The sequence below is a fragment of the Salvia splendens genome, chromosome 2 (genome assembly GCF_004379255.2).
Source record: "Salvia splendens isolate huo1 chromosome 2, SspV2, whole genome shotgun sequence".
Classification (NCBI taxonomy): domain Eukaryota; kingdom Viridiplantae; phylum Streptophyta; class Magnoliopsida; order Lamiales; family Lamiaceae; genus Salvia; species Salvia splendens.
Window position 1 is genome coordinate 20,588,061 of NC_056033.1, and position 71,781 is coordinate 20,659,841.

A 71,781-nucleotide genomic window follows, 5' to 3' on the forward strand; every position below is an offset into this window, starting at 1 on the left:
GCTTAAATGGGGTGTCAATATAAATATGTCATTTTCACTCTAGACTTTGTAAAAGTAGTTAATTAATACATTGGTGTTTATTTTCAGTAATGTTGCATTGGTGCTACCTCTGGAACCGGAAGTCTAAACTATAATCCATACAAGAATTAAAACAAATAATTAACCTGCAAGGACAAGATTGAGGCGTACTTTCTCGCCTAAGTAAGATACAATAATAGTTTTGACAAATTTTTACGAGACATAAATCATGATACAAGTATAGAGGAAACAAAAATTCTAAAATAGTAAAACGAATGGAAAAATGACAAAAGAAAAAGGGGGAAATAAAAGACTGGAGGATCTTCTGTAAATATGGAAACATGGGCTAACTATATACCTTTGTATTCATCGTCTATAAAATGTGCAAGTCTTTGCCAAGGTCATAGCCTTGTAGCTAGTGGTGTAAAACCAACTAAACTATAATAAGTAACTGTTAGTTGCATTGACCTATTTCAAAAGCTAATTGGTTCTTTATTCCTCCACCATACTTTTTTACCATTAAATCTTTTCCATCATGTACCCACACCCACCCCCACCGTAACATATTTGTCATTTAAAAACATGCATATTTGTGCTTGTACTTCCTCCGTTGTTCAATTACATTCATTGGTTGAATTCATAACATAAAATGCAAGCCTTCCCAATTTAATAAACACTTAAAAGCGGAATATAGTTGACTGCTATTAATTTATCTGAAGTAGCCTTGACTATTCAACTGAGAACAAATTCTCAGTTGCTTCACTTTTATCTACTAATAGTAGTAAATGTATTGACACAGTTTATGGTTAAGAGTGAATGTATATCTAAACTTGCATCCTAAAACACTATCATTTTAAAAACTCTAATGGATCTTTTCAGTGGACACTCTGGTACAGTAGTTACAAATCAAACTAACAAAAATCTAATTTACAACTCATAATTCACACCAAAAGCAATCATCTGCTGCGTCAAACTCCAGCTCCCGACCAAAACATAAAACAAGAATCTCCAGATTTTGCAAAGCCGGAGCGAAATGTGTTGGATGCCCTTTAAGGTGATGCAGCGCAAAGATGGCAATACAGCGACGAGGGGATCTCCATAACCAATGGCTTCTGGAAACAAGGACAACCATTGTCAACATCGTATAAAATACACTAACTAACGCAATACGATGTCTACTGCGAATTTACATATTACAAACAACATCGACTGACTATCGCATCGTATAAACATTTTACAATAAACACTGAATAAAAAGAGATCCAATACCAAGTCCAGTCCTAACTTGCCCTGAAGACAATATAATTAAGCCAATAACAGAGTCTAGCTTGAAGAAAATCATTTCTACAAAATCGAGTTTAGGAACAAATCTATGGGTATCTATCTCATCATCATCTCAGTTAAACGTGTGCAATGATGAGAAATTACCAGCCCTACAATACGTGATACATGAGAAAAACAAGCCAATTGATGAACCATCACGAAAGAGCAGTTAAGTAGGAAGTCACTGAAGTATGTACTCATGGTTTGCTATTCTACAACATGATGAGCTAAATCGAAGGTGTAATTCAACCAGAGAGAGCTCCAAGTACCTTGTAGTATGATATCTCCACAACTGCAAGTTCCCTTCTGACTCATATAATGCTACTTCAAGTGCTGATATCATCTCAGGGGGGGGGGGGGGCATGCCTGAAAAGGACCCCCTACTGTTGATTGAACATATATCAGACTTTAAGCTGGGACCCAACACGAGCTAGCATAAAGAATCCTGCCTTTCCAGCCCTGCAACACCCAACAGCCATCTTCATCGAAAAGGAAATCTTTGTGATATCCAGAACGCTTGTGTCTTATTTTTTTCAAGATCCCTTGATCCAAGGGCAGTGGTTTGAACCCAGCCCGTATGTGGCGAACATGCCACTGCTTGTACGTCTCAGGTCTCTCAACCCTCTCTGCTCCCTCACATGCAACAACATTGATTACCTCACGGCCATAGAAATCTTGTTCAAAATCAATCCTCTGTGGATTATCACGAGGCAAGGTAGCATCAAACATATCAAACAAAGCAGAATAATGATACAGGGCCTCCCTGAAGCGAGTGACGAAGAAAGGAGCGTTAAAAGATCCATTTGCTACAGCATTTACAAAGATATGTGGCTTTATTTTCCTGACTAGGTTCAGAACAGCATCCCTTGGGCTGTCGACCATAACTGTCTCATCCAGCAATCTGCCAAACCGGAAAAGAGTGTTCACAGCAATCACCTCACCACTGGTAATCTTCAGGTCCTCAATCTTAATTGCCTCCCAGTTTTGTGTTGCGATAGCTTGGTATTCGAACGGTACTCCAAAACGTTCACAATATTTTGCTAAGCGGAAGCCTGTCTCCTCTAGACGTTCGGCTGGTCTAAAACCTGGTTGAGGATGCTCAATACCAGTAATGCGCAGTTTGAAATTCCCTCTGGCTCTGTCAGCAAGATGCTGAATGAGGATAGGCCACTGGAAGCCGTAAAGGATACCGAAATCAATAATATGCAGTGTAGTTGCTTCTGAAGCCAACGAACAAATCATCTTATTTGCATAAGCCATCGACATCTTCTTGAATGGAGAGGCTGAAAGATATACCTGGTAGGCTTTTAACTTCTCTGCAGCCGTTATTTTTCTGCGAGTAAGGGATGCATAAAGCTCAGTTCCAGTACCACCCAGCCGTGCCTGAAGACCGCTAGCAAACACATGGGCCAACCTCTGATACACATCACCAGTTGGAGAAGAATGCTGCATGATCTGCCTTAATTGTTCGTATGCTGTTCTACGATCATCAGCAGAAACGGATTGTGCACAACTTATCAAAAGGGATCGGAGGTCCATGGAATCCTCCTGCTTCTCATTTTTCTTTGTGCGAGCTTTTCTGCCATTAGAGCCATTAGGAAGCACTGCTGGCAGCAGAGCCGGGCTTTCCAGTTCAGCATCATCATTGCAACACTCCTTCTTGACATCAGTGCATAGAAGAACTCTATCAAACATTTCAGACAATTCAACCTCTTCAATGTTTGTTGCAAATTGCTTGCTGCTTCTTTCCATTTCTTCCGAATTCCCATCATCTGGATATTGATGCTTCCTTCCCTTGAGGTTATTAGAAGAATCACGAGGCTCCTCTTTTTCTGTTTTGACCGCAACAGCTGGACTTATATCTTCTGATTTTTTAGGCAGTTCATATTTGTCCAGATCAATAATCAATGGATTACTCGCAGGGAGGAATTTGCTAGCTTCTTCCATCCCTCTCTTGAACTGCAAGACAGATTCACTATCACCAAAAAAACTCTGAAGGAGGCTTGCATCGCCAAAGGAGTCCATCTGTGCATTCCCATTACCATAGGAGGTGTTGACAGCACGCGGTAATGGTTGTGAATTGCTCGGTATGACTGATTCCAACAAAAGATCCTGCTGATGAGATGAAGTATTTTCCCCAGGATCAACAATCCACTGAGGATCAATAGAAGTACTGCCAGCATTACTACTGCTCGTGTACTCACTGGAGTTCCCGAAAAAGCTATCAGGACTGTCCAACTTTTGATCGCCGTAAGTTGCTGGATAAGCAGGGGAAGGCGGGTATTTCTGTCCAATGACTTCATACAGGGATTTCTCAGCGGCGCGTAGGGCAAGGGGGTCGTGAAACATGCTAGGCTTCTCCTCCATATCCTCTTCAACAAGAATCTGATTGAGAAACTTCAGCACTGGATCAGAGTCTACATCATCCGGAGAGTCAGTTTCGTATGGAGCAAAATTATCAGGGCCTGGGCTTAGAGGAAGGAAAGGGATATCCAGGACATCAAGATTTGGAGACTGATCATAAATGGGGAGAGAGCCTCCATCATCAAAAGTAAATTCATTTGCTGTATCGGAATCACGGAACCAAGGATCCATGAGAAAGGATGACTCCAATAAAAACCCTAATCAAACAGAATGTCAATTGTCCATAATTACTCCGATTTACTAAAAAAGGAGCGAAGAACCAAACTGATTAAGCAATTAAAACCCACATATATAACAATCAAAACAAATCAAGGGGGATAAATATTGGGGGAAGTGTGAGTAATTGTTTCCAAATTCAGCGAACAGGAAATTGGTAAAAACAGTAACACGAGTCCTTACTACTTAGATAAGCATGTTCATGATACGCTGAAAAAGCTGCATAAATCACGGAAAAGATTGCATCTGAAACTCAAAAAAAGAACTCAACAGAAAACTCCTTAGATTAACAGAAAATAAAATTGATTGCCACAGAAAATAAAATAGAAGAAGAAGAAGAAATAGAAGAAGTGATTGTTGTGTGTACCTGAAAAATTGGTCAAGTGAAAGAAGCGGAGGAGTAAAGATTGTCGATTGAGTTAATTGGGATGGAGTATTTTGGGGATTGCTTTAATTATGGATAGGCATTACTCTGTCTCTTTTTTTTGCACAACAATTTTAATACCAATTTCATTCATCCTTGTCTCAATCTAACTGCAACATTTCTACTCCGCTACAAAATTTTATATACTACTATATTTTTTCAATTAAATAGAAAGAATAAAGTAAGAAAGAAAAAAAATAAAGAAGATGATATTTCTATTTTATAAAATAAAGTATATTATTTCTGTGGGATATTTCAAAAAGTAAAATGATTCACCTAAAATATGAGTGGAGTATATACCATGCGGTATTACTTCTATTTTCTTTAAATGGTTATATAGTAACGTTAGTACTATATTTTTTATTACGATGACTTGTACTCCCTCCGTTACATAGTAGTGGAGCATGTTGTCATTTTGGTAGTTTTATATTAGTGGAGTAATTTCCTTTTTTGGTAAAAATTAGCATGTTTCTTCTCATTTTCTTTACTCTCTTACTTTATTATCTTTTCATCTATCTACCTTTTTTTTATTTTCTATTTTATTCTTCTTTTACTTATCTTAACAAACACAATTGTTCTTAACTTGCGTGCTGAAAAGATACGCCCCCATAACTATGAAACAAAGGGACTATATCCAAAATCATGAACTAATTTTGCTTATCAACAATATTTTGAATTATATAAAACAAATTTAATTAAATTTCAAACCATTAATTTTGTATAAAAAATAGAGAAGAATATATTATAATATTTCAGTCTATCAAACATATATCTACTAGACATCTAATGTCCATGCACTACACGTCTATTGTATTAACACCTGCATTGTTATCTGATTCTCCTCCCCTTTTTAAGAGGATTTATTGAGTTTGGATAGGGATCCAACGAGATTTGGATTGAACTATGCTTAATCACAAATCAACCTCCATTTAATTAAAGTCTTTAAGTATCACTCCATTCATTCCACTGGGAGTGATGACACATTTCATTTTAGGTTGTCTCACCCCGTGAGTGATTGATTTTTTTTGGCAAAAACAATACATTCTCTCTCTCACTTTATTCTTTCGTTATTCTCTTACTTTATCTCTGTCACACATTATTCTCTCGAATTAACTCAATAAATATATTATTTTCTTAAATCTCATGTCAAAAAGAAGTTAATCATGTTACTATCGTGGTCTGAATTACATAATCTAGTCTCCTTTTTAATTGAATTCAGTTTCCATTTGTTAAGATATTTCATATCCATTCATTAATTGAGCTTGTTAACAAGCTTAAATTAGAGTTTTATATAGTTGACCATCTTTCGATCATGCGTGTTGATGCAAAATTTGTTAGCAATATAATTACTTGCAAATATATAAAGCAGAAATAGTATAGCTAAAGGTAAGAACAGGGCATCGAACACGGGGAATAAATTCAACGACTGTCTATCAAATAAATAAGCTGCATATACTATTTGGACAAACAAGGTTTCTAGTGTAATTAATGCTAAAGTAAATAAACAAGTAAACAAAAACAGCAACGGACTTGATTGAGAAAACAGATGAAACAATGAAATTCAAGGGATAAGATTTCACTACTTTAGTTTATTCAAAACACAATTATGATATTCAAACAATGACTTCAGGATTATTAGAGCGAGTCACCTAATTTCTGTCGTTGACCGGAAAATATTGATTACTAGGATTAAGGTTGTCAATCTTAGCTAATAGCTCATTAAAGATTAGTTAGACCCTTAAAAGGCCTCCACTCTTAGATTTACCCCTTTCGGGTTATTAACTATAGTGTCATCAATCATAATCTAACATATGTATCATCTCTCGATTCCCCCACATATCAATGAATCAACAAGATGTGTCGGCTCCACTTGAAGCATTATCGAGACGAAATAAATAAAAGTCTTGGATAATAAAAACTGGAATTGAATAAACATGGAGAGTTACTTTCAAATCCTTATAATTCAACAATTAGTAACTCATAATTCTCACACATCTATAGAGAAGGAAACCGTGCTGCCGACTTTCTCGCAGGGAGGGGGCCTAAACCCCTGCCCTGACTTACTATGATTCAGTTTCTGCGCCTCGGTATCTGAAGGCGCTTGTTAGGATGGACTAACTTTTGTTTCCGACGCAGAGATGTGGGTTGACTTTGGCTCTATGGTTACTCTTGTTATTTTGGAATTTTCTTTTCCACTTGTTCATTTTGACCATAGTTTAGTCTTGACTGCGAGGAGGCTCCCAAGTTGTAGGGCCTTCATTTTATTTCCCCATGTTCTTGTTTTAGATCCTAGTCATTTTTGGGCTGGGATCATGTTTTAAAACGTTATATTTAGTGTAGGAAAGAAATCAGGAGCATTATAAGGAATTGATATGGAGAATATTTACCTAAAATAGAACACAATAAATGTAAATTAGGTTTACCTTTTATGTATCCTTGTGTAGCCTATATAATTGTAGGATCTCTGTACATTCATATATCGAACAAGAATTATATTCATACCCGTTTTCTACATGGCATCAGAGCAGGAGGCTCGAGTTGCCCGTTGGCTTAGAAAAGTTTCATCATAGCCTGATATACCAATCACGGCCTATTTTTTCGGCCTAGATCAAACCAATCTCGGCCTTCTTTGACCTAAACCAAACCAGAAATATCTCACCCTGCAAATTGAAACCATGTCAGACACAGAGGATGTCAAACCCGATCCAGAGCAATCGGGGAAACTGAAACACAGCAAGAATGTCACCGTGACATTCAAGCTCAATGGAAAGAACTACCCGTTATGGTCAAGACTTATGAAAGTCAAGATCGGAGGTCGAGGGGCCTATTCGCATATCAGAAAAGACCCCCTCGAACCTGGAAGCAAGGGTTATGACGACTGGGGAGAAGACGATCTAGTGGTGTTTCATAGATCGTTGATAACATCGAGAATGAAATTATCGCCGACTTTGCTCATCACCTAACGGCGAAGGCTCTGTGGGACAGCCTCGCCATAACGTTTGAAAACAAGGCGGACAAGTACCTCATATACGACCTGGAAGAGAACGCAATCACAATCAGACAAGGAGAACTGGACTTGGAGACATATTACCGGAGAATCAACGGGCTGTGGATCAATATCGATCGTTGCCAGAAACAGCCCGTCACTTGCTGCGATAAGGGAGTAAATCAGTACAGAACACATTCAAACGAAAAATGATTGTTCAAGTTTCTGACCGGACTAAATCGGGAGTATGATTCCATCAAGCGAGAGATCCTCAAAGAAGACCCCTACCCATCAGTCGAGGCGGCTTATGGATGGGTGAAGACGGAGGCGGCTCGATGGAATATCATGCCACCGACGTCGTCTTCCCCAATCGAAGCCGTCGGCAATTACGTCGGAGACACATCATCTGGGGGAATTGGGAGTGGACTCTCGGCCCAGAATCAACGCGCATCACTGCGACACGGAACACCGTGACCCGCAGCCACCAGCCGACCAGGGAATCGCCAAGACACGTCAAAACTCTGGTGTTCACACTATGGCCGACAAAAGCACACGTATGAGACGTGCTTCAAGAGGTTGGGGTACCCAGAGTGGTGGGAAGAGAGGCAGAAGGCGAGAGCACCTCAATCTCAGGCTAAATTAGTCGTGAGAGTGAACGAAGACGGAGTACTGAAGCAAATCGGTGCCGGAGATAATGGAGGAAATGGAGGACAAGGGCCGACAATGAACTTGGAACTCCAACCCGGCGGCGGCAACATACGTGGGGCAGGCAATTTCGCCGGACGAACAGCGGCGACGGGAGGATCGGACAGAATGGGTGGCGGCGCGAATGGAGGTAAAGGGTTTGGTTATATGCCAAACCCTAGTTATTTTGGCAAATTAAATCCTCCACCACATGATTTTCGATTATTATAGCATGCACTCCATAAAATTGCTAAAGGGCCCCCTGATCCCTATAAAATCGAAAAAGACCCCAGCCTCAAGCCAAAAACCCATATAAGGCCCTATAATCATAGAAATTGCAAACCAGCCCCAGTTTCATGTGATTATGTGTCTAAAACCCCGTTCTCACCACTAGAAAATATTTCCGCTGCATTTCACGTTGATAGAATAGTTGATATACATCCGAAAGGATGGATTTTTGACTGTGGGGCGACCGACACTATGACTCCGGAAAAAAATGATTTTGTTGATTTGAGCTGTGATGTTGATAAATCATATATTCAAACTGCCAATGGGGAACTAATTACAGTTGTTGGATCTGGAACTATTGAGATATCTCCCACTCTTCGCCTCAAGAACCGTCTATACGTTCCTACTTTGTCTCAACGGCTAATGTCTATTAGTCATGTCACGAAAGAATTAAACTGCACGCTCCTAATGCATCCTGATTTTTGTATCTTGCAGGATATTCAGACGAGGAGGATTCTTGGGCGTGGCACTGAGAAGCAAGGACTCTACTACTTGGACGAGATAGCTCAACATGGTAGTGCGATGCTGGCTCACGGATCCACGAAACAAGAAACTTGGCTTTGGCACCGAAGACTAGGACACCCCTCCTCGGGTTATTTTAAACTTCATTTTCCGAAACTCTATATTCCTGCTGATTTTTCGTGCAACTTGTGTTTTGGCCAAGAGCCACAGACAGTCATTTAAGCCTACGAATACTCGAATGAATTCCATATTTTCCTTAGTACATTCTGACGTATGGGGTCCTGCTCCGGTTGTGGGTGGGAATTGTTTTAAATACTTTGTGATATTTGTTGATGATTGCACTAGGATGACATGGGTTATTTTTTGAAACACAAGTCGGATGTTTTTGACAAATTTGCATCCTTTTTCAAACTTATCCAAACACATTTCCATACCACTATTAAAACCCTTAGATCTGATAATGGGAGGGAATTTGTGAATAATGTCATGACCCAAATTTGCACCGAAAAAGGCGTCATCCACCAGACCTCTTGTCCCTATACACCCGAACAAAATGGGGTAGCTGAAAGAAAGAATAGAACGATCTTAGAAATGACCCGAACCTTAATGATTGAATCCAAAGTCCCGAAAACTTTTTGGCCCGAAGCAGTTGCCACTTTTGTCTACCTCATGAACCGACTCCCCACAAAAATCCTTCGGATGAAAACACCCCTTGATACCTTGTCCAAAGTTGCCAAAATTCCCGACTACCTGAACCTATCGCCTAAAGTTTTCGGGTGTACCGTCTATGTTCATATCCCGAAACATGAGAGAACCAAACTTTCCCCGTGTGCAACCAAATGTGTCTTCGTAGGATATGGGTTAAACCAGAAAGGCTATCGATGCTTTGATCCCCAAACCAAGAAGGTCATCACCACTATAAACTGCAATTTTTTGGAAACCGAATTCTTTTACCAAACCCACCTTAATAGCCAGGGGGAGAATGATCCAGGTAGTACTAGTGACTATCTAAGTTGGATTGTGCCATTGCCAAGCTCTTCGATTGAGGATCTAACAGACCCAGTTGTCACTACCGCCGAGCAGGTCTTACCATAAGAGTCATCTCAACCACTAACCCAAGCATCTCCTCCGATGATATCCGAGGTAAACCCCGATTCAGAGCAGTCTTCTATACCTATTTCCACTGACCAAGTGAAACAGAACCTCAAGAAGAGGAGAATGGCGTTGATGGAGACACTGGAAGGTATATCCTTCCACAACGGAGTACGAGAGGGATACCACCAAAAAGATATTCCCCCGAGAAGATAGGGAAGAAAAGCAGATATGGGGTTGCCAACTTCGTGCAAGGAAATCTATCTAAAATGGCAAGGGCTTTTGCGGCTGCATTATATGAAGAAGAAGAGATCCCACAAACAGCCGAAGAAGCAATGAGACATAAGCACTAGAGAGAGGCAATGCTCACTGAAATGAAGGCTTTGACGAAGAATAACACGTGGGTGAAAGGCGAGCTGCCTGAAGGTGCGAGAACTGTCGGATGCCGATGGGTGTTCACAATCAAGAGAAGACCGGACGAAACGATAGACAGATATAAAGCTCGACTCGTGGCAAAGGGATATACTCAGACGTATGGCGTCGATTATGCTGAAACATTCTCCCCTGTAGCCAAGATTAATACTGTGAGAGTACTGTTTTCCATCGCCGCGAAAAAGGATTGGCCACTTCATCAGTTTGACGTGACTAATGCCTTCCTCCACGGAGAATTACCTAAACCTGTATTTATGGACCCCCCTCCTGGGTTTACTCAAGAATTCCAGAATGGTGAAGTCTGCCAATTGAAGAAGACACTTTACGGCTTGAAGCAGTCACCACGAGCCTGGTTCGGAAGGTTCACTGAAGTGATGAAGAAATATGGGTACAAGCAGAGCAATTCAGACCACACTCTGTTCCTTAAGAAGAAAGAGGGTAAAATCACGTGTCTGATTATATATGTAGACGACATGATTATTACAGGAGACGATGAAGGGGAGATTAGCGAACTAAGAAAGAACTTGTTCAGAGAATTTGAGATGAAGGATTTGGGATTGCTCAAGTACTTTCTGGGAATAGAGGTGCTACGGTCAAAAAGGGGAATCTTCATAAACCAAAGGAAGTATATATTGGACCTATTAGCGGAAGTTGGGATGATAGGTTGCAAGCCAGCAGATACCCCCATAGTTCAAAACCATGGGCTACAGTTGAAGGAAGGTGCAAGACAGACAGACAGGGGGAGATACCAGAGGTTAGTCGGAAAGCTGATCTACTTATCACACACAAGGCCAGACATAGCCTATGCAGTGGGAGAAGTAAGCCAGTTCATGCATGCACCCCAAGAAGAGCATTAGGATGCAGTATTGCGAATAGTTCGATACTTGAAGGGAACAGTTGAACACAGACTTATGTTTGAGAAACACGGTCATATGGAAGTTCATGGTTTCACTGATGTTGATTGGGCTGGCAACCCGAATGACAGAAAATCAACTGCCGGCTACTTCACCTTTGTGGGAGGAAATCTTGTGACGTGGATAGTAAGAAGCAAAAGGTGGTAGCGCTGTCCAGTGCAGAGGCAGAATTCCGAGGAATCAAGAGTGGACTAACGGAGATATTATGGCTAAGGAAGCTCATGACAGAGTTGGATCTACGACCTGTACAACCATGTAGGTTGTTTTGTGATAACAAGGCGGCGATCAGCATATCCGAAAATCCGGTTCAACATGATCGAACCAAGCATGTGGAAGTTGATAGGCACTTCATCAAAGAGAACATTGAAGCTAAGGTGGTGGAGATGCCTTATGTCAAATCTGAAGATCAATTGGCGGATATTCTGACGAAAGCTGTGAACTCCAAGTTATTCCAAGGAGTATTGAGCAAGTTGAGTATCGAAAATCCCGTCACTTAACTTGAGGGGGAGTGTAGGAAAGAAATCAGGAGCATTACAAGGAATTGATATGGAGAATATTTACCTAAGATAGAACACAATAAATGTAAATTAGGTTTACCTTTTATGTATCCTTGTGTAGCCTATATAATTGTAGGATCTCTGTACATTCATATATCGAACAAGAATTATATTCATACCCGTTTTCTACATTTAGATTTTATTTACGGTTTGAGGGTCTGCCTAACCCCGCCCACTTTAGGTGTTTTTTATTTAAAAAAAAGTAACAAAATCCATAATAATAAAAAAAATATAAAACAATCTCATGACAAAAGCCAATAATAAAATCTTGATGGTGTTAGTTTTTCTCTATTCTCTTAGTTGAACGAGGTTTCAATGTTTAATAGAATAGAATAGAATGATGACTTTTTAAAGAGGGAATTCTCAGGTGAGTCAGTTTCTACTAAATGATGATGTATGGGGAGTACTTATAAACTTGTGGGCGTTATATGATGAAGCATTGGGAGTAATTATAAACTTGTGGGCGTTATAAACTTGTGGGCGTTTTTCGAATATATGTCACATATTTCTTTTTAATTTGTCTCACAAAAGATGTCACATTTTTTTTTTCAAAAAATTCATCTCTCACATTAATATAAATATACTATTTTCTCTCTCCACTCAATACACAAAACAACATCTCCTAAAATCTTGTGCCATTTTTCAAGTGTGTCATCTATTATGGGACGTAGGGAGTAACACGTTTGGCTAAAAAAGTTAAGTCTTGGAGACGAATAGGACAAACTGCATCCACCGCACAAATTCAGCGGGTCGTTGAGATGCTTCTGGACTTTTGGCATAATTCTCGGCGAACCGCTGACTTCGTCTGGTAGTAACATTGGTGCAGACTCGAATTCTGAAACGGACCGCTGGTGACTGTGGGTTAGCGGACCGCTGACTTGGTCTGTTTCCTTCAATCTTCATTTTCTGTGTTTTTCTGCACCTTCTCTAAGTTTATTTTGCATATTTCTCACATAATACGTCAAAATACCAAAATATAGAAATATATGCAATAATGAGGAGTATAATTTAGGTGAAAGACAATCAAACTTGAAATGATATACCTTAAAGTCATGCAAAATTCTATGCCTTAAAATCATGTAAAATCGGATAGATGAAAATCATATTCATGTCACTAAAATATGCGTAAAAAAGTTTAGAAAAATTAAAAAATTATAACATCTAAATGACTAAACCTATGATTGTAGAATTGAGCTTTGATCTTTTGCTTAACTAATTAATTTATCTAATTTTGCATATAAATTCGATCTTTGAGGTGAGCTCAAGCTCTTTCAAGGACACAAATATAGTTACATGAGTATAATTAATATCTAGTTAGCTTATATTCATACAAATCGTATGTTAACTTATTTCACCACCAATCGTTGCGTAATTTCATCTCTCCCTCGTTATAATTTCTATGAAAAATTATTATTTACACATAAAAAATTGTATAAGTTATTGTAGTGCAAGTCATTGTTTATAAAAAATTGGGTCTACTCAAACTCGGGTTCGGGCCTATTTGCCTCGAGCAGTTGTGGAGGGTACGTGTCACTTTTAAAAATAATAGTATTTTCTATGTCCCATAAAAATATAGGTACTTTTAATTTTTGTCCGTTCCATAAAAAAATAGGCATTTCCATTTATGGAAAGTTATCCCAATTTATTATTCATATGCATTAATTTATTTACAACTTATACCTATTAAAACACTAATAATAATGAGGGTCTCACTATCCACTAACACTACCCTTTGACTACTCTTCTCATCATCTCTTTTATTTTATCAATTTTATCTTAATTCGTGTCATATTATACATTCATATTTTTATGGAACGATGTGAGTATAGTGCATTCGTTTCAATACATAAGTTGATTGGAGTATTTAAAAAATCTGATTGGGTAAGAAATATATACAATAAACTTTCTAATATGTCCAAGTCCAGAGAAGCATTGACGAAGCTTGCTTCAAAATTAAAACAGTCAAAGCTTAAATCATTCTTTATTAATCTATCTGGCCAACATTTTGTTCTTGTTTTAAGTAACACTTTTGACTAGATGACAAAACCTTTAACAAATTCTTTTTTGCTACTTAAGACTATTTATTAAAGTTCATTGAAATTATGTTGTTGGTTTCTGAGACATCATGTATTATTAAGTAGGTAGTAATAGTAGTATTATTAATGCATAACTAGAAGTATTTAGGTAAAGCATTTTTATCATAAACTTTGGCTTTGGTGAGAGCGCAAACAAAACAATCCATTTTATTAGCACAGTTTAATTTATTAAATATTTGTTCCACCATATATAGACCGAGAATTGAGTCGTCTATTAAAATTAGTGGATGTTGTGAATAAAAAAGAAATATGTCCCCTTTTAAAAATGGACAAATTAACCCACTTATCAATTAAATACTTGGAGGCTGGAACCTTTGTGTGCAAGTTTTTGCTTTGACTTGAAAAATAATTAATCATCTTTGCAATTTTGACTTAGCTTCAATAGAATATCATTTCGTAATTTGTTGGTTTGAAGAGGAGAAATATAACTTGGAGGCTTCACACAGACCAAGGTCTAATGTGGGGTAAGGTAGCATATTTTCTAAAGCAAACTCCTAATATTTAAAATTTGACACATCAATTATCTGTTCTTCACAAAATAAAATTGAAATTATAAAACTCATAAATAAAATAATATTGTAAGCGAAAAATATAGTAGCTACATGGTGTAAATAAATCACCGATTTTAAAAAGAATATACGCTTATCCTCAAGATGAAAAAATGGTTAAATTAATACTGTATTATTATTTCATGTTCTTCTTTGATAAACTAGTGTGTAGATGCGACCTTGTCTACAAAGTTCCCAACATATGATGTAAAATTTTAAGGCCAATAATAACCAAATTAATTCAAGACTTGAAGAAGAAAATGCATATATGTTTCTCTTTGCAAGTTGTTTTGCTTTTAGTAGTCTTCTCCATTTCCAATAATTGGCTACTTAGTTAAAACAGTCATAGTATAACATTATATCTTCAAATTGATCTTAAATTGGATAGAAAGATTTTAAGAGTGAAAGTTAAAATTGTTCACTTTTCTTAGTACTAGTTTACTACTACAAATTTTTGTTAATTTAAGGAGTAAAAGTCAATTTTTGTCTTAAACATATTACCAAAATACGAATTGGTCCAAAATATTAATTTCTTGAAAAATAGGTTCATAACAAATGAAAATGTCGCTGAAGTAGTCCTTTTTTTGACAGTTCCGTCAAAATACTAACAGTCAATGCTAATTGCACAGTGGCATGACCGTTAGTTTTTTTACGGAACCGTACAAAAAGGACCACTCCAGCAAGTATTTCATTTAGTATGGACCTGTTTTTCAAAAAATGAATGTTTTAGACTAAATTCGTATTTTGATCATATATTTAGGACAAAAATTGACATTTACTCATAATTCACCCATAAATTCGTTCCAAGATATTGGAATTGAAGGCATGGATAGTATCGAATGGGAAAATTTCATACAAATGTTAATAACAAACTCTTGTTAAAATAATACCTTTACATTGGGAAAGAATCAATTGTTGTACATCAACAAGAGGCTACTCCTTATATTACAACTGACAACTGAGAGAAACTTCACACTAATAAAAAAGATTGCAAGTTTTCCAGTATAAGCATAATGCAGAATTCTGCCTCTTATTCCTTAACCCATTTACAACTGCTACAACCCAAATATTAGTACATAATTTACTCCTTTTTTCTTTGACACACTTGTCATACATACATCCTAGTATTAGTATTGAATTAATCACAGAAAAACAAAATGAAGATATCACTCACTTCTATAGAAGAAGGCAAGTGTCTGGCTGGGACTCGAGCTGCTGCTGCTGCTGTTGTGACCAGTAAGCATGAGCCGTCAAGACTCTGTCGAGGAGTTCCTGTGGCACGGGCTGAGGTGATATTCCGGCCGTGTGGACCAATGTCTTCCACTTATCCTGCAAACGGACAACTAACTAGTACTTCATTATACGCCATTTTACCAACGTAAAACATCTTATGCGAAAAACAGTACTGTACTTACTGCTTCCATAACCATATGCTGCAAAACAGTATAATGTCGTTGATCTTCGATACCTTCAGAGAACCAACGGTTGCAGTTTCTTGAATCTCAATTACTAACTCTAAAACCTTAAAAGACTTGATCCTAAGCCAAACAAAAAAATATTTCAATATGAGAAACCTCTTTGAGTGATGGGAACTTTCTTGAGCCTACCTTCATTAACACCATTTTCAAACATTTCATCTCCGGTGATGCTTTCATCAGAGTTAGAGGCGGAACTACAGTTAAATAGCTTCCTCTTTTTTGCAAGGATTATCCCTGAGAGACCTTTGGCGCTTAAAACCATTCTTTGTGTTGAGATAGTTGCGTCTTTCTGCAAATGGACGAAACTCGTTTTAGACTACAAAACCACCATATAAAGTTAACAGCCAAAGCAACTAACCAGCATTACAACAGCCTTCATCATCTTTCACATTTGAAGTTATTTGACAATGCTTATTAGGTGCTACAAACTTTCTAAGCTTAAGGCCTTATTTCTGGTGCTAGGTTCGATGCACTCAGAAGAGTTATCGTTATCGTCATCATCTCTAGTAACTAACTGTACATCGCGGTCCATACAAAAGGGAAACTTTATACTACACAATATAGCAGAAGATTTTCTGTCTGGATGCACTGAACTGCACACGGAAATCTTGCAATCATCGTTCGCCACACAACCAAACTTCACTGAGCAATCAGAAGATGTTATAACATTTTGAACGCAAGCAAGTTCGTTCGAACGAGAATTTGGATTGGGGGCTTCAGAAACTATTTCAGTAAAGAGAAAGTTCCTTTCATAACAATCTGAATCACAAGGATTTTCTTCTAAAGACTTACCCTTATCCTTGTACTTGTCTTCCTTCTCAACAGCATTTCCCAAACGCGGAGGCTGCTCTGTTCCAGATGGCGACCTTTCGCCTTCCAAGAGTAATTTTACCCTAACTGATCCTGCAGCACGAGGAGTTGGAGGCACCTGATACCCATCAAATCCATACTCTAATCTCTTCTGCAATGCCATATCTCAGAGCCATACTAAAACAGGAAGACCAGTCTTCCGGAGCTTGACTAAGACATAATCCCTATGCAACGAGAACGCGCACAACACATGTTTTGTAAAGACAAAAGTGCACAGAATGAACAGAGATACAATGCAGTTACACACAAGATCTCATTCATAACTTTTAAGGGAAATCAAGTTTATAATAGTTTAAGATGTTATGGACAGATATAGATCATGTCGCGGAGTCCTCCACCAACAGAATTACCAGAAAATGGCCATGTTTCGACTTAAAATGCCAAAGGGGTCAACGCAGAAGGGAACGTCATAACGATTGCTGAATACAACAAATGCATATAACGAATAGATAAGGAAAACACCTAGAATGAATTACTCTATTAGTATAAAATTCGAGTGAAAGCACATTAGTAGATCATCACCAGATCCTTGGCTGCAAATCATAATTAACAGAAAGGTAAATGATAAACCACCAATACGAAAGATGAAAACTGGAGATTGCTTAAGATGAAAGTGCAAAAAGTTGAGCTTTTGATGAAAGAAACCAAACCACTTTTACAAAAGTATTGCAGGAAAATGATGCCTCTTTATGATGGAATAGAACAAATTGAAATAAGTGATGGAATTGATTTTGTAAACAAACAGAGAAATTAAGAGGCTGGAGGAGAAGAGAAAGTGAAAGGAATTTCAGCAGCATTTTATGATATTATATTTTGAGGCAAGGCAAAAAAAAACGATTGTAATAAAGCATATAAATTTTGATAATTGTTTGCATGGTAAAATGACACTTCCAAATTATGATGAAAATAATTATGTGAACTCTTAGATATTCCCATTTGAAGAAAAATCTGAAGGAAAACCTCCAACTTTACCAAACCACAAACAGAAATGTGATCATCTCATTCTCACTCACCTTCAAGGAATCAGAATTCTTTCCATGCCACCATGAATTATCTCAATTGCCACCTCATTTTCTTCAGCAAAGCAACCATGCATGCCAACAAACAACTCAAGATCAAAACTTTTTCCAACCCATCTTGAATCTTGAACAACCCAGATCATCTAATCATCTAATCCATTTTACACGATTAGCAAACCAATAGAAGTAAAAAAATTAATCTTTTAAATTTTATGCTTTCGCTTTTGATCTAATTTGTTGTTTTTTTGAAAAGATAAGCAAAAACCCTGTGAAAACCACCCCTTCCATACCCATACCATAGCTTAAACCCCAACTCTTTTACCATTGATGACCTGAAGACTGTTCTCTTGTGTGGGCCATGGATGATGCCACGTGGAACTGTGGAAGTGGGATGTGAATGTTGGTTTCTGGGATTACAAGAGATACAACCGGGCGTAATACAACCCAAAAGAAGGAATACAAATGAAAACTGAACTGAAATTACAACTGAAAACGAAACAACTAAACCGTGAAGTTTGTTAGCCGAGTCGAGGAGTCCTCTTTCCGCAAGACGAGATACGCCCCGGTAGTGCTCTTCGGATTGGCATTTCATCTCCAAAGATAAAACGGCTACGTCTTGTTGGTTGCAGCACCGCAGACGCAACAAGCTCCGGCGAACTGGATGGATGAAAGGGCAAAGCTTCGACAGAAAGACAATGCAGAGAGGGAGAGAGCTTATAATGCAGATGCTTGTGAATGTTGTGTCAAATGCAGTGGAATGGCTAGCCTGTTTATAGGCCAAGCCACCATGCAGGGTCAACCAATCCATGAAGGCTCATCATGGCAGATTCGTAACCGTCGTCGGTTACAAACGTGTGGCAGGAGTGTGCCTTTCGCGTGTGGAGCGTGTGGATTTCTCACGTGGCAGCTCTGATTGTGCCACGCTTGACGATGTGTCAAGCCACTTGGATTGCTGACTTAGCTGTGGTCTAAAAAGATTACTACGGGTCCAGACCCAAGCCCAAAGACCAATTGCCAAGATCCAAGTCCAAGTCCAAGTCCAAGATCGAGCCCGGGCCCGCGAGCATGAGCACGGGCTCGGGCGGGGGCGGCGGCGGCGCGCGTGCGCGGGCGTGTGGGCTCTTTCACCCATCTTGGTCCACTATAATTATTAAGTAACATAAAGTCACTTAATTTAAACACATTAAAAGATGTGTCACTTCTCCTATGTGGGATAATTAACACTAGTTAATTATTCCCTAAGCTCACACTCCAAGCTTTAATTAAAAGCTAATTATGCCCAACTTTAATCCACTATTTCTCACTCACCGGAAATCAGATTTGAGAAAGTGAATATACTACATTTATCTACGTAAAATGTAGATCGACGCTATATCATCTAATTTCACAAAATTAGATGTCTCGTCACATTTATTATTTGGTCAAAATCATTGACCGGGCATATTTATTCCATGATTTCTACAATCCCCCACATGAGTGGAAATAGCCAAATGCATATGCATGCAGACACAAGCTCAACCCTCGAGAGGTATATAAGCATAATGATAGGTAGTTGTTGGCTTTGAACCCTCCATAGTCGACACTATCGGATACACAGGCGGCTTAGTAGCGCGATGCTTTGAACTAATCCCCTACGACGTGCACCGAGACAATGGTGTTATTTGAAGCGACCTCACTTCACACTTATATAGGTGATTCCTAATCGAGTATCTTGCCCTACTCGGTCTCCTTGAGAACTCAATCTACTCGAGATCTTTAGGAGTCATTAAAAGTCATAGACTTAGCCTCACCACTAGGCAAGCTTTCCAACACTCTATTGCTCTCTAGGGAATATATATAGTTGAGTGTTTCTCATGAACTCTCATAGCTTAGTTGTCCATTTGAACCAAGTTCTTGGGATCTCCAGTCATCATGGTTGGGTTACCACTATGACAATTCTTTAGTTTGTGGATTTCAAACTCATTCCCTCTAGCAACTTATTCATTTGATCACGGTTTAACCCTTTGGTTAGCGGATCCGCTAGATTATCTATTGATTTCACATAGTCAATTGTAATCACCCATGTTGTGATCAAATGTCTCACGGTGTTATGTCGTCGACGTATATGTCGAGACTTACCGTTATAGAAGCCATTGTTTGCCATTCCAATAGCTGCCTGGCTATCGCAGTGGATCAGCACTGGTGGCACTGGCTTAGACCAACATGGAATATCTTCAAGGAAGTTCTTAAGCCACTCTGCTTCCTCACCAGCCTTATCTAAGGCGATGAACTCCGATTCCATTGTTGATCGGGCTATACATGTCTGTTTTGTGGATTTCCACGATACAACACCACCCCCAATAGTAAAGACGTATCCACTTGTTGAAAGTGAGTCTCTATTGTCGGATATCCAATTTGCATCACAGTACCCTTCAAGTACCGGGGGTATCTCGAGAAGTGTAGCCCATGATTTTGAGTATGTTTTAAATATCTCAAAACCCTCATAAGAGCTCTCCAATGTTCTTTGCTTGGATTGCTCGTGTAACGACTCAACTTGTTCACGGCACAAGCAATGTCAGGTCGAGTGCAATTAGTCAAGTACATAATGCATCCGATGACCCGTGCATACTCTTCTTGTGCAACGGGCTCGCCTTTGTTCTTGCTCAAGTGAACGTCGAGTTCAATTGGAGTCTTAACCGGCGCGCCATCATAGGCTTTGAATTTATTCAATATCTTCTCAACATAATGTGATTGTTTTAAGATGATTCCATCAGACGTTCTTAGAATCTTCATTCCAAGAATTACATCGGCTAGACCCATGTCTTTCATATCAAAGTTTCTCTTTAACATGGCCTTTGTATCGTTAATTACTTGAGTGTTGCTACCCAAGATTAACATATCATCAACATATAGACACACTATAATATGACCGTTATTAGTGCTCTTGATGTAGACACATTTGTCGCACTCGTTGATTTTAAACCCATTTGATAACATCACATTATCAAACTTCAAGTGCCATTGCAATGGCGCTTGTTTCAATCCATATAGAGACTTTACGAGCTTGCATACCTTTTTCTCTTGTCCATGTACTATAAACCCTTCGGGTTGTTCCATATAGATTTCATCTTCTAGTTCACCAATTAGAAACGCGGTCTTTACATCCATTTGATGAATCTCAAGATTGTGCAATGCAGCAATAGCGAGAAGCACTCGGATAGATGTAATCCTTGTTACATGTGAATAGGTATCGAAGAAGTCATGTCCTTCCTTTTGTTTAAAACCCTTTACTACTAGTTGGGCTTTATACTTATCCACTGTTCCATCGGCCTTAAATTTCCTTTTAAGTACCCATTTGCAACCTAGAGGTTTCGCACCTTCAGGTAGATCTACCAACACCCAAGTGTGGTTTAGCAAAATTGAGTCAATTTCGCTTTGAACAGCTTCTCTCCAATGTAGCCCGTCTGGGCCATTGAAGGCTACTTTTATAGATGTCGGTTCTTCATCTAACATAAAAGCAATGTAGTCAGGACCAAATATTTTTGGTGTTCTGACCCTACTACCACGTCTTAGTATTGTATCTTTTGGATCGGGTCTTGCACGCTTGCGCGATTCAGGTTCCTCATCCGCTGATTTAGAACTAGTGGCTTCAATCTCAACTGGTTTAGAACTAGTGGCTTCTTCCTCAATTCTTGTCTCAGAATTGGTTACGACTTTTTCTTTGTCTTTGCAAGAAAATGTATTTTAGAGAAATACGACATTCCTTGACTCAATTGTTGTCCCTACTGTTATAGTTGATATTTCAGACTTGTGAACAACAAATCGATATGCACTACTGTTAAGTGCATATCCAATGAAGATACAATCAATTGTTTTAGGTCCAATTGTAACTTCTTTGGGCGGAGGAACCATCACCTTGGCCAAACACCCCCACACTTTGAGGTATTTGTAGGATGACTTCCTTCCCTTCCACAACTCATAAGGAGTAACATCTTTTCCTTTGAGAGGTATTTTATTCAAGATATAGTTGGCTGTCAAAACAGCTTCCCCCCACATGTTATGTGGTAACCCTGAAGTCAGAAGCAGTGCATTCATCATCTCTTTTAGAGTTCGATTTTTGCATTCTGCAACACCATTAGATTGTGGTGAATATGGAGCAGTTCTTTGATGAATTATACCACTTGCGTTGCATAACTCCTCAAACGGGGCTACATATTCGCCTCCTCTATCGCTTCGAATTGTTTTGATTTTACAACCAAGTTGATTCTCAACTTCGTTCTTATAATTTTTGAACGCTTCTATTGCTTCATCTTTACTTCTTAAAAGATAAATGTAGCAATACCTTGTGCAATTATCTATGAAAGTGATAAAGTACTTTTTACCACCTCTAGTTTGCACCATCTTTAAATCACATACGTCTGTGTGAATTAATTCAAGGGGTTTTGTGCTTCGTTCAACCGAGTGAAACGGCAACTTAGTCATTTTTGCTTCAAGACAAATTTCACATTTATCTTGGGTATCCACTTCATTAGCCTTTAGTAAATCTAAATTCACTAATCTTTTAATGGCTTTTGAATTTACATGTCCCAATCTACAATGCCACAAATTTGAACACTCAGTCAAGTAAGAGGAAGTAGATGCTTTATTATTATTAGCCAACGGCTTTGCAACACTGCGAGTTGCTACACTAAGCTTGAAAAGTCCATCGGTTACATAACCTTTTCCGAGTGACTTTCCAAACTTGTACAATGCAAACCTATCAGACTCAAATACAAGTTTAAACCCCTTATTAACTAGTATTGATCCTGACACTAGGTTCTTGCGGATGTCCGGGATATGCAGCACATCCTTCAAAGTGATAGTGACGCCAGACGTCATCATGAGAATCACATTGCCAATGCCAAGGACTTCGGACGATGCTTGATTCCCCATGTTGATCTTCCTCCCTTCAACAATAGTGTAGGAGGCAAACTTGCTCCTATCCGAGCAGACATAAGCAGTAGCGCCGGTGTCGATGTACCAGCCACCCTTGTTGTCAACAAGGTTAACTTCTTCAGTGACCACAGCAATGAGGTCGTTTTTATCCCAGTCCTTGAACTCCTTTTCAACGACGTGGGCAACCGGCTTCTTCTTCTTGCTACGGCAGTCCTTTGCAAAGTGGCCCGGTTTGCCACATTTGTAGCAGTCGCCTTCAAACTTCTTTGTAGGCTGCTTTCCCTTTCCTGTGTCACTTGGACGATTTGGGCGAGGGCATTTGTTGGAGGGACTGCCCCGCTCCAACAGATTGACTTTGGCTTCAAGTGGGCTAAAGCACTTAGCCTTTTGGTCGCTCTTGCGCACATCAGCCTCAATGCGCAATTTCACGATCAAGTATTCAAGGGTCATCTGCTTTCGCTTGTGTTTGAGATAACTCTTGAAGTCCTTCCAACTAGGAGGAAGCTTGTCAATGATCGTGCACCTTAAGAATTTGTCGGGCAAGGTCATCCCTTCAGCCACTAGTGCGTGGATGATCATTTAGAGCTCTTGAACTTGCTCCATGATGGGTCGAGAGTCGACCATCTTGTAGTCCATAAATTTGGATGCTACAACTTGTTCAGTACCTGCAGCATTATCTATGCTATACTTTCTTTCTAGGCTTTCCCACATCTCTTTTGATGTGGTTACAACGTAGTATACATTGTACAAACTATCATCTAAAGCACTTAGAATGAAATTTTTACAAAGGTAATCTCCTTTTCTCCAAGCTTCATAGTCCGCCATAACTTCGAGCCTAGTCTCTTGATCGCTTGGCGCGGGCGGCTCATTCTCAGTGAGAAAGTTGGCGACGCCCAATGTTGTCAAGTAGAACAACATCTTTTGGTACCACCTTTTGAAGTAAGATCCTCAAAAATTTGGTGGCTTCTTTGCATGTGGCATCATTCTTGGTGCCAACGGTGCCGAACTTGGTCCATGGAAGGAGCCAATTACGTTGCCCCCGAAGGAGCCAACAACGTGGTTGGGCATAGAGCCCCCACCATTCATGTTGGGCATAGAGCCCGCCATGATCGTACTATCCCCGAAGGAACTAACACCCGCATGAGACCCGAAGGCCCCAGCATTCGTGTGAGACCCGAAGGCCCCAGCACTCGATCCATTAAAGGATCCGAAGGAACCACTAAAAGTGGAACCAACCGATCCACTCGAGGTGGATCCACCAGTGGGCCCAAGGGGGTTAAAAAACTCCCAAGGGGTTGTTGATGAAGATGGATAGCGCCCGGGAGTGGGCATCATCGTCGGAATCGATGAAGTGTTGACAGGTCCAGTTGTCTCCATGGTGGAGGAAATGGCGGCGGAGGTGGCAGCAGCGGTGTTGGATTCTGTCGACATCTCCAGCAAAGGTGTTTAAAGTTTCGAAAGTTTTAGTTCACTTTGTTAGCCGAGTCGAGGAGTCCTCTTTCCGCAAGACGAGATACACCCCGGTAGTGCTCTTCGGATTGGCGTTTCGTCCCCAAAGATAAAACGGCTACGTCTTGTTGGTTGCAGCACCACAGACGCAACAAGCTCCCGCGAACTGGATGGAGGAGAGGGCAGAGCTTCGACAGAAAGACAATGCAGAGAGGGAGAGAGCTTATGATGCAGATGCTTGTGAATGTTGTGTCAAATGCAGTGGAATGACTACCTTATTTATAGGCCAAGCCACCATGCAGGGTCAACCAAGCCATGAAGGCTCATCATGGCAGATTCGTAACCGTCGGCGGTTACAAGCGTGTGGCAGGAGTGTGCCTTTCGCGTGTGGAGCGTGTGGATTTCTCACGTGGCAGGTCTGACTGTGCCACGCTTGACGATGTGTCAAGCCACTTGGATTGCTGACTCAGCGGTGGTCTAAAAAGATTACTATGGGTCCAGACCCAAGCCCAAAGACCAATTACCAAGATCCAAGTCCAAGTCCAAGATCGAGCCCGAGCCCGGGCCTGCGAGCACGGGCTCGGGCGGGCGGGCGGCGGCGCGCGCGTGTGCGCGCGTGTGGGCTCTTTCACCCATTTTGGTCCACTATAATTATTAAGTAACATAAAGTCACTTAATTTAAACACATTAAAAGATGTGTCACTTCTCCTATGTGGGATAATTAACACTAGTTAATTATTCCCTAAGCTCACACTCCAAGCTTTAATTAAAAGATAATTATGCCCAACTTTAATCCACTATTTCTCATTCACCGGAAATCGGATTTTAGAAAGTGAATATACTACATTTATCTACGTAAAGTGTAGATCGACGCTATATCATCTAATTTCACAAAATTAGATGTCTCGTCACATTTATTATTTGGTCAAAATCCATTGACCAGACATATTTATTCCATGATTTCTACCGGGAATCCAGTGGCTCCTACTGCGCCTACCCATCTACAAAAACGTTGGGTCACCAGGGAGGGAATTTTCTTTAAATATTTTTGTGCCCTCAAATTATTTTTGGATTTTTTTTTATTTACCGATAATAATAATAGTAGTACTATTCATTTGTGGGGTTTTCTTTTTTTAGGACAATATTTCTGTTTATCTTTTATTAACTAAAGGTATTCGATTGGTAAGGAGGTTTGTATTAAAATCCGACCAAAGTAGTGACTAATTTTTGTTGAGGTTTGCCTTAACTTTTTCAGACTAATGCCTAACTAAGAAACATATGTGGTTTAACTAAAACTTAGCATAAACTCTCTCCATTTTCCATCCTATTTATTCATGCATGAATGTACTAAAGTTATGCATTTGGTTGTCTGATGAATGACAATAACAAAATAAATTAGTTATTTCATTTCACGAGATATTTGAGTTTTTAATGAATGCATCTCTTCGTTAGATTTAGTTGGCCAAGAATTAATAATTATCCTGCTATCTTTCGGATCTAACTCTAATTTCTAAAAGATATGTTGTGAATTCTGATGCTCATTTCACGTCTTCCATTTCACTCGTGTTATTATGATTTAGTAACATTGAATATTGTGTAGCCCTTTTCTCTATCTCACTTAAAAGTCTAAAACTATTTATTCTAATAATTGATACTAGATCCGTTCCAAATTAATTTATATAATGGATACTACATCCGTTCCAAAAAAAAAGATAAGGTTATAAATGATACGGATTTTAATACGCAATTAGTAAAGTAACTGGGAGGGAGAGAAAAGGTGGTGTATATAATATTAGTGGATTATGGGGTCCACATTAGATTGATATGTAAGGTTAGTACTCCCTCCGTCCCGAGCTACTCGCTCATTTCCTTTTCGGCACGGAGATTAAGGAATGAGTGTATAGGAAAGTCAAAAATGACGGCTGTAGGTGAAAATTTTTACTAAAAATGGAAAGAGTGCAAGTAACTTGGGACGCCCAAAAAGGAAATACGTGCGAGTAGTGCGGGACGGAGAGAGTATTTGTTTAAAACTTCTATACGTAGAATTGGTCTAATTTTGGTGGACACCCAAAAATGTTGATATTAGTCTATTTTTTTTTGGACGGAGATGGTAGAGTTCTCGATTTAGAATTCATGATCCGGGTATGCTTCAAGAGTGACTAAAGTTTAATTTTTGCAATAAAAAATTATTGATGTGAATCTCGACTTCAATAATGTAAAATCGAGGGGGTTTTCTAGTATTTGTTTTTTACCAAGGAAACAAAATGATAAGATACCCACAAAAGGTGAATCTCAAATGATAGGATGAAAAGAACGAAAATGGAGAAAGTGTAATAATGAAAGGAAATCTATCTGGGACTTTGGACTTTTTTTCAAAATAATAAAGACATCCATTGACTACTTTTACTAAAGCAACTCAACTAAATGGTTCCACAATCTAGAAACAAAAGCTAACTTAGAGCATCTCTAGTGGGCGGATGTCCCACTCGGACATCCACCAGAACTTCCCAAAAACACCTCCTGCCATGTCACTAGGACTTCCCATCCCACTGCCACGTCACTAGGACATCCCCTTCCTAATCCGCCCTTCCCATCGCTCTTCCCACTAGGACTTCCAACAATAAAAAAAATCACAAATTCACAAATAAAGCAATTTACGTTTACGGAAATAAAATTTCAACACGAATACGAACGGGAAAAATTAACAACTTCATTTAAAAAAAACATATATGATTTGAAAAAAATTTTACATAGTAATAAAACAATTACGGGACGTGCGAATGAAATGAAGTTCAACGAGTCGTATATATAGAGTTAAAAAAAAAATTAATATACCGGACGTCCGACCCGGACGTCCGACCCACGCCACAATGGCGGACGTCCGCCCGCCCGTCGCCGCAACGTCTGAGGACATCCGACGTCCTTACGGGACGTCCGTATCCGAGTTGAAACGCCACAATGGCGGACGTCCCGGTCGCCCGTCGCGGATGTCCGACCGGACGTCCGCCATTGGAGATGCTCTTACATACCTTTACTCAATGTTATTCCAAATAACAAAAGCAATCATCAAAGGTGGAATTCATAAATAAAACTCTAACCCAAAATAGAAAGATAATTCACAAAGGAGGCTACAATATTCATTCGAAGTCTGATACAAATTGATCTCAACTTTGTTCATTTCACCGTGTAAATCATTTTGACCTTGCCATGCACCTTTCTACCTAGTCAGGTGACACTTAGTGTCATTAATTCACCTAGTCAGGTGTTATCTCTGCTTCGCCGAATAGCTTCACCTGGTCTGGTGGTTTAGGGGACAACGAACCACCTAGATGTTTTGATACTTCAGACCCTCCCGACACCGTTTTTTGGTGAGTGAGAAGAATATAATCTCAGCATAATTATGCTGAAGAGAGAAATATCTCTTTTGTGTTATTGATCGAATGAAAAGTTACATAAAAACAAATGAGATATCATCTTATATACTTGGTGATCTAACCAACTAACTAACCATCTAACTAACTAGTGACAGCTAGGATAACGGACTTCAACTAACTAATAACTAACTATATAGCCGTTGGCTGCTGTGCTTAAGCTTTCATCTCTTCTTCTTCTTCAACTTACTTCTTCAAGCTTCCAATGGTCATCTTCTCGATCTTCTCTCGTTCAATATCTAAGAGCCCCCCTCAAGATGGACTGTATACAGTTGTGACATCCATCTTGGACAACAAGTTGTGGAAGGGAGCTGACACCAAAGGTTTGGTGAATATATCAGCAAGTTGAAGATTATTATGAATATGCATGGGTTGTTTCACAGAGACTCCAAAGTCTTTCAGTAGAGCCAGAATCCAAACGACTTCACAACATGCTAAGGCCATTGATCTATACTCTGCTTCAGCTGAAGATCTAGAAACGATGTGTTGTTTCTTCGAGCGCCAAGAGATCAGAGAGCTACCCAGAAAAAGACAAAAGCCAGAAATACTCCTTCTTGTATCTGGGCATGCAGCTCAGTCTGCATCAGAGAAAATGCATAGGGATGGATCTGACTTTGCTGAGTAGAAAATACCATGACCTAGGGTGCGTTTCAAGTATTTGAGAACCTTTTCAGCTACGAGCATGTGTCCGGAACAAGGCTTGGACAAGAATTGGCTAAGCTTATTCGCTACAAAAGTGATATCCGGTCTAGTTATGCAAAGATACACTAAACGGTCTATGAGTCTTCTATAAGCAGTGGGGTCAGTGAGAGGCTCCCCTTCATCTTGTTGAAGATTTTTAGATGAGTCCATGGGAATGGTGGAGGGCTTACAGCCAAGAAGGCCTGCACAGAGACAAGATCTAGTGCATATTTTTGTTGAGAGATGAAGATGCCACTATTGTTTCTAGCAATCTCAATTCCCAAAAAATATTTTGGAGTGCCTAGATCCTTGTATTTGAAGTGATTGGTGAGGAACTCCTTGAAGCTTGTTATTTGCGCATCATTACTAGAAGCAACAAGGATATCATCCACATAAATGACAATTCTAAAGAAAGAACCATCAGTGGAATGTCTATAAAAAAATGAGTGGTCTGATGCAGATTGAGATAGGCCAAAGCTAGATAAAACTTGTGAGAACTTCAAATACCATTGCCTAGAAGCCTGCTTCAACCCATAAAGAGACTTCTTCAGTTTGCAAACAAGCTGTCCAGACACAGCAGAGGCCTTTGGAACAATCAAACCAGGAGGCAATGTTATGTATATTTCTTCATCCAACTCACCATATAAGAAGACATTATTAATGTCAAGATGAGCTAGTTTCCATCCATGTATAGCAGAAAGAGCAAGCACCATCTTGACAGTAGTTAGCTTTGCAACTGGAGAGAATGTATCATGGAAATCCACCCCAGCCTGCTGTGTGAAGCCTTTAGCAACTAACCGGGCTTTATATCTCTCTACTGTGGCATCAGCCTTGAACTTGATCTTATACACCCACTTGCAAGATATGGGAATCTTGCCCGGAGGCAACACAGTGATCAGCCAAGTCTCTGTTCTTATCAGAGCTTGCAACTCCTCTTGCATTGCCAATACCCACTCAGGATGTTGAGAAGCTTTCTTGTAGGAGTTAGGTTCAGTGAGTGTGGAAACAAGAATGATGAATTTGAGATAAGGCTAAGATAGCTCGGCATTAGAGAAGTATGAAGAAATAGGGTATTTTGAATTAGACACCACTAAGTTACATATGTAATCAGTGAGGTGTGCTGGGGTTTTGATGATTCTTCCTGAAGTGGAATGATGAGAGGTTGTTGATGGTGTAACATGAGTGTTATCAGGCTGAGAAGGGAGATTTTCTTGCTGCAGAAGAGGCATAGAAGAGTGAATATTTTGCTGATGCTGAATAATATGCTGAGGCTAAATATTTTGCTCAGGTTAAATGTTTTCTGACTCTTGAGGAGGAAAGTTTGGAAAGGATGTGGGTTTTAGCTGAGAGAGTGGAAATTCATTTTCATGAAAAATAACATTTCTGCTAATGAAAATGTTATTGCTCTTCAAATCCATGACTTTATACCCCTTGTAACCAGATGGATAACCAATGAATATGCATTTTATAGCTCTTGGTGAGAACTTATTTCTGCTTTTGTCCAATGTTGAAGCAAAGCAAAGACACCAAACACTTTCAAACTTGAGTATGTTGGAGGTTTATTGAATAACATTTGAAAGGGTGTCAGCTTATTAGGTAGAACATAGGAAGGAAGTCTGTTAATAAGGAAGGAAGCTGTAAGAACACACTCTCCCCAGAATTCTATGGGGAGATGAGACTGAAAAAACAGATTTCGTGCAACATTCAAAAGATGTTGGTGTTTCCTCTCCACTCTGGCATTTTGTTGAGGGGTTTCTACACATGAGTGTTGGGATAATGTTCCATATGTAGAGAGTAGAGGAGTAAGATTGAATTCAGGGGCATTGTCACTTCTCAACATTTTTATTTTCTTTGAGAACTGAGTGAGAATGATGGAGAAGAATTGGGACATAACAGTGGGAACTTCTGACTTTTGAGAGCAGAAAAGTCCAAACAAACCTTGAACAATAATCAACAATTGTGAGGAAGTACTTGAATCCATCGTGTGTAGGAGTATGGAAAGGCCCCCATACATCACAGTGGATCAAGTAAAAAATGTCATGATCTGTGAGAGGAATCAGGAAAAGACAATTTTCTTTGTTTTGCTATTGGACGAATATGACATGAAGTGATTTGAGAATTAGAAGGAGACAAAGAATCAGACAAAAGTATGAGTTTATTGAGTGAAGGATGGCCCAAACGCCGGTGCCATACATCCAAACTAACAACTGAATTAACAGAAACAGTAGGTTAAGCAGTAGGCTGAGTAACAATAGTGGAGGCATGATATTTGTCATACTTGAATCATTGTGTGGAGTTTGAGCTAAATCAAGTATGTAGAGGTTTCCAACACGATTTCCCTTCCCAATCATGATCCCCAGTGTAGCTTCCTGAATTTGGAAATGGTTGCGAGTATAAGTGACAGTGCAGGATGTATTTTTGGTTAAGGCACTGACAGAAAGGAGATTAAATGAGAAGGAAGGGACATGTAGAACTGAAGTGAAAGTGATTTTTGGAGTGAGATTTACAGTACCTATATGAGTTATAGGAGCTGTCTGGCCATTGGGAAGGTTCACAGAAGCATTAGATATTAGAGAAGCAGATGACAATAGAGATGGATCATAGCAAATGTGATGTGTAGCACCTGTGTCTAAGATCCATGTAGATAGGCTAGAATATGATGAAGATAAAGTGTATATAGGAGGTGCGAAGTAAACCGTACCAGAAAAAGGAGCAACTTGAGACTGAGAGATATGCTATGGAGGTTCAGCTGACTCTGTAGTAGTGAATGAACTTTGAGTGTGGAATTGGCTTTGCAAGAGATTCACAAGCTGCTGATAGTGATCCATGGTAGGTAGGTTTGCAACAATAGGTTGAGATCCAGATTGTGATCCCTTCCAATGAGAAGAATCAGAGTTATCTTCAACATAGTTCACAGACTTCTGCTTGTATGAACCAGATTGATTAAAACCAGTAGATTTAGGTTTGTCTCGGCCATATTCTAGGGGAAAACCATGGATAAAGAAACACTTATCCACATTATGGTTAGTTTTACCACAATGGTTGCACAAAAACTTGTTGAAGCCTCTGCCAAAATTTGAAGCAGCATTTGCAAAAGGTTGTTCACTTGTAACTGGAGCAGGAGCTGGAGAGTAGGCTGAGGATATTAGCTTTCCATCAATGCGTCGTTGTCTCTCTTCCTGAACAACTAAGGAAAACACCTTAGAAAGTGAAGGCAAAGGAGAAATAGCCAGGATATTAGATCTGATCTGTGAAAAGGTAGGATTTAAGCTGATTAAAAATTGAACTATGTAATCATTTTCCTGATGTTGATGCCATCTAGCTGCACTGTTGCAAGTGCAACGATTGCAATTGCACCAAGAGAGAGACTGAGAATTTTTGAATTCATCCCAAACCGTTCTCAAATTGGTGAAGTATGTGCTGACATCTAAATTTCCTTGATTGAGAGTCATCAACTGCTGCCTCAGTTGATATAAACGAGCAGAATCACCAAGAGAGAAACGTTCCTTCAGATCTGACCAGATCTCATAAGCATTATCCAAAAACATAATGCTAGAAATTTGAGCAGAAACTGAGTTGCGCAACCAAGCAACAACAATGCTATTACACCTGATCCATGCTTGATACAGGAGATCATCACCATTCGGCCGAAGTATAGATTCATCAACAAAAACTAACTTATTCTTAGCTAGTAGAGCTGTGATGAAGGAACAGCCCCATGTTGAGTAATTGGATCCAATTAGCAACTGTGGAACGAGAGCTACACCAGGATTGTCGCTCGGATGCAGAAAATAAGGGCTAGTAGTGTTATCTGAAGGAGGAATCTGAGGGCGATTGCGTGCATTCATGATGAACGAATCAGCGAAGAAAAGAGATCCGAGAAAGAGTAGCGGAAGATCTTAGTTTGCTCTGGTACCTTGAGAAGAATATAATCTCAGCATAATCATGCTGAAGAGATAAATATCTCTTTTGTGTTATTGATCGAATGAAAAGTTACATAAAAACACATGAGATATCTCTTTATATACTTGGTGATCTAACCAACTAACTAACCATCTAACTAACTAGTGACAGCTAGGATAACAGACTTCAACTAACTAATAACTAACTATATAGCCGTTGAGCTAAGATAGCCGTTGGCTGCTGTGTTTAAGCTTTCATCTCTTCTTCTTCAACTTACTTCTTCAATCTTCCAATGGTCATCTTCTCGATCTTCTCTCGTTCAATATCTAAGAGTGCGTCTCTTATTCCTTGACCTAAATGCCTCTTCACGCCTCATTCCACTTCAATTTTTTTCCCTTGGATCACTTAATCATATGGTTCCATGATGTGAGTAACCTAGGTTCGCATTATTCCTCTCTTATTGGGAAGGATTTGCCCTCAAATCTAGCATGATTCATTTGATGCTATGTTGAACCAGATGTCAATCAACCATGTTCGCATCATTCTCTTCTTTGTTGAAATGATTTGTCCTCAAATCTCGTTCGTGAGTACCTATAAAGAAGGATGTACCCAAATAAAATCATTTTAAATCATTTAAAGCTATCTTGATCATTCACTTGAAAGTTGTAGCAGTAGGGGCAAAAGTAACAAATTTTTTGTTTGTCTTGGTTCATACTATTTACCCAAGTGACAACTTGAGCTTTGTTTTTTATGTGGATATGTCAAGTATTAGGCTCAAATCTGGGTCTAATCTAGTGTTCAAGTAATTGTGTTTAGATTTGTGGAGCCCTAGAAATAAAGAAGGTCCAGCACTAGAATTGAATTCGACCAAAATTCGACTTGGTTTTAACCACAAATAAATTCGACCAAAATTCGTGTGATTTATTTCTGCATCGTAGAAGACGCCCAGAATTGAATTTGAAAAGACTATTTTACCCCTCAGCAACATGCTTTCCCATAAAATCAAATAATCAATCCCCATTTCATTTTCCCCCAATTTGAAATGCTTGTGCGCGAACCCTACATCCGTCGTCGCTTTCCACCCCAACAATTTCATGTCGGAGTTCAGTAGGATAAATTTTTGTGTTCGGTGATTACTTGATGTCATCAAACAGAATTATTGGCACCATTTATTTGTAATATCCCAAAATCGACTTGGGTGTGAGCGGTGCGACTTGGGTCTGGTTTAGTTTGCTGCGGGATTTTATTTTTTGTGTTTGTGTATGCCATTGTAGGTTGATAAAGGTCAAGCATTTCATTGCCGTATTTCATCCGGTAAGGTCACCTTCGGCGTACGAGTCATCGACTGCTTTGACAAGGGTTTGGGTAGACTAAATCCCGAGGTAAACATCATTACGGTTAATTCTTTTATGTGCACATTTGAGTAGTCATTGATTAGCAATTTCATAAAATGCCCCAAATGGCTAATGAGTTTCTGTTATAAGCTGATATTTTACGATGAATGATTAATTCATTTACTATTTGTGCTTAGCACTTTAGGTTTCGATTTTGTGTCATGATTTCTGTTGTTTTAGTTGGGTGGTCTTCACCACAGAAACATACTCCGTTGTGCTGTTTTGATGAGTAAAGAAAAGAGTTTGTTGAACATGTCACTGCGCGCTACGAATGACGCTTGAGTGTGCATGATGCTGAAGATATTATTCGAGTTTATCGGGTTAAGATTAATTTCTTCGTATATCGATATAACGCTCGAACTAGATAGAAAAAGAGGAGGATTTTTAGCATGAATGCAGGTTTAGCATTCTATACAAAATCCCAGTACAGTTGCAGCGCTTGGACCACCTTGTCCACTTCTCAAATGCTGACGGCATCTCAAACCTGCATATGGATCGCAACACATTTGGTCGATTATGTGTTATTCTACGTGCACGTGGGGGACTTACAATTGTGTTGGGATTGAAAAACAAGTTGCAATCTTCGTGTTTGTTCTAGCACACCACCAGGAAAAATAGGTCTTGCGGACTTCATTTTGGCGTGCATGGGGTACAGTTTCCTATTATGTGCATCGAGTTTTATGTGCTGTGTTGAGTTTACACTTGGTACTGTTATAGAAGCCCACGCCAGCTCGAGATGATTGCACAGATAACAGATGAAAATGCTTTAAGGTGAGGACATTATGTTTTATGTTCAGCGTTGTGCAGTTTATATTTCCATCAGGCTACTTTACATTGATTATTCAAAATATGCATTAATTTCCCCTTTGTTTCTTTATTGCCTTTTGATGCACTATATTTTAGCACTACAACTACTTGCAAGTATACAAGACAAAAATAATTTAGCTAATATCGGGATATCGAACACTTGTAATATAATTGCAACTGGGTATCATGTACTAAGCGTGATATATTATCTAGAGAAACAATGGGTTGGACTAATTAATTAGGCAAAAATAAATAAACAAAGCGTGCACATAAACAAAGTAAATCAAGCAAAAAGTGGAATTCCAAGATAGAGCTTTCACAATTATGGTTTTCACAAAACACAGTTATGATACCCTAGCACGGTTCATACTTCGCTAGAACGAGTCACATAAATATTGCTCATGCGGCAGAAAGTAGATCACAGACACTAGGGGCGTCAATCCTAGATTTGTAACTCCTAAAAGCTCCTAAGACTCCTAATGTTTTCGCTCTCAATTAACAGTGTCGTTTTAGGGAAAGCTAATTGTAACGTCAACTAAGCTCTTCTAACTCACCAACCTCCTCTCACGATTATGTTGCAAGCCAATAGATCATCACAGAATGTGTCACTCAAACGTGAAATAATTATCCAACACTTAGAATAGAAGCGAAGTAATGAACAAAACGGATACCAAAAACTGGAATTATATAAAATAATAAAAGTTATTAACACATCCCAAGAATTCTTATAGTTTAGCTACTCATAGAAAAATAATAAAAACTACAAATTAAAGTACAAAACATAAAGAAAAAGTAAACAAAACCCAAGGATGAATTGTTGTGCCTATATTTAGTCTTCTCTTGTCTTGCTCCAAACTTCAAAAATGGTGGATGTAATGATAGATGAATGATTAGGGTTGAAGGAGGAGCCTTAGGGGCTCCCCAATTTTGGAGGATATGAATGTGTAAATATTATGAATTAGGTTATGGGGTTGATAAGACTCGTTTCATGCATTGGTTTGTGGGTGAATTTACGCGCTTATGGGGTGATAATGCACAAACTTTGAGTTTAAGTGTGCAGGTTGCCGCTGGATCAAGTAGACCATGTAAATTGACCGAGCAGACGCAGATTGAGCAGAAATTGAGTGAGAACGCCGAAAAGCTAATTGACCAAGGGGAATTATTAGAAGGAGCAGGCAGTGCAAGGAGTGGGACAGAGGAGAGAGATCTCAAAGATACCCTTCATTTTAAGGGTACAAATATCAAATCATGGAAGGCACGTCTTAGGGTTGGAGCCTCAAGCAGCCCTATAAATAGGGAGCAACATGAAGGAAGAAAAAATCACCTGGGGTGAGCTCTTCTAGCTCACAGCTTCACACAGTCACAGAGTAGTTCTTAGCTAGAGTTCTCAGCTGCGAATCCACTCAACTCCAGTTTCAAGCTCTCTGTTTCCTAGCTCGGGGGGAGGGGGAAGTCCTTAGTTCTGGCCATTCTTCGTTTGTAATCGTGGTTTCACCACTTCTAGAAGATAAGATACAATCTTTAATTTATGTCTTGCATCATTTGTTTTCATTTTCACAAGCCTAGACGTAAAGGCCAAATTTCAACAAATACACTAGTAGTGTGTGACCGAAACATACAGTTCGTCTACCTCCTCATTGGGTGGGAAGGATCTGCTGGCAATTCCGGTAACAGAGCGATTGCAAAATCCGAAGGAATTATTTAACATGCGTCATACGGGCGATGAATGTCATAGAAAGGGCTTTTTCTGTCTTGAAAATGAGATGGAGAATCCTTCGAAGCGCCTCCTATTATCCAATTGTGACACAAATTTGGTTGATAATGGCCTGCTTCCTTCTCCACAACTTTATTCGGTGCGAGATGGTGATCCAGTTGAACCGGAATTAGACGAGGATGCCACCACGCAAGTACAAGATGAGGACAACAATGTGAATGAGTACGTACTAACTGTAGATCCCACAACCGTGTGGACACAATTACACGAGAACATTGCAATAGAAATGTGGAATAACTTTTAGCTAAATAATTTGTTGTGTTGGCAACGGTTGTGTTATTGTTATGCTGTCATTTTATCAAACTATGTAGAACTTGCATTGTTTACTTTAATGACGCTTTGTTTAAATGTGGCATCATTTGGTATTTGTCCATAATGTATGTGTTTTATCAGGATAAGTTATTTGGATGCACTGCCCGAATGTTGCCGTGGGAATGGGAGAATGGAGGTAATATGTGCGGGAAAGTATGCAAAGAATCCCGGACAATATTACCTGAATTACGCCCAGTGAACGGTACTCACCCAAGGAGTTTTAAATGGTTTGATGTCGTACTACGACATCCAAATGCAGTCAGTTCTAAGCCGAAGGTTAGAAAAGGAAAAACATGTCGTGGAGGCCGGATGAATGTAGTTGCCGAGGGGATACAACAGAACGGTTGGTCTGCGTCTAACATCACCACTCGACGACTTGACAATGTCAAAACGAATGTATTGACATATTTCACTGGCATGTTACTGGTCATGTTGGGCGTCGTGATTGGGATGTAGATGAAGTTTTAAATTGTGTGTTGTATGTTTTTCTTATGTATAATTATGACACCATGGTTCGATATATTCGATCCAAAATTGTTGTACCGGACGTATGGTATATGAACCTGAATTTGATGTTTTTGACAAATTTTGCTTCTTGCTCGTAACGTATTCCAATGTCCGCCCATTTTATGTATTCATATGCCCATTTCTTAGGCCTCTCAAGAATTCAACGAATTATGGGGAATTATAAAAAAATATCAACAAGTTTTGAAGAGTTTTGTGAAATCGATTAAAGCTACCAATTAAGGGATGTTAATGCCGTTAAGAGAAATGGTGTAACCGTCGATGCCAACTTAATTTTGTTGGCCTATCAAAATTAAGTCAATTAATTTACTTTAGAAAATGTTTGAATTTAGTACTATACAATTAATTTACTACTTCGTTTTCTTCATTTTGATTTTTTTATAAGTTTATTAATGTTGTTTATAATATTTTTATTTTAACTTACCGATATTTCCATGTTGATTTGGTTCATACTTATAATTTTATATCTATAACTATTTTGCATACGGTTAGTACATGCATTTTTTTACTCCATTCATCCACGAAAAAAAGCTCATTTGACTATTTTGAGTGTCCAAAAAATTCTTTTATTTCTAAAAATAGAAAGTTTCTCTGTCAATTTTTATCCACTTATTCTCCGCTCTTCCATAGATTACTTACTTTTTCTCCGTATCTCGATTACTTTACTTACTTTTTCTTATTCTCTTATACCTTACCAATTTCTCATTAAAACTTGTGCCGTCCACAAATGAGACTATTTTTTATTGACGGAGAGAGTATTTTTTTAGTCTTATGTTATGATGTCGTTACTTATTTTATTTATAATTTATTTACAATGTCAAATTAATAGAACGAAAATATTTTCAGTCGTGCATAGCGCGGGGTTAACATTTGTTTTCTAATATAGTCCACTTTTGTTTTCCAATTACAGCACGAGTTTATGGTGGTGAGTTTATCGAAATTGAGATATGACAAAGTCTCTATTTTGTCCAAACAACCAATAAAAAAATAAATTAGTTGACCACTAGATATCACCAACCAATGTGAAAGTGTATCCGTGCAAACTACTGATTTGATCGAGTGTTGGAGCCGAGCTGCAGCTCAAAGAAGAGATCAAGAAATGAAGCTCGGCTTTGAGCTAGCTCGGCTAGAAAGGAGTTCGGCTAGAAAGGAGTTCGGCTAGAAAGGAGTTCGGTGAAAGGAGTTCGGTAAGCTCGGCTTACCGAGCTGGAACTAGCCTGGAACTAGCCGAGAAGAAGAAGGCAGAAGAAGGAAGCTCGGCTTTGAGCTGGAACTAGCCGAGAAGGAAGAGTTCGGTTTTGAGCCGAGTAGCGGTTATAACTAACTTTGGGAAATAGAGTTAGTTGGATTTTATTTCTTGATTGCATCTTGTATAAATAGCTCGATAGAGCTCAGTAGTGAAGTAGCAGAATTACACCATATACACACACACCCAGAGAGATTAATTCTCAAGATAGCGAGCGGTTGTGAGCGGTAGAGTGTGAGTGTGAGTTCATTGTAATTGTAAAGAGTTCATCAATAAGATTCCGGTCATCTTCTCCGTGGACGTAGGTGGTTTATCACCGAACCACGTTATATCGTTTGCGTGCTTTATTTTCTCGATTACGTGTGTGAGATCAGCGGCAACGCAACCCAACAGGTGGCGCCGTCTGTGGGAATTTCCCAAAGGAGTTCTTGATTGCTTTCTGGGATAGTTAGGGTCCAAGAATTCCGGTACTTGAGCTGATCTTGGCGATTGCCCACCGTCTGTTTGAGAAATGTCTACAGCTAAGTTTGAGGTGGAGAAGTTCACCGGGAAAAATGACTTTGGGCTGTGGAGGTTGAAGATAAAGGCCATCTTGATGCAGCAGGGCCTATGGAATATCTTGAAGAATGAAGTCGATGCCGAGAAAGAAGCGGAGGTCGATGAAAAAGAGAAAGGAAAGCTTCAGGATATGCAGTATAGAGCCTACAGCACCCTAATCTTGAATTTGTCAGATAGGGTTCTGAGGGAAGTCTCCAAAGAGGAGACAGCTGCGGGAGTATGGACAAAACTTGAGTCATTGTACATGACCAAGTCCATTACAAATCGTTTACACCTGAAGCAGAAGCTCCTTGCATTCAGATTCTCAGATGCGAGAGGAATTACAGAGCAACTTGAAGAATTTGGTAAGTGTGTAGATGATTTGGAAAATATCGATGAAATGATCAAGGATGAAGATAAAGCCTTGATGCTGCTGAATTCGCTTCCTAAGAGTTTTGAACACTTCAAGGATGCGGTGTTACTTGGAAGAGAGTCCAAGGTTACATATGAAGAAATTCATTCTGCTCTGAAAATGAAGGAATCGCATAAGAATGATTATTCCACTTCTACTAGACAAAATGATCCAGTGGCTGAGAGTCTTTTCTTGAAGAAGGGTCAGAACAAGAAAGTTTTCAACAAGAAGAAACAAAACAAAGATAAGGCTGAGGGAGAGAGGGAGACTAGAAGCTGCTACTATTGCAGAAAGCCGGGTCACTTGAAGAAGGCATGTTTTGCTTGGAAAAGGAAGCAAGAACAAGCGATCAATGCAGGTTCAAATACTGCAGATCTTGCTCAGGAAGTGGAGGCCAATGAGGCCTTGAATATACTCTCAGGGGCAAGAATTGAAGAATGTTGGATCATGGACTCGGGTTGCTCCTTTCATATATGCTCCCACAGATCCTGGTTTCAAAAGTTGACAGCACACACAGGATCAGTAATGTTGGGGAATGATCAGACATGTGATGTTAGAGGGATTGGAGAAATCAAGCTGAAGGTGAGTGATGGTAGTGTAAAAACTCTCACAGAAGTGAGGTTCATACCTCAGATCAAGAGAAACTTGATTTCTTTAGGGCTGCTGGAGTCCAAGGGCTACAGGTTTGAGTCCAGTAACGGAGTGCTCAGGGTGACAAAGGGTCCCAGAATAGTCATGGAGGCCAAAAGAAAGAATAACCTGTATTACTTGGTGGGTGAAACCGTGATCAATGCAGCAAATGTTACTCAGTCAGAGAGCCTGGATCTGTGGCATGCTAGACTTGGGCATGTGGGGAAAAAAGGCATCAAGGAGCTTGCTAAGCTGGGTGTAATGAGGCTGGGGACATCAGAGAGGCTCAACAAATGTGAGTCTTGTATTCTTGGAAAGGCAAAAAGGCTACCATTCTCTGGTGGAAAGCACACTACAACAGCTCCCTTTGTATATGCTCACAGTGACTTATGGGGGCCTTCTCCAGCAGAATCCATAGGTGGAGGTAAGTATTTCATATCTATTATAGATGACTATTCAAGAAAGGTATGGGTTTACATCCTCAAAGAGAAGTCTCAAGCATTTGAGAGGTTTAGAGAATGGCATACTAGATATGAAAATGAGAAAGGGTCAGTGCTGAAGTACTTAAGAACTGATAATGGGATGGAGTTCTTATCTACTGAGTTTGATAGCTTCTGTAAAATGAAAGGGATAAGAAGGCATATGACCGTGCCAAGGAACCCTCAACAGAACGGGCTGGCAGAGAGGATGAACAGGACGTTGCTAGAAAGAGTGAGATGCATGTTGTTCTACTCTGGAATGCCAAAGAAATTTTGGGCAGAGGCTGTTTCTACTGCAGCTGATCTGATTAACAAATGCCCCTCTTCATCAATTTCTAATGAGACTCCTGATCAGAGATGGTATGGAACTTTGGGAGACTACTCAGGCTTGAAGATTTTTGGGTGTGCGGCTTATGCACATATCAAGCAGAATAAGTTGGAACCAAGAGCAAGAAAATGTGTGATGTTGGGATACCAAGATGGAGTGAAGGGGTATAGGTTATGGAATATGGATGAAGGGGGTCAGAATATCATTGTGAGTAGAGATGTAGTGTTCGATGAAGGAGAAATGCCATTCAAGAAAAGTAGAGCACCCCCTGGTGGTGACAGTAGCTCTAGCATTCAAGAGTTTGAGTTTGATGAGAAATCTGCTTGGTCTGATGCTGATGAGGATGTTGAAATCTCTGAACACCAAGAAGAAGGTGGAGCTTCCAGTTCTCAGTCAGATGAAAACACAAGAGGTGGAGATCCATCAAATCAAGGAAACAGAAGAAATCCAAGAAGGAATGCAGGCTTGCCCAGCAGGTTTTCAGATTATGATATGAGCTTCTTTGCTCTTTGTGTAGCAGAGGTGCTCATGTTCTCAGAGCCTTCAACCTATGAAGAAGCCATAAAATGCAAAGAAAGTCAGAAGTGGATCAGAGCCATGGAAGAAGAAATAGAGTCCTTGTTGAGAAATGGGACTTGGATTTTGGTGAATGACCCAGGGACTCAGAAACTCATAAGTTGCAAGTGGCTATTTAAGAAGAAGGTTGAAGTTGGGGAAGTTGAAAGCATACGTTTTAAGGCAAGGTTGGTAGCTAGAGGATTCACACAAGTAGAAGGTATTGACTACACTGAGGTGTTCTCTCCAGTGGTAAAACACACCTCCATTCGGATCTTATTGGCCTTGACAGCTCATTTTGATTGGGAGCTGCATCAACTCGATGTAAAAACAGCTTTTTTACATGGGGATCTAGAGGAGACGATCTATATGATGCAGCCTAAGGGTTTTGAAAGGCCTGGAGAAGAAAAGAAGGTTTGCTTACTTAAGAAAAGCCTATACGGGCTCAAGCAGAGCAGTAGGCAGTGGAACAAGAAGTTCCATGAGCAAATGGAGCTGATGGAGTTTGAGAGATCCAGCTTTGATAGCTGTGTATATGTCAAGAGAAGTGGAGATTTGATAATAGCCTACCTGTTACTGTATGTAGATGATATTCTACTAGCTGGATCAAGCTTGAGTGAATTGCAGATTGTAAAAGATGAGCTTAAACAAAAGTTTGAGATGAAGGATCTTGGGGAGGCAAAACGAATCCTAGGCATGGACATTGTCAGAAATAGGAAGAAGAAGGAACTGAGGCTTGTGCAAGCTGAGTACATCAAGAAAGTGAAAAGGAAATATCAGGTGACAAATGCAAAGGCAGTCTCTATTCCATTAGCAGGCCATTTTAAGTTGAGCAAAGAACAGGCGCCTAAAACCGATGAAATCAGAAGGGAAATGAGTGCGATACCATATGCGAATATAGTGGGAAGCATAATGTACTTGATGATATGTACAAGGCCGGATGTGGCTCATGCTATAAGCGTGGCTAGCAGGTACATGGCTGATCCGGGTAGAGAACACTGGATGGCTCTGAAATGGATCTTGAAATATTTGGGAGGATCTGTTATGATTGGTTTGAGATTTGGTGGAAAAGCATGGTCTGAGAAAGATGAGATTCTTGTAGGCTACTGTGATTCTGATTATGCGGCCAACTTGGATAATAGGAAGTCCCAAAGCGGCTACATATTCACTTTGTTTGGTACAGCCATTAGTTGGAAGTCGAATCTACAACCGGTGGTCGCATTGTCCACAACTGAGGCAGAATATATTGCACTAACAGAGGCCGCAAAGGAGGGAAAATGGCTACAAGGAATCTTACAAGATCTGGGGATAGAGCTGGGAGCAGTAATGATTAATTGTGACAGCAATTCAGCCATATGCTTAGCCAAGCACCAAATGTTCCATGAGAGATCTAAACATATCGATGTAAGGAGGCACTTCATCAGAGACGAAATTCAGAGTGGGAAGATCAATGTGGTGAAGGTTCCCACTGAAGAAAATGCCTCAGACATGTTAACCAAGTCACTACCAACTTTGAAGTTCAAGCATTGCTTGAAGTTGGTGGAAATTGTGGAATGTTGAAGTATGGAACAGGATTGAGAAGGGAATCTAGATATTGATGGAGTTTTGCAAGGACTAGGTGGAGATTTGTGAAAGTGTGTCCGTGCAAACTACTGATTTGATCGAGTGTTGGAGCCGAGCTGCAGCTCAAAGAAGAGATCAAGAAATGAAGCTCGGCTTTGAGCTAGCTCGGCTAGAAAGGAGTTCGGCTAGAAAGGAGTTCGGCTAGAAAGGAGTTCGGTGAAAGGAGTTCGGTAAGCTCGGCTTACCGAGCTGGAACTAGCCTGGAACTAGCCGAGAAGAAGAAGGCAGAAGAAGGAAGCTCGGCTTTGAGCTGGAACTAGCCGAGAAGGAAGAGTTCGGTTTTGAGCCGAGTAGCGGTTATAACTAACTTTGGGAAATAGAGTTAGTTGGATTTTATTTCTTGATTGCATCTTGTATAAATAGCTCGATAGAGCTCAGTAGTGAAGTAGCAGAATTACACCATATACACACACACCCAGAGAGATTAATTCTCAAGATAGCGAGCGGTTGTGAGCGGTAGAGTGTGAGTGTGAGTTCATTGTAATTGTAAAGAGTTCATCAATAAGATTCCGGTCATCTTCTCCGTGGACGTAGGTGGTTTATCACCGAACCACGTTATATCGTTTGCGTGCTTTATTTTCTCGATTACGTGTGTGAGATCAGCGGCAACGCAACCCAACAACCAACATTTATTACTAGATTTGATCAAATGTTTAAGCCTCCACAAATCAGGAAATAAGATCTCCAACGCGGAAGAGCCCATTTTTTGCGGTGGAAGATTGATGATGCACTGCATGCAGTGAGTTGATGGAGATTAATTGATAGATCTGTGCATGTAATGTTGGATTAGGGTAGATATATGTCACTTACATTAGTTTCAATTGCATCTATAAAAGGATAAGCAACATATCTGATACAGCACAAAACCATTTCACCACATTTCCAAGCCAACACAAAATGACTATCCCACCCCAAACCGTTTTTTTTGTATAAAGGTGACTGGACTCCTCCATGTGATGCGATTTTGGTCGAAACATTGTTAACCCTCAAGGTGGAGACACCAGCGGCCGAGAAGATACGGAACGAGCTCGGTGTTGCCAGCACTCCTGGACCGTGTTCAGCAACTAAGAAAGCGCTATAACACATTAAAGTATGATGGTCGTCTACTAGGTGCGACATGAGACCTGACCAGAAAAGCCATCGTTGCAACCGACGAAGTGTGGGCAAAGATATTGAAGGTATGATCGTATTGGTTTACTGCATTTGATGGCGCTTACTGACTTTTCACCCTCTTTTGGTTCGAAATATATTCATTTGTTTCACAGATGAATCCCTTCGTCGAGGAATGATATTTCAGAAGTTCTCACATTCTCAGAGCTTGTGTGCTTGTTCGGCTTGGACGACGTGAAAGTTGAAGGAGAAAAAGATGTAATAGTTCTGTCAGATAAGACGGTGGAAATCTCATACGACAATGTAATAATCATCGAGCCCGCTGAGCAAGAGGAAGAGGTCAACTCTCCTGCCGTGTGGCTGGGTCCAAAGATCCGGCATAAGCTCTTTCTCGATGAGATGAACGAGGTTGTAGACAACGAGTCCACAACCTCACCGGGTGTTTACTTCATACATGTCGCACCTGACGGTTAACTGAGGACTCGAGTTGAGAAGGGGAGAGACTTCTCCAAACCAAATGTGGTAGGCACGACTGGTGGCCCCATATTGCAAATCGTCCATGACCGTTGGTGGTTGGACTTAGGGGCAGTGCCGATCCTTTCTAAAAAAAATACAATGCCTAATGGTGTGTTGTGGACAAACTTATTTGGATGGCACCTTTTTAGCTTTATCATAATAGCCCGTAGTCTTATATCCAGTACACGTTTACATACGTGACTATTCTATTTTGCTAGTTGATGCCTACTAAATTATTATCCTCAAGTTTGTTGTTCCCGTTTGAAGTTGGCTTGTGTAAAAAATGGGCTATGTTTGAACCTCAATTGGTGTTGGTGTGTTTTCCTAATTCACAAACTATTTGAATTAAAGAAGTGTACTTCCTTTTATTTTTACAAGGTAAGAGGGGAAATATGTATGTAATAATAAAAAAGGGAAGTTATGCAATGTAATTTCCGTGTGGAAACAATTTTTAACTAGTTTGTCTCTCTACTTCCCAAGTAATGCAACTCCCTCATCTCGATTCACTGACCGAAATAAAGAGGCCTTAATCTTCAATGAGTTGTGGGCTTGATGAACTTTCAGTGAATACAAACAAAAACTGTGAAATAGCCAAGTATCATGGTTAAAACCAAAAAACAATGCTAAAGAGAAGAGGCTAAATACTAACACGTCCAACATAGCAAAATTGATTATATATGACGTTCATAAAGTCTGAAGAACGGCCAAACCCACAAAACAAGTCAGCTGGGGTAGTGATTGTACACCCACGCCAAAGATGGCATTACTACTTACAACAAAAGGCGGCTTAATATTTAACTCATAATAAACCGTTCCTATAAATTCAAACAACACATACCAACTTATAGCCCAACAACAATGGAGCGTCAACCTTCCTTATGTTTCTCCTGAATAAGGAAGAGAACATATCCAAGCCTAGTTGTAGCCGGCATCTGAGTAAAGACCTCAAGACACTAAGGTTTATCCCATAGGATGTTGCAAAGCTCGTAGCATTGGTGAAGAGTTAGGTCGTCTACTGTCCCAACCTTGTCAAAAACTTCCTGCCAAATCAAACTCGTAACCAATTCTGGCAGAGATCATCTCCAAACTCGTGTTGTTTTTTACATGAAGATTGATGAGGAATTCCATAAAGGCTGCATCACTCCAAGCCTTAATGCAGTTGCGTGGGCTAGTTTTGTTGATCGAGGGTTCTTTGTCACCATTTCCGAAGCTAATGTCATTCAGTTCTGTGTTATCAGCTGCTTCTGCCAATGGATCAGTGTGGAAATTGTCAAACGATGGGCGGTAGTCATTCTCGTTGCATTGACTGCCCCCGTCGAGTTGAGCATGCAGACGAGTGGTCATGTCGTCTACCTCCTAGGGAGCACCGCCGGAGGCTCTATCTTTCCCGAAAATCAACTACCACGTGTCCCAAAGTGGCCATGACTTTTTCCTCATAAACTTTGTGTCCTTATCAGCCTAATTAGTACGCAAAGGAGTTAGCAACATAATAAACATTTTGTGCATATAAAAGTTAGATAGGTCAGTCGAGTAAAAGGAGAAGGAACTACACCGCCACATTTTGGTCCCACCGGTCGTGCGCGACGTGAGTCTCATTTGATAATGTCCTCAAGAGGAGCTCGAAACAAGGTTTATTATTCAGAACCTAGCTACTTGGATTTTAATTATTCTATGAATAATAAATAAGCGTTTCATGCTTACTCCACTCTTGGAATGAAAAGATGTTAATTAATTAAGTATATAGCATACACTAATAATTAATGGACATTTATATCTTAAGCGTGGGAAATGAATGATAAATAAAACGGAAACCCAGATTACTTGTAATTTCGGATTTGGATGGGCAGTACAATATTATTATTGTAGTGGCTAATAATAATATTTCAATATAAGCTTATATTAAATTGTGAGTTCAATTTAATTAGTAAAAAGCTAATTGGGGGAGGCCATATCCAAAACCTTCTATAGATCCTTGACTGAGCCCAACATGTAACTTAATATAAATAGGAGAATAAAAGAGACAGAAAATACACTTATTATTTTCCTAAAATTTCCGTCCCTCTCATCTCTCTCAAAGGGGACGATTTTTCTCATTTCCTACTACGTGGGGAATTTCTGTCTTCTTTATTTAAGTCCTAGTATCCTGGTGAGATCAGCCCACACTGATATCGGAATACAGTTCGAGAACCAGTCAGAAGATTTGTGGTCGAGTACGCACCATCTTCACGTGGAGAAGTAGAGAGCCATCTACGATTCTTAGGAGAATCAAAAAGGTATAATTCTATTCCGTAGAAAATCATGTTTTAGGTTTCAATTAATCATAAAGCATGTTTTAATTCAAGTTATGATCATGATACATGTGGCAATTGCGCGAATAGAATTTTTCTGAATAGATCGTTTTCTTTGATTTATTCATGCTTCCGCTGCCAACCACTTCAGTGAGCTGTAGTTGGGAAATTGCAAGAATCACCTCTTCTCTTGGCGTCCACATCTTTCAAGTGCGGTCACCTTTTCGAAACTTCTGCCTGAAGGTGTCGGTCACCACTACCAAAATAGGAAAATCAGACATCTCTTAAAAGGAGTATTTTAGGGGAACGTATTATTAGCATATAAAAAACAGAAGTACAAATTCAATCCAATTGAGAACGACTCTCTGTCACTACCGAAGGTTGCAGAGTTGTTGGCCCATGGTCGTTTCCCTAGTCCCTGCTACCTACTGTCCAACGCATGGAGAGGAAAACAAAATCACTTCTCCTTTAGGTAGTATGTCGGAGACAACATAAAACTCATACAAAATTACACAATACAATCACATAACCAAGCAGTAATACGATAAACAAGAATTTCTCGAAACAGAACACACCCTCGACCATCCAAAATGGTCACCGTAAATCCAAACAATAACTGAATCAAATAATCCTAGCGAGTCACAGAAATAGATGCACGGATAGAATCGAAGAAAAAACACACATATGATACCTTGCACAAATTGAGCCGAAATCACAATTCAACCATTGACTGATATGTTAACCATAAACTCAAATACCTGGCTAGGTTACACCTGTGCTCCGATGAAGTCCCGAATCCTATGCCGAAATTTGGTTTGTGAAATTGTGGCGACGTTTGCCCATTTTTTATAACTCCAAAAATCTACTCCAGAATCCACTCAAAATTTACGAAAGTGATGGTAGGATGAGAATTTCAGTACCTGAAGAAGGCAGGGCTAGGTCCTTCTTTTAGTAAATCTGTACATTTTTAGTTACCAATAATATTCCCAATGTGGCACGTGGAAACCCCAATTCTATCAACTTGAACAACACAAAAGGATTTTCTACTTCTGGGTCAAACAGTACATATTCCACTTCACATCTAATTCTAATCAATCCATAACAACAAACCTAAACATGCCCTTACACTAACCATATTCATAATCCTTTTATTAGTTAACTTTGAGCCTAAAAGCCTTTTGTTTGTCAAGCTGATCATATGGGTAGTGATTCCTAAACTTTACATGTGAATATCACTTGAAAGGAAAATAGGAGAATATGGTTGAAAAAAGTGTAAAAAGAATAACATTAAAGCATTGAGAAAAAGAGGGACAAAAAGAAATTGACTGGTGAAGAGCGTGATCAAAGGAAAAAATAAGAAAAATTTTAAAAATTGAGGAGTTTGAAAGAGGGGAAGAGTCTATGCAAAGCTTTGAACTAGCTGAGATTTGTGTTGTAAAAATGTGAAGTAGATGAATGAAGTAGCTGAAAAAAGAGTGTGTGCAATTGATATATCTCAATCACATAGGTCCAGAGGATTAGCTAGATCACAGGGTCTAGGAGATCATGAATCTGTCAGAATTCGGTCGTTGGACACACTTTTTCTGCTTCAAAAACCTCAACCCACTACACTATTGGCTAGTATAGAGAAGTAAATGATCGATCCCTCGAGGACGGATGTGTCAGCAAGCATTTAAAGGGTTTTGGGAGGGTTGACTGCTGCCACGCCACAAGTGGGTCGAGAATTTTAAACTACTGGGTCAAGAAAATTAAAAGCACTCAAGTACTAGACCTAAGAACAGGGGAACACAAATGCATTCATGATTCGAGACTTGAAATTAACTACGAAAGGGTTTTCAAACTACCAGGTCAAGTAAAAAGGTTTCCTAAAACGGTTAGACAAAGAACATGAAAAAGCAGTAAGACAGGTTTCCCGATTAAGCTACTGCAACAGATAAAGCTACGAAAGCAAATAACAAACGGATCTGAATCTAACTACCAACAATCTTCATCTTCTTCAGCAAGTTAACATGAACATGAACGAAACAGAGCGTCAAAAATAGAGCAAATTAAGATCGGACCTCAGACATTACGATTAAGCATAAAACTATCAGATCTAAGCTACCAGGTCGAGTAAATCGGAAGCAATAGTAAAAATATCCATAACCATACAGATCCACACCAGTATGTATCAAATCCATAACTCCAAATCACAATTCCACTCCAGATCAACCTGATCCAAACTCAACCCCATTCAGATCCATCTCCATCAACTCCGATTCAAACAATTCAACCACAAACCAACTCCGATGCAACAACTGACAAACTCGTATTTTAACTGTTTTATTGGGCGTTAAACGTGATGATAATTGGTGTTTAAATGTATATTACTTGAGTTTACGTCCATATTTCACTAGAAAGGTGCTTTGATGAGTTTATCCAGTGTTTGAAGCTAAAATAGGTAAAAAAGGGTCAAAATGAGCCAAGCATTAACTGGGGTCTGCTTCAAACGTTAATCTGCCTATCAATATGGGGTCCAAATCCTATTTTGAGAGTACCATTGTCTTCATCATCGAAAGAGCTTCGCGTGGGTACCTCACACGCCCCAATCGGAGTTCGGATGAGAGAGATACGGCCGATCTACGAAAGCTGCGAGGACTGCCGGGAGCTACCCGGCCGGGTGAAATTTATGTGCAATAATTCCACCCGGACGGGTGGACAATTTTGTTCATAAAGAGTCCAGAGACTTCTACCCGACCGGGTGAATTTTATGTGCAATAATTCCACTCGACCGGGTCCGTCTGACTGACGTTTTTTAGCCCAGACGCGATTTTTCTGAAGGGAAACATAAGAGAGAGAAGCTAGGGCAACGAAAAAGCATTCTCTACCAGCCGCAAAACACACGTTCCTTCTCTCTGAAGAACTCTTGGAAGAAGATTGAAGATTCAAGCTTCGATTCCTCTGCCAATTGTAATTCGTATCATGGTTTCTCTTATTTTTCTTAGTTTTTGTCTGATTTCCGCCATGAACATGAGTAACTAAACCCTTTATGTGGAATTCTTGGTGAAGATGCATTGATTCATAGTTTAATCCAATTAAGTTCGTTTTTATCTTGCTCTTGTAATTGTTTGAATTATTCTTGTGCTTTTTCCTATCAATTGCTTGATCACCAATTGGGAGTGTTAGGATTTCTTAGAGTAATCGGGAGATGAATTAATTAATCTTGAAAGAAGAATAATTCACACCTTAATTCAATAAAACTCGGGAGAGTTGAGATTATGAGTGGGATCTTTAATCTAATCAAACCTTTGGGAGTTAGGTCTAAGATTTAGAAGGGGACTTCACTTATTACACCTAATCTACAGATTTCTCACCTCGGGAGGGGGTTTAATCCACCTTTGTGATTGATTCAACAATTCTAGAGACTCTAAATGGTAAATTGGTTTTAATTGGGTTAGGCTATGAGTTGTGCATCGGATCCTTGAATTCTACATATTTCTCCATCATCTTACACAACTTGCTTCCTTGCTTTCTTGTTTAAGTGTTCTATTTTAATCTTTGCATTTACATGTTTTCATTAGTTGTTAGTTTCAAAACCAAAATTCCTGATTGTCTGGATAGTAGTTGAAGTTTGTTCGTGGTACTTAGGTTTACACTTAATTGTCTATGTGGGATACGATATACTCTTGCTTGCTATTTGCTACGATAACCCCGTACACTTGCGGGTAATATTAGGGTAAAATAAAGTTGAGTCAACAACCAATTGTGAAAATCATCCAAATCAGTAAAATCCAACATCAATGCATCAAGACCGAAGTAAAACAGAAAACATAAACTTCCATAGCCACTGAAATAAGGTTCAAACAGAAATATCAGTCGCCGAGCTTCCGGCAAGGAAGTTCATGGTGAGGCAAAATAACAGAAGCAAAAACGATTGTTACACCACAGAAACTATCCTAAACCGCCTAGTTTTCCCATAATTACCCCATTGATGCCAAGTGCGTGTGTGAAGTGAGCTAACTAAAGTAAAACTAAGGAGTATGTGGAGCTGGTGTCGAATGATGATCCTCTTCAAGATAGTTTCCCCTTTTATAGTTGAGCTCAGATCCCTAGGGCTTCTTTCTTCATGATTCGTCACTTTTGCCCTCTGAAATAGGATCTTTTAGAACTGCTCCTTGCTTCACTTTTGCTCCTTTTTCTCTGCCCCGGGTAATTTCTGTGCATTAACTAGGTCTGACAGATTTTTCACGCACCTGAACTTACAAACACTTATTAGTTCACTAGATTTACAGAATTTAACCCCATAACCAATGCATGAAATGAGCCTTATCAAACTGCTCACACCTAAACCATACTTGTCCTCAAGTATGAATGACAAAATAAAAGAAATAAGGCAAATTTCACTACATGGTTATTACTTGACCGACTCTATAGAAAAGGAAAGACTCAAACTCTTAGACCTCGACACAAAGAAAGACAAGAACAACACATAGACGCACAATTAAGAAAGCAAACAAAACAAAGAAACAAAAACAAACACATATGTATAAACTGGTTCAAGTTTTAGCAGCCGTCCCCACAAGCTTAATGTCAATCCTATCTTCTACAGTCTCAGATTCCTCCCCCTCTCTTCTTCTATCTAGTTAGTTTGTCAGTTCGTCCAAATAGCCTCTATTTTCACCAATTGTTGGATTCACTCGGTCACTCATTCCTCACCAGAAACGATAGGACCATTCACTCATTCATTTTTTTTACCATACCACTGATGCCTTGAGTTCTACTGACACAGGGAAGTTCCTTAAGGTCTTTCAAGGGTTTGTAACGGGGCCAGGGAATTGTAGTATATAGGTGAGGATCCTAGGGGGTCTAAGTTCAGATAAGTGCAAGTAAAATTATGTGAAGGACATGTTAACTTAAGGAAAAGGGATGGAAACAACCTCCCTTTTACAATCTTTCTTCAAAGAACTAAATTAGAGTTGTTCCTTGACCAAGGTGGCCTTATTACCCCTTTCTACCGGGTCAGGTTATATATCTTCCTGCCTTGATTCCCTAATATTTCCCCGGGTCTGGTGAAAAAAATTTTCTGCCTTTTTTTTATACTCTCTCTTTTTTTCCTGGGTCAGGTTACAACTTTCTCCTACCCTCTACTTTTCTTTTGCTTTTTTTCTTTTCTATTTTCTTGGATCGGGTTACAACATTTCGTGCCCTTTTTATTTTTCTCTTTACTTCCACATCCATGTTACCAACCTATTTCCTACCCCAATTGGTTAGTTGCCCCCACTCCGCCCCCTTGTTCACATAATATGAAGGCTAAGGGTGCCAAGGAAATGACAAAAATTTTATAAGCTCAACATTGGCCAACTATGGGGTGCCTTACAATGTGGCAGGTCTAGCGGATTCAAATGAATTAAGCTCAACCGGTTATCCTATTGCCTTTAGTTCTTAGGTAGCCCCTCTTTTCTGTTTAGAAGAAAGTGTTATACTCTTAGGCTTTTAACTCACAATATACAGGGCTTCACAACTAGATCAAATTAAGGAAAGAGGTCTCAAAAATTGACATGCATCCTCTCTTCAATTACTCTCACTAAGGGAATCTTGCTTTCTATTTCGCCAGTTTATACTTAACACAAACATCCTAAAAAAATTGACACTAAACTGACTCGATACCAACAAAAACATTGCTGCACTAACTGTTCTCCCCCTCCCACTTCACTCAAGCTTGTCCCCAAGCAATCCTCATGAAGTGGAAAACAAGGCAGTTGCTGTACACATGCAAACATAACCTTCTCACACTTAGGCCAAGAAGTGGGCTAAGTGAGAGAAGATAAACATAGAAAATAACAGAAACCAACATATACCAACATACGCTATATCAACAAACTTCTCACACTTAGACCGAGAATCGGGCTAAGTGATAGAGATCACACAAAACACATATATACAGACACAACGAAGCATGCTCAAAACAGAGAAGAACATGCATCACAGACACTTAACAAAAGAAAATAAAAACAAAAACTAAATTGTAAAATTACTTGGTCAGTTGGGGGGATTTAATTCTGTTTCTGGCTCCCATGGGAGCCAGATTTCTAGGGCACGTCCTTTGGGCTGTTGGTCTTCACTTTCGTAGGAACCGATGGTGTTGGTTCCTCTGCAGCCTTCACTGCTGGCTTTGGTATGGTTTTCTTTACTGACACGGTTGTTGTAGGCTTGGTGGTCATCTCCTTCCTCTTCTTAGACAGGGTAGTGGCAAGATTAGTTGGCGCTTGCTGACTGGAGGGTTTTCCCAGGGGTCTGATCTCTCCACTGGACACGGGAGGAATAATTTTGCTGGGCGTGGGAACTCATTTGCTCGACTGAGGTCACCATCTGCATCATCAAGGTAAGGGCCTCAGTCATCTTCTCTGTGTGTGCCTCCAACGATACCTTCAGTCCCAGTACGGCTGAGCTTATCATGCCCATCCCGCCCCTGATTTCTCCGATCTCGCTCCTAACATTCCCCATCTCCTTTCGCCAGCTCTCTCTTTCGGCAATTGGCACTACTTCTTCTTCTACTTTTACAACTGCCTCGTCCTTCCCCACTTCATAAAATGCGACCTCTCCATCCTTCATGATCAAAAGGCCTTTTTTGAAGAAATAATCAATGTTGAACATCTCTGGAGGATCACACATTGCAAGGGTATGCACCGATTTCGCTATCTTCATGATTACGTTCCTCTGAAGGTAAGCGCCAAGGAGATGACAGGTGTAGAGATGGCAGGAAGTATGGGAAGTCATCAAGTGGCAAGTCTGGGCTAACCAGTACCCCAGATGGACCTTTACTCCTTTCAGCATGCACCTGGCAAAGTATAGCTCGCCTGACCCATGAGATTATATCTGATGAAGACCTGGGCAAAGCGGAGGAGATGGTCAATAATGTGGACTCCCTTTGAGACGCTCGTCTTGAAGGTACCACCCCGCTTGTGGGTGATGAGCTCCCAAGCCTTCTAAGTGTCGAAGCCTGGGGTCTTCTTCAGGGGCCCAATTACCCTCTCATTCCATATGACTTCCTCATCTTCCTCCAATGTGAACAATCCCATCTTCAAGGACCACTCCCTAATGCTCATTGTTATCTCCTCGTTGAATAGGAGAAAGCTGATTGAATCGGCGTCAGGGTCCATGGTGGACTTGAACTTGTACGAGGTAAAGAACTCCTTGGCCAAGGCGATCGGCACCTCCGTCTCGCTATGACCCAACAACCATTCAAAGCCAATGGCGCTGATATAAGAGATGAACTCTTCCTCCGACTCAATCTCCTGCAGTGATTGTGGGTGGTAGCGTTTCCCCGACTTTACAAGTTTTCCTTCCGTCCCTCGCTCCTTATATGTCAGCGTTTTCTTGGGATCGTCAAATTGGGCCATGGCCTCTAGCAGCTTCTTTGTTACCAGTACTTCCATCATCTCGTAGATGGGCTCCTCAGGCGGGTTAGCTCCCGCTTCCTCCTCTTCTTTACTATCCTCCCCATGCTTTTCCAATGCCTTAGCAAATGGTACTCGGACGGGCTCTACGTTGGGCTCTTTCATAACCAGGGTCGCGGAAGCTTGCCCATGCTTCTTTTTCAAAGACTTGGCCTCCTATTTCCCTTTACGCTTACGCTCAGCGGCAAAGCGTCTCTCAACGACCTCAGCGGAGTCCTCCTCCTTCTCTGGAGTCTCCTGGGTCTTAGGGGCGCCATCCCTTATTTCTTCCTCGCCCTTCGAGGTACCGAACTGTAACTTCTTCGCCCTAGTAGCAGTTACCAAACCATCCATTTGCTTGCTCTGACGGGTGTTTCTACTCGTCATCGTCTCGTCGACCGGCGTTTCCTCATCCTCCGACCCATCCTCTAAATCGACAATTTCTTTCAACCCTTCGCTTTCGGGTCTTCCACATTCAAGTCAACAGGCTCCCTTGTTTCAATATTCTCACCATCGTTCTCACCGACGATGTCTCCCTCCACATCAACAGGGATTTCTCCCTTAACAACCTCCTCATCACCGTGTCTAGTCTCAATGTTACATTCCTCACTACCAGCAACAACTCCTCCATCAACTTCCTCTCTCTCGCTACCCTCCCCAGTACCTTCAACATCTTCCCTCTCATTACCCTCTGGCTCTTCACCCTCTACTCGCCATCACACTATCCTCGCTCATCACCCTCTCCCTCTGACACTCTCCTTTTGTTCTCCCCTCCCTCACTACCCTGACTTCCCTCCTCATTTTCCTCCTTATCATCCCGTTCTGCCTCCTCTACTTGTTCCTCGTGGAGGCACTCTGTCGCCTCTGCATGTGGCAGAATAGGGGCAGGGGTAGATGTCGTGGTTTGGATTCCGGCTAGGACTGCTGAGAAATGGGATTCTGTAACAGGGGCTAGGGTTTCTGGTAATTTTTGGGGGTATACTTTATGAGAGGTTAGGGCTTGGGCTGTGGGGTTTCTTGAAATGTCGACGGTCTGGGTGGAATATCAAGCGGGGTCAGGGCGGCTTCTTCCTCTTTACATACCTCCGCTAAGCGAGCATAGAATGCACTTGCCTTTGCTCCACGACCGTATTTCTGCAAAAGCTCCTTCATGATTTGCTCCGGATCGGGCTCATCAGTCAGCTCGGTGGTGGCGACGATGGTTGTAGTAGGCGGAGTAGTGGAAATCGTCGGTGGCGTGGCAGAGGTTGTGGTTGCCACCGCCGTTGGCTCTGGCCGTACTGCAATCGGGTTGAGAGTCACGTTCTGGGATGAAGAAGTCGCCACTGAGTCTGATTGAGGGACAACGGGTGGCTTCCTCGCCGGCGGATTCGTCAAGGATTTTGACGAAGACTCACCGGTCTTTGCCTTGTTGAGTTGGGGATTCTTCCTCGGCTGGTGTTTTTGGGTGACTGGTTCTCCATGATCTCATGGTCGGAATTCCGTGGTGGTTGGTGGCGGTTCCATCGAAAGCTTTCACAAAGAAAATAAGGTGTGAGGGAGAAGTTTAATAAGTTGGGGGAAGTTGTTTAAGGACCTTCAATCCCAATTTGGCCACCAACCGGTAACACACCACATTAGTACAACTCCTTCCATCTATGATGACCAAGCACGTCTTGGATTTCACCTTACACTTCATATGAAAGATGTTGCACATTTGCTCCTTATGTTCCTCAAGGTTGGGTTGTACATTGAGCATTCGGAGTACAACCATAGCCCTCAAGGGTGTATCTTCATCCTTGCCACTAGAGAAAGCTATGTCGGTGTCCTGGCTCACTTCTTTAGTACCCACAACTTTTCCCTCTTCTTCATCTTCCTCACTATACACGCTACCATCTTGCCCGATAACCATTACCCGTTGGTTTGGGCACTCACGTGCATAATGGTCATACCCCTTGCACTTGAAACATTGAACCTTCTTGTCTTCCATAGGGGTTATAGCTTTAATAGGTTGAGGGCCCGGTAAAGCCTTCACGGTCGGCCTCCCTTGGGTATTTGGATTAGCCGTGTTTTCCACCTTCTTGCCGGAGGCGCTCCACTTGCTAGGCCCCGTCCCTCCACCGGTTTGGCTAGACGCCCATTTAGTCCAGCTAGAAACCAACTCTTTACTTTGCCTCTCAAAAGTGTCGGCAAACCCAATCACCTCATCCAAGGTAATTCCCCTCAATGCTTCCACTTGCACCTTGTGCTTCAAGTTGATGTTAAGGCCATGGATAAATCGATCTTGAGTCGCCTCTTCTCGCTCCTCCACTCCTGCCTTGCTCATCAATGATAGGAGTTCATAGTAGTACTCCATTATGCTCTTCGTCCCTTGCTTCAAATCTTAAAGCTCCCCTCGAAGCCGGAGGAAATAGGACTTTGGCACAAAGGTAGTCCTCATGAGCTCACACAACTCCGCCCACGAACCCACTTCTCCTCCCTTAACCGTCCTTCTCCTCCTCATCGTATCATTCCACCATGTATCCGCATTGCCACGAAACTCGGCTATGGCCACCTTCACCTTATCACCTTTCGAAAAGTTATGGAGTGAGAAAATTTTGCTCATTTGGGACTCCCATTCCAAATAGGCTTCGGGATCAAACTTGCCGTGGAACTCGGGAAATGTGTGTTTGGTAGATTTGGTGGGATCATCATACCTCGGCCCCATCTCCTCCTCCTCATAGTTTCTATTTCTTCTATGCCTACCATCCCACCCATGGTGCTCCATGTTTCCATTCCCTCTTCCACCCATCATGTTCCCAAACCTACCATTCCTATTCCCATTCCGTCCTCCTCCATGTCCTCCACGCCCCCATGATCGTACCAACCATAGGGATCTTCCTCTCCGTTACTCCCCTCGGAGGCATTGTGATGTGGGGTTGCTCCTAGGGGTGTTTGACCTTGATAGTCGCAAGGCCTTCAAAGCGTTGAGCTCGTCGTGGAGAAAATCTTGGTTTTCATGGATGGATACTTGGTTCTCCTTGAGTTCCTTCAAATCCCCGAACATAGCATCTTGAGTAACATGCATTGTTGTTTGGCCTTCTTTTAGAACCCTCAAATCCGCCATAATTTTTGTCATCAAGCTTGTCAACTCATCCCCCGCCAAATTATGACTCGTGCTCGCACCCGGTTCAACTCCCTCCGGTTGCGAATCCCCCATCGTGGTGGATCTAGTACGAGGTGGCATTCAAAATGGTACCTACAATAAGAAAGAAAATTAAACTAGGAACTAGTCCTAGGGGTTAGTAAAACAAAAAGGGGAGATTTAAAAAGATAACTCACCCCAATGGTAATATCCCAACCCCCCCCCCCCAAGTCACTCACTAATGTCACTCGGTAGGTTTAGAATATAGTGAGGCTAGTATCACTCACTCTCGATCCAAATTCCCAAATGCAAGTGCAAAGACAAATCAATCAAGGTATACACGTAGGTAATATAACCAAGTAAGTATAGTCAATCAAGCATGTGAAAGTAAGGTTCAATGCCTAAGGAAGCTAACAAACAAACTTAGTTGAGCTGAAAATTCATTAACTCTTGGCTGATCTTTAGGAATTTTTTTGATATGGCTACCCAACCCCAAAATTGATGAAACATGGTAGATAACAATATTAGAGGGTTTAGAAAGAGGGAAAAATATCCCCAATATAGCAGATTTTCTAGAATACCCTCGATTTTACGTTTTCACCAAATCTGTCAAATTAGGGCACAAAACAGGGCAGCAACTTCACACATTAATTTGACCTATCAAATGATGGAATTTTGGGTTGAAATTTTGCAGGTAAATAGTTCATATATCAAGGTTTGTACACACCAAACATCAGCTCAATCGAACAACAATAGACCAATAAACAAACATAGGCTAAAACAAGGAAAAACAAAGAATAGGAAATTTCATAGAGGCATATAGTCAAACACTTACTAGGAAACTAGGCTCTACATACCAAATGATATAGATTCTTGTGAGGGAATCCTTTCATGTGCCCAAGAAATACCCAAAATAGCATTTGACTCCAATTTTTGTAGTTAAGATAAAAGGATAGGTTGAGCTAGCCACAAAAACTAGGCTTGAAAGGAGTTTGGTGGAGAGGTAAGAAAAGGAAAGAAAGGTGTAAAAAGGGAGGAATCTTCTTTGGGGACCTATGACCTCCTACAAGAAGATGTGGGCAACCCTAGGCTACTTTTACCCAAAGCAAACACTCCATTGGCTCCACATTCATGACTACACCACCATAAATGCATACCTATACTTGATCTAGTCTAATGAACATAAACCAAGCAACCTACATGTAGAAATTTGGATAAAAATCTCAAAAGGGAGATGCTCTCAAATGAGTCTTCAAAATATCATTAATCAAAGTCTGCCAACAAAAGTCTTACAAAATAGTATTTATAGCTAAGGTTGGAATCCCAAGAAAAATGGTTCAAAAAACAAGAAATTCGGCTAAAATAGTTAAAAACGCCTGGTCAGGCGTTTTAGACATATGAAATCGCCCGATCGGGCGAACTCTCTGGACTCCGCCGCTGCTTTGTCAAACTCCCGGTCGGGCATTTAGGGATGGTGAGTTCACCCGACCGGGCGAACTCTCTGGAACGTGGACGACACTCAGCGCACAAACGCCCGATCGGGCGTTTTGGAGGGGTGGATTCACCCGACCGGGCGTTCCGCCTGCCTCCTCCATTTCCCTCCGGATGAAGTTTGAAATGCCCAACCGTAGCTTTTGTTTCATGGATCTCATGACGGGCCTTCCGGGCAGCCTAAGGGGAGTCGTTGTCGCGTCCGCCTTGGTCTTGGACCTCCCGTTCGTATCACTGTTACTCTGTGGATGATATGGAGTGGACAACCTATGATGTACTCCATTTTCTTCATCAGGGCCTCCATGGTTCGGTTGCAGATATGCGTTCCTTGATCTGAAATAACTGCCTTGGGTACTCCATAACGACTGAAAATATTGGCCTTTAGGAACTTCGTGACCTCCTTTGCTTCACAGGTGGCAGTCGCATTCGCCTCTATCCATTTTAATACGTAATCTACTGCCACCAGTATATAAGAATTTCCACAGGAAGGCAGAAAAGGACCCATGAAGTCCATCCCCCAAACATCAAACACTTCACAGACGATTATTGGGACCTGGGGCATTTCGTCGCTAGCGGAGATTCCCATGGTCTGCTGGCATCGACCACAACTCAGGCAATACTCATATGCGTCTCTATTCAGTGTGGGCAAGTAAAAACCGCTGTCCAGAACCTTCCTAGCTGTTTTTCTTAGGCCAAAATGCCCAACGCATGACAATGGTCCAGCACGTCTCTATGTTCCCATTCTGGAATACACCTTCTGATCACTTGGTTTGAACCCATTCTCAAGAAGTAAGGATCATCCCAAAAATAGTACTTGGCTCACTAGGGAGCTCTCACGTAACTAAGAAATTTGCCAGGTCTGCGAACCAAGGTTCTGCATTCAGCTTAAACTTCCTTTTTATGATTCTCCTGGACCAGTTATCGCTAGCACTTCCATCCTTCTAATCGGTCTAGAAGAATTTCCCACGTAATAAAGATGCTCTTCTGGAAATGCATCTGATATAGCTTCCTCATGTCTCCTTGAAAAATTCTGCTCAGGTGATCGGCTACCTTATTCTCGGTCCCTTCTTATCCCTCACTTTCCAGTCAAATTCTTGTAATAATAACACCCATGGATTAGTCTTGGCTTAGACTTCTTCTTTGCCAACAGGTACTTAATAGATGTGTGATCAGTGAATACTATCACCCTCGACCCAAGTAAATATGGTCGGAACTTCTCAAAGGAATACACAACAGCTAGCATTTCTTTCTCCGTGCTGTCGTAATTCTTCTGGGCATGGTTAAGAGTCTTCGAGGCATAGAAAATTACATAGCTCTTCCCATCAATTCTTTGACCTAGCACTGCTCCGACGGGGTAGTCGCTGGCATCGCACATCACCTCGAAAGGGTGATTCCAGTTTGGAGCTCTGATTATCGGGGCTGATACAAGCTTATCTTTTAGGACTTGGAAGACCCCTTTACATGCCTTGTCAAAGACAAAATCGACATCATTCTGCAGGAGGCGGGTAAGTGGTTTTGTGATCTTCGTTAAATCCTTTATGAACCTTCGATAAAAACCTGCATGACGTAAGAATCCTCTCACTTCCTTCTGACTTGTAGGATAAGGTAGCTTCGAGATTACATCCACCTTCGCCTTGTGGACTTGGATTTCTCTCTCAGATACAACATGGCCCAGGGCGCTTCCCTCTGGACCATAAAATGACACTTCTCGAAATTGAGGACAAGGTTCTTCTCTTGACACCTTCTCAGAACAACATCTAGATGACCTAAGCACGACTCAAACGAATCTCCATAGACAGTGAAGTCGTCCATGAAGATTTCTATACACTCTTCTAACAGGTCGGAGAAAATGCTCATCATACACCTTTGGAAAGTTCCAGGTGCATTGCATAAACCAAAGGGCATCCTCCTATACGCATACATGCCAAAAGGGAAAGTGAATGTTGTCTTGTCTTGATCCTCTAGGTCGACGTAAATCTGGAAGTAGCCACTGTAAGCGTCAAGAAAACAAAAGTATTGTTTCCTGGCTAACCTCTCCAACATCTGGTAGATGAAAGGCAGGGGAAAATGTTTTTTCGAGTGGTTATGTTTAACTTCCGGTAGTCGATACACATTCTCCACCCCGTGACTAATCGCGTGGGTACGAGCTCATTCTTTTCATTCTTCACTTCTTCCAAGCGAATATGGTGCATGCAGAGATCGGGACTGATTCCCACCAGATCTGATAGAGTCCACCTGATAGCTTTCTTATTCTTTCTGAACACTTCCAGTAATTTACCCTCCTGCTCCTGGGTCAGGTTGCTGTTGACGATCACAGGGCTGGTGGAAGTGTCTTCAACTCCTTTTTCGGTTAACTTGTCTCCTGGGGCTGGGGTTTTTGTCCACTTCACTTGTGGTTGACTCCTCTAGATCTGATAACTTTTCCACACTGGCCAGATGGGCTAATCCCCTTGACCTGGCACACGTCGGACACTTACAGAATTCCACAATCGCCTCTGCTACCTCCTCATCTGTCAACTCAAGTGTGTTCATTGCTTTGCACCAACCTGCTACCTCCTTATCAAAGGAATGGCTCAGTTTGGAATTATCAATATGTTCCTGCATTAATTCAGTCTCAAGATATTCTTGGACCAGGGGGTTAATGATATCTACAGCATGAAGATTCTCCACATCTAAAGATTTTTCATGGCCTCATCAATGTTAAATGTGAATTTCTCCCCATGATAATCCTGACAAATGGTTCCATCAAAAACATCATTTATTGTCTTAGCTGTGCGTAGGAATGGTCTACCTAAAAGCACTCTGCTGGACTCAGCAGACTCATTTTCAATAATCCTAATCACATGGAAATTGGCTGGATACAAGAAATCATGCACCTTAACTATCGCATTTTCTAACACACCCTCTGGACTAATGCATGACCTATCCGCTAACTGGATCACCACTTTCGTGTCAACCATTCTTACACTTACCAACTTTTTGTAGATGGAAAACGGTAAACATTTATCGAAGCTCCTAGGTCACACATAGCATGCTCAATTCTGATGTTCCCAATTGAAATGTGCAGAGTGAACATACATGGGTTAGTGCGTTTTGATGGCATCCTCCACTTCTGAATCACTGCTGAAACACTTTCTACGATCACTATTTTGCCATTGGGTTTAGTCTTCCCGGCGATGAATTCTTTGATGAACTTGTTGAACAGAGGTAGCTTCAGAGCCTGTAGGAATGGTAAGTTGATTTCCAGCTTGCCGAAGATTTCCATGAAGTCTACTGGATCATCTTTCTTTTTTCTTACTTCATCTTTCTCCACTTCAATTCCTGGATCTAGGAAAAATGGGTCAGCCATTCGGGGTACTGGTTTTCTTAAATCACCGCTCTGGATATCACCATCTGCTCTGGCTTCCCTTGTTTCCGTTTCTTTTGTCCCAGTGTCTTCCTTCTGACGGAGCAGATAATCTCCTTCTTTTTCACCTCAGTAGGTGTCCCTTCATCCATCCTTATTGTAGGACCCTTGTACTCTCGTTCGGACCTAAGGGTGATTTGACTGATGTTAGCCCTATCTGGTGGCTTAACTGTGGCAGAGATTCTTCCTTCATTCCCACGCATTTTACTCAGGGAGGTGGCGATCTAGGATAATTGTTTCGCCAGCATGTCCATGGCTGCCTTGTGTTCCACCTGAGCGTCTTGAAGCTTATGTACCACATCATTGTTGGACTGCATATTATTCTGAAGGTGTTGCTGCGAACTGACCAAATCATTTACCATCTCATCGAGGCTCTTCGGTTGTCTGGAGCTCGACTGACTGGCACTCGGTCCTTGATGGTGGCTAGGTCCGTGTCATTGATTTGAATTGAAATTCCCTTGAGGCCCCTGATTGTTGTTGTACTGATTACCTGACCCTTGATTCCCATGGTAATTGGGTTGAGGGTTTGAGTTATTGCCTTGGTAATTCCTCTGATGGGGTGGCACATAGGAATTCGTTGGATTGTTCTGATTCTTGTTCGCCCAGTTGGACTGGTTACACTGATTCCGGTTGCCCCAATTGATCTGTCCTTCCTGATTCCTTCCAGACCAGTTGGATTGATGTTCCGGTGGATTCGAATAGTTGGTATTCTGCTGCTGGGGTGGTGGATTCAGGTTACCTTCAGTCCATCTAAAGTTAGGGTGATCCCTCCATGGGGCATCCCTCTGTTTTCCTGAGTTCCAGCTTCCATCCAGATTCCAACTTCCTATTGAATTTTCCTGGGCTTGGAAATCTCCTTTCCCTGGTAGACCATAGTATGGTTGAGGTTGCAATTTCTCAGGACCTGGCACTTTCGCCTCTTCGGGTGGGGCAGGTTGATTACTTTTCTATATAGCACTCAAGAGTGCCTTGTCTAATCTGTCAATTCGGGCCTCCACCTTCTCGTCGCCTTGCTCTATGATTGAATTAGCTGATCCTCTTCTAAGAATGGCACGTGGCTGATCATACGCCTTCTTTGCATCAATCAGTCTTCCTAGAATCTCTCTGGTTTCGCTCACACGCTTCTTGGTGAAATTCTCCCCGCTCGAGGAGTTCATCAAATCCTTGGACTCTGGATCCACCCCTTCATAGAAGATGTTGTAGACCTCTGCTTCGACCATTCGGTTGTTAGGCCATCCAAATGAGCATTGAGCGAGCCAATCTCCAGATCGTTATCAATTGTGTCTGCCATATCCCTTGTATTTTCTTCCTCTGTTTCTAAATTTGACTATGGTTCTTTCTTGATTGGCGAGGTCGGGTCCTCTTCACTTCCTGAACTCAACTGGAGGGGGTCAGCTGTTGTGAACCCTGATCTAGTGGTGACCGGGGCAAGTACTTCCTTAGGTTGCCAGCTGAACTGAGAGACTCTCCAATTGGGCGTATAATTCCAGCTCCCGAACTTTGAGCCTCTGCTCATAAACTGAAAACAAAAGGGAAAAGCAACAAATCAAAACTATATACACCAAACCACTCTAAACACAAACATAAATAACGCCATCCATCTCTGGCAACAGCGCCATTTGAAGTAGCTGAAAAAAGAGTGTGTGCAAATGATATATCTCAATCCAATAGGTCCAGAGGATTCGCAAGATCACAGGGTTTAGGAGATCATGAATCTGTCAGAATTCGGTCGTTGGAGACACTTTTTCTGCTTCAAAAACCTCAACCCACTATACTATTGGCTAGTATAGAGAAGTAAAGGATTGATCCCTCGAGGACGGATGTGTTAGCAAGCATTTAAAGGGTTTTGGGAGGGTTGGCTGCTGCCACACAAGTAGGTCGAGAATTTTAAACTACTGGGTCAAGAAAATTAAAAGCACTCAAGTACTAGACCTAAGAACAGGGGAACACAAATGCATTCATGATTCGAGACTTGAAATTAACTACGGAAGGGTTTTTCAAACTACCAGGTCAAGTAAAAGGTTTCCTAAAACGGTTAGACAAAGAACATGAAAAAGCAGTGGGACAGGTTTCTCGATTAAGCTACTACGACAGATAAAGCTGCAAAAGCAAATAACAAACGGATCTGAATCTAACTACCAGTAATCTTCATCTTCTTTAGCAAGTTAACATGAACATGAATGAAACAGAGCGTCAAAAATAGAGCAAATTCAGATCGGATCTCAGACATTACGATTAAGAAGAAAACTATCATATCTAAGCTACCAGGTCGAGTAAATCGGAAGCAACAGTAAAAATATCCATAACCATGCAGATCCACACCAATACGTATCAAATCCACAACTCCCAATCACAATTCCACTCCAGATCAACCTCATCAAACTCAACCACATTCAGATCCATCTCCATCAACTTCGATTCAAACAATTCAACCACAAACCAACTCCGATTCAACAACCAAATGCGAAAAGCGTCCAAATCAGTAAAATCCAACATCAATGCATCAAGACCAAAGTAAAACAGAAAATATAAACTTCCATAGTCACTGAAATAAGGTTCAAATGGAAATATCAGTCACCGAGCTTCTGGGAAGGAAGTTCACGGCGAGGCAAAATAACAGAAAAGCAAAAACAATTGTATCTCACCCTCGTGAGGACGGTGTTACACCACAGAAACTACCCTGAACCACTAAGTTTGCCCAGAGTTACCCTATTGATGCCAAGTGTATGTGTGAAATGAGCTAACTAAAGTGAAACTGTCACGACCGCACTTCCTAAGGATAGAAAGCACGGTGGATCGCGACTAGTGGGGGAATTAAGAAGCGGGGAAGGAAAGGGGAAAACAATCAAGGGGTACGATATGTAGATCAAAAGATGAACTTTATTACCAAATTATAGTCTGAAATAACGAAGCAACAAAGTTCGTAGGAAAAATAGTCCAACAGAATAAAGATAACATCAGAGTTCTAAACTTGACGTAGCGGAAGCATTTGAGAGTTAGCTACTACTATGTATGAAGACACAATAGCAACCGGAATGTTATTGAATATGGTCTCGGTCCAATGCTCAACATCCTCCGTCTCCCGTCCACCGCTCAACCTGCACATAGGGAAAACATATGCAGGGGCTGAGTACTTGATGCACTCAGTGAACTCATGCCCAAAATACATTTTTTTTTTCATTAAGGTTATGTCAAGCCATTGTTGAGTGAAACTCGGGTTTTACTTTAAAAAGGCCGAGAAACACTAAATCATTCCTTAAATAAAATAGTGCCTGCGCAGGCAAACATCATCGTCATCCTCCATCATGTACCATATCTGAACAATCATGTGAAACGAGAATGTGGCCACAAACTCGATCCTTGGACCGGCCGACCACAAAGGATGGCTCACGCTCCCCATCAGTGCACTAGTCTGAGTAGGGACTCACTCCCTAGTCAGACCCGAATTCGTTAACCATCAAAGTCTAGTAGGACATTATCCTAGTAGACAATCAGATAGGCAATTCAAAACATAAAATACGGCATAACATAACACTCAAACCACCCTTATCTCTCCATAAACATATCATTGCAAATAAAAGAGTTTAAGTAATAGAGCCCACCTCAATAGCTTAGAGTTTTCCTTAAGTAGCTTCTCGTTCCGACTTTAGCGGGCGTGCGAACCACCTTTTCGGAAAATACATAAAGTACTCATCAATCTCGGTAACGAAGACATTTTAGAATGCATGCACTCTAATTAAAATCTTGTAATTCATTTTCTCGGTTTTCGTGCATTTTCGATTATTCGGCGGCCGCCTAAGGCGTTGCTTGCGACGCCGGCCGGCCGCTTACGCTCGTTCTTTTCTCCGTTGGCTCCTCGTATTTTCCATGACGTCGAAAATAAATTTCTTAAAATTTATTTAAGCGCATAATTAAATTATCGCAACTATTTCTCTTCGAAATTATTTTATCTCGGACTTGAGATATAATTATTCATGCCTCAAAATATTTCGGAACTAATTAAATAATTCGTCACAAATAATTATCGACCCAAGACTTAATTAATTGGGCCCTCACCTTTATACTTCCACTTAATATAATAAGCCCCATAGAATAAAATAAAAGAGGGCCCAACTTTGAAACTAACTCCAATTAAGTTATAAGGCCCAAATCTTTTTTTTAAAACAAAAGTGGCCCAAACTTCTTCTTCTTTCCCACCATACCCCCACGCCTCTCTCTCTCTTCCTCCTTCTTCTTTCTCTTTTCTTCCTCTTCTTCTCTAACTCTCGATGAAAATGCAGTCGACGAAAGGAAAAGAAAACAGAAGCTCCCTCTCAAATCTCGTCGCCTCTCCATCGCGTTCTCCTTCTTCACGACGTCAACCGCCGTCGGAGTGAGGAGGTCCCAGCCGTCGCCACGCTGTCGCTGCCTGCTCCCGTGCGGTCGCCGGCCGCTGCTGCTGCTCGCCGGAGTCGCCATCCCTGCTGTTCGCCGGGAGGCGCTGCTGTTGGTGGCCGTCGCTCACTAGAGTCGCCGGACAAAAACCGCTGCTGTCGCAGAGAGGTCCAGCTGCCGGAGCAACCACCCCCTGCTGTCACCGCCGCCCCGAACCGACACCGTGCAGCCCCGAACAGCCCCGAAACGTCCCGAAAGCTAAGTTCTTGTACTCAAATTATGTTCTTTTCGCATTCGATAAGTACGGTGATGTTCGATTAGTTTTAATTAGTTTAATTGTTGAATTCCTTGTTTGGTTTATGCGATGCAAATGTTATGAACAAATGCTAAAGTTCATGATTCAGAAAAAAAAGGGAAGAATTATACCTTCCGACGTAAACTTGGGTGTTGGAACAAAATGGAAGCCACTTTTTCTTCCGCCCCTTCTCTCGGCTCTCTCTCGGTTATCTCTCTCTCAAAATCCTTTTTTTTCTTTCTTGAAGTGTTGAATTAGAAGAGTAGGGTAAAGATAAATAAGTTTTAATCTTGGGTGACTCTTGATTTTTGTAGAGTTAATTGAGGGAAATGGAAGGTGAAGAAGGTGGAAATGGAGGGTCTCCACTTGGATGAAACCGTCGACCATGAAGAGAAGAAGGAGGAGAAAGGCTCTTGGGCTTGCTCCCATTTTGGAAAGGGAATTGGGCTCCCATTTGATTTAATTGATTTTGGGCTTATTTAGTTGCAAACCCAATTTGTATATTATTTAATTGTTAGGCTTTTGATTGTTATGGCCCAAAGCCATTTATATAAACATTTAGACTCTCATTTTAATTTGAGAAGCCTATATATATATATATAGGGTAGTGTTAAACTCCTTTTTCTCCCCTTAGATTTAAGTTCCTTCTTAATCTGGACCGTTAGATCTCATTCATCAACGGTCCAGATGATCTGCATTATTACACTATAATGGTGCATTATTAGTCGGTGTGCATTATTCAACTGAAAATCTGCATTATTACACTATAAACGGTGCATTATTAGTCGGTGTGCATTATTTAACTGAAAATCTGCATTATTAAATGACACGTGACATCAATCTAATCGTCGGATGACAAAATCGTGGGGCTGAGATCAAGAAGGAAATAGAAGAAAATATGAAAAAGGATTTGAATACAATCCTATATATATATATATATATATATACTTTATATTCTCATTTCTCTTTCTCAATAATTAAAATTCACGGAAACTTTAATTAATTCATTATCTTATCTTCACAACGATTAAAATCGTCCAACACAACCACTTATATTTGGTGTTGTTCCAAATATAAATTCCTCGAGCGTTCCTCGATTTATGCGCGCCAAGCATTATAAAAAGTACGGGCGTTACATTTAAGGAGTATGTGGAGCTGGTGTCGAATGATGATCCTCTTCAAGATAGTTACCCCTTTTATAGTTGAGGCTCAGATCCCTAGGGCTTCTTTTTTATGATTTGTCCCTTTTGCCCTTGAAATAGGATCTTTTAGAACTGGTCCTTGTTTCACTTTTGCTCCTTTTTCTCTGCCCCGGGTAATTTGTATGCATTTCCTAGGTCTGACAGATTTTTCACGCATCTGAACTTACACACACCTATTAGTTCACTGAATTATAGAATTTAACCCCATAACCATGCATGAATGAGCCTTATCAATGAACACCTTATTTTGGGTTCTAATCACTTTGGCCAAAATTTCGTCACCTGTCCAAAGCCTATATTATAACTAGGGGTGGTTATTCGGTCGGTTCGGTTAATAACCGAACCGACTCCAAAATTTTATCAAAAAACTAACCGAAACTGACCTGATCTCAAGTTCAGTTACTTAATTAACCGACTCGGTTAGAACCGGTCGGTTATCGGTTATAACTGAACTAACCGAATTGAAATTAAAATTGTTTATGGTTTTTAACTTTCCATCTACTTTATTATTATTATTATTATTATTATTATTATTATTATATTATTATTATATTTTCTATTTACAAGCAATACCTAATTGTTTAGGCACTTTAAAATACTTAAACTTTAAAATCTAAAATTTAAAAACTTATCTCCAATATTAAGTGAGGAGTTATCCTATTTTAAAATAGTAGTAATGCTTAAGCAATAAAACTTTATTGACTTTGAGAGATCTTATTTTTAAAATAATGTTTAGACTTTAGACACTTTATTGACATTGCAATATGAGACTTTGACAAAATTTGAAAGTAAATTACAATTTCTTCTTTTGTTACAAAGTTTGAAAGTAAAGTATTAATTAAAAATATAATTAAAATTAAATTGAAACCTACTCGGAGCAATAACGATGCCTAAAACGATGCCTAAACCTCTTTGAAAATGCCTAAACCTCTTTGAAACCATGCTTTCTTTGGTTTATTTCCTCAGTCGAGTCGACACTGAACAACATTTTTAAATGAATAAATAAGGAAGATATGTTTGTTTTCCTTTAATAGAATCCAATTTTGACGGTGCATAAAAGAAACCGTTTAAAAATGTTGACCAGTCAAAGCTTACATAGCTCTTAAACAACAATGACTTGAATCTAAATCATATGCTATTCAATCTCAGACATAATAAATATAAATGCTACAGAAATACACACATTCCTCTCTCTTTCTTCCTCTTTACTACCCAATCCAAATTATTTGAGGTATTTCTTTTTAAAAAAATGATGCTTAAAAGTCACGTGAAGAGAATAGATTAGAAAATAGAGTAAAGTATAAAAGTAAATAAAGTTTTTTATAAAAAAAAAATGATTCAAATAACTTGTGATAATAGAGAGGAGTGAGCTGGAGCTAATCAGTATTCCTCAGTGGGAAGTCGTACATTTGCCTCCTCATCCCACTTTAAATTTCGTTACTTATAGTCTCATCTGGTTCAGCTCAACCACAATGAGCCCAATGCTTCTTCACACCAACACCACCTCTTGCGACATCTTGGCCGGCTCTTAACCACTTAACCAGGATCCCTATCATCGACCCCAAATTCAACTGCCAAATGTACGATTCCAACTACCTCAAGTATCGATGGCAACCCCTCAACTGCCAAATCCCAGCTTCAACAGACCGGGGTATGAGGGGAAAGACCCTCGTGTTTGCGGGGAGGAACAAGTGGCAATCACTGATTTTCATGGCATGATTGCGGCGGATGTGGTCGCCAAGACATTCTTGTGACAATTTAGATACATGTTTATAAACTTATTCAACTGGTTCAAAGATAAAGTTGGCAAATATGGGTAATCCGGTTAGGAGGAGCAAAGGATAGTTCCATTTGGGCAGAATATACTGAATGGTTATCAAATTACAATGGGTCAAAGTTATGTCACAATGGATGACAAAGAAAACAAAAGTCTGGCATTAAAGAGAACAAAAGATTAGCCTTACCTTCTGGTTAAGAACAGTGTCAATTAGAATTACCGATAACTTTTGGCATCAAGTTTGGAAGCATTATCCTATATGTATAGCATAGACACAAGAACTTCAATTTTCCTGCAATAGCAATATACAGAGGACAAAATTAAGAACCAGAACATGCAAGGAAATCAATAATAAATTGCAGCTAAAAAACCTTCAATTCCTTCGGCGTTTTGGTTTGTGGAGCTTCCATTGTTTAATCAACTGTGCAATTCCCTCTTTGAGCATAGCCCTCCTCTGTTCACTGGTATTCCACAACTCTGGTACTGGATACCTACCGCTTGGATTGTACTCATTCAAAGCCTTCGTCACTACATTGTAGACCAAGTTCATCTTTTAGCTCTTTCAGATTGTCGTCATTTTCATCAAGTACCTCCTAACAAGTGAGCAAAAAATGAGTCATACATAGAATGATACGGAAAAGACAGCTTTCTTGAATAACAAAAAATATAAAACAAGCATCTGTTATATTGGATACATAATTTTACTTTAGTTAAGCATTTGGGGAGCATCACACCTCAGTTGGAGTTCACGATAATGTTTTATTCTAACAATTCCGAAGAGAAAACAGAATAGCAAAATACTGCTAAGATGTGTGTGTGTGCATATAGTGAGATTTTTATCATAATCAATCAATCAATTACACTTGCTAATATGCAAAAAAAGATTTTGAGATCTGTACAGTATACGTTTAGTTCAAACTTCTCGATGACCCAGATGTAAAGCTTGTCCACTTAAGTGCAGGCTTGATAGATCTCATCAAGCAGTAAAAAAAGGAGAGCACAAACTAGTGATGCAACATTGCTTAAAAAAGCATACCTTGGGCTTTCCTCCTTCCAGTGTTACTTTATATGGATGCCAACTTGAATCTCTAAGGTGATCTTCCCACAAGGAAACAAGTTCCTGTGCTTTTTCTGCATCTATTTCATCTTCATGAGATTTATAAATGGTTTCTCATCCAGATCCCCCATCCTCTTCACACAAATGTTGGCACGGCCACCTTTTATACCCTATACATGATTTAAGTTACCCAGTTAGATTCGAGATATATATTCACCCAAACCACTATAATTGAAGCAACAAAAGCTTGTTTATTTTGCATTTGTCATGATGCTTCAACAATTTAACATCAATGTTTACCGATTCAAGTATAACAAATTTTTTGCAACCTTGGAGTTAGACATGTGAATGATCCACAACAAACATTAGAAGAGAATATCTATTGACATTTCCCCATGGTAATAATTCTTCCCAAAACATTTTTACATACTTGAAAGTAAGAAAAAGAAAGAACTGTCAAGAAAGGACTGCCCAAATGTCCAGGAACTATAACGCTAAGAGACTCAATATTTAGTCACCAAAGTGTTTTACTGATAATCTAAATTTGAACTTTAAATCTAGCTCCTTAAACATGCCTAATCATGGTTAGGTGTGTAAAGATAGAACAAGCCAGTTACAGAAGGCTGGTATTAGGAATATGTTGTCTTACACAACAACAAAAAGAATGTTACCTCCGTCCAGAAAAAATAGTCATGGTAGGTTTTAATGCAAATTTGGTAAAGTAAAAGAGATCAAAAGAAAAATTAGTTGAAAATGAAACCCACGTCATTAGAAAAAGAAACTTGTCATAGATAGAGACTAATTTTGGTTGCCAGACCAAAATGGAAAAATGTGACTATCTTTCGAAGATGGAGGTAGTACTATTTTCTTACAAATTAGAAAATGCATTCTCTAAGAGAAAAAGGAAAGGAATCTG

The 71,781-nt window shown here is 40.3% G+C and overlaps 2 protein-coding genes and 1 long non-coding RNA gene across 6 annotated transcripts; all 3 read right to left on the minus strand.

Moving 5' to 3' along the window:
* Positions 1–742: 742 nt before the first annotated feature.
* Positions 743–4,495, minus strand: LOC121791143 (scarecrow-like protein 14). Of its 4 annotated transcripts, none has more exons than XM_042189189.1 (3): positions 4,349–4,495; positions 1,611–3,905; positions 743–1,130 (listed from the first exon to the last, which is right to left on the minus strand). In XM_042189189.1, exon 2 carries the CDS (start codon positions 3,706–3,708, stop codon positions 1,750–1,752), a length of 1,959 nt encoding a protein of 652 aa, XP_042045123.1. In that variant the 5' UTR covers positions 3,709–3,905; positions 4,349–4,495; the 3' UTR covers positions 743–1,130; positions 1,611–1,749. The 4 variants fall into 4 exon arrangements, with proteins under 4 accessions (XP_042045123.1, XP_042045112.1, XP_042045119.1 ...); XM_042189178.1 differs by having other exon boundaries at positions 1,611–3,962; XM_042189185.1 differs by lacking the exon at positions 4,349–4,495 and adding an exon at positions 4,165–4,342 and having other exon boundaries at positions 1,611–3,962.
* A 26,546-nt stretch (positions 4,496–31,041) lies between these two features.
* On the minus strand, positions 31,042–32,154 carry LOC121775724. The gene has a single exon (XM_042172757.1). The coding sequence runs from the start codon at positions 32,152–32,154 to the stop codon at positions 31,042–31,044; it is 1,113 nt and encodes a 370-aa protein (XP_042028691.1).
* Positions 32,155–45,099: 12,945 nt separating this feature from the next.
* LOC121762697 lies at positions 45,100–47,811 on the minus strand. Its single transcript, XR_006042272.1, has 2 exons — positions 46,928–47,811; positions 45,100–45,915 (listed from the first exon to the last, which is right to left on the minus strand). It is a non-coding gene; the product is annotated as an uncharacterized LOC121762697 (long non-coding RNA).
* Between the last annotated feature and the right edge of the window lie 23,970 nt (positions 47,812–71,781).

What these genes read in the sequence shown, in the direction of transcription:
- LOC121791143 (XM_042189178.1), bottom strand. Translation starts at nt 3,936, where the DNA reads ATGGATCCTTGGTTCCGTGATTCCGATACAGCAAATGAATTTACTTTT.
- LOC121775724 (XM_042172757.1), bottom strand. Translation starts at nt 32,154, where the DNA reads ATGAATGCACGCAATCGCCCTCAGATTCCTCCTTCAGATAACACTACT.